At 42.6% G+C, this 71144-nt stretch overlaps 4 protein-coding genes, 1 long non-coding RNA gene and 1 other non-coding gene across 23 annotated transcripts in view; 4 read left to right on the forward strand and 2 right to left on the reverse strand.

Annotated features, from left to right (window-relative positions):
• LOC145448164 (uncharacterized) overlaps positions 1-1097 on the forward strand; it is a 5061-nt gene extending 3964 nt beyond the window's left edge. Inside the window, exon 5 of the mRNA XM_080326506.1 lies at positions 1-1097. This exon is cut by the window's left edge and continues 1073 nt beyond it. Coding sequence (XP_080182632.1) covers positions 1-786 — 786 coding nt within the window. The 3' untranslated portion in view covers positions 787-1097.
• LOC145448180 (uncharacterized) overlaps positions 1-15334 on the reverse strand; it is a 453937-nt gene extending 438603 nt beyond the window's left edge. The window contains exon 1 of the long non-coding RNA XR_013917822.1: positions 14941-15334. This is a non-coding gene — a long non-coding RNA (uncharacterized LOC145448180). The remainder of the gene's footprint in view (positions 1-14940) is intronic.
• The window catches only part of LOC145448158 (microtubule-actin cross-linking factor 1-like), a 157751-nt gene extending 135912 nt beyond the window's left edge, over positions 1-21839 (forward strand). For 14 of the 17 annotated variants that reach the window (XM_080326497.1, XM_080326498.1, XM_080326499.1 and 11 more), the window contains 35 exons: positions 1099-1221; positions 1279-1386; positions 1698-1910; positions 1981-2013; positions 2475-2556; positions 2666-2799; positions 2919-3038; positions 3100-3208; positions 3534-3763; positions 3915-4058; positions 4903-5106; positions 5172-5345; positions 5799-5957; positions 6152-6493; positions 7006-7128; positions 7194-7349; positions 8023-8156; positions 8223-8295; positions 8897-9016; positions 9300-9469; positions 9534-9693; positions 10361-10471; positions 10765-10950; positions 11115-11279; positions 11361-11530; positions 14509-14636; positions 14697-14815; positions 15639-15801; positions 16406-16560; positions 16671-16745; positions 17299-17316; positions 18908-19025; positions 19843-19945; positions 20011-20099; positions 21064-21839. In XM_080326497.1, the coding sequence (XP_080182623.1) occupies positions 1099-1221; positions 1279-1386; positions 1698-1910; positions 1981-2013; positions 2475-2556; positions 2666-2799; positions 2919-3038; positions 3100-3208; positions 3534-3763; positions 3915-4058; positions 4903-5106; positions 5172-5345; positions 5799-5957; positions 6152-6493; positions 7006-7128; positions 7194-7349; positions 8023-8156; positions 8223-8295; positions 8897-9016; positions 9300-9469; positions 9534-9693; positions 10361-10471; positions 10765-10950; positions 11115-11279; positions 11361-11530; positions 14509-14636; positions 14697-14815; positions 15639-15801; positions 16406-16560; positions 16671-16745; positions 17299-17316; positions 18908-19025; positions 19843-19945; positions 20011-20099; positions 21064-21305 (4953 nt within the window). In that variant the 3' untranslated portion in view covers positions 21306-21839. Of the gene's footprint in view, positions 1-1098; positions 1222-1278; positions 1387-1697; positions 1911-1980; positions 2014-2474; positions 2557-2665; positions 2800-2918; positions 3039-3099; positions 3209-3533; positions 3764-3914; positions 4059-4902; positions 5107-5171; positions 5346-5798; positions 5958-6151; positions 6494-7005; positions 7129-7193; positions 7350-8022; positions 8157-8222; positions 8296-8896; positions 9017-9299; positions 9470-9533; positions 9694-10360; positions 10472-10764; positions 10951-11114; positions 11280-11360; positions 11531-14508; positions 14637-14696; positions 14816-15638; positions 15802-16405; positions 16561-16670; positions 16746-16835; positions 17117-17298; positions 17317-18907; positions 19026-19842; positions 19946-20010; positions 20100-21063 lie in introns of those variants that run through there. The other 3 variants (XM_080326487.1, XM_080326489.1, XM_080326493.1) reach the window with 3 other exon arrangements.
• Positions 8777-8849, forward strand: Trnar-ccu (transfer RNA arginine (anticodon CCU)). The gene has a single exon. It is a non-coding gene; the product is annotated as a tRNA-Arg (tRNA).
• Positions 21840-33343: 11504 nt separating the features above from the next.
• LOC145448245 (uncharacterized) lies at positions 33344-60135 on the forward strand. 2 transcript variants are annotated; one of them, XM_080326604.1, is made up of 24 exons: positions 33344-34130; positions 36413-36487; positions 36556-36870; positions 37079-37274; positions 37339-37460; positions 37523-37661; positions 37714-37794; positions 38895-39100; positions 39186-39281; positions 45425-45510; positions 45569-45713; positions 47664-47786; positions 47852-47977; positions 51448-51485; positions 51912-52102; positions 55417-55519; positions 55912-55995; positions 56059-56184; positions 56309-56474; positions 57109-57332; positions 58799-58905; positions 58974-59100; positions 59676-59753; positions 59816-60135. In XM_080326604.1, the coding sequence occupies exons 1-24, from the start codon at positions 34025-34027 to the stop codon at positions 59918-59920; spliced, it is 3165 nt and encodes a 1054-aa protein (XP_080182730.1). In that variant the 5' UTR covers positions 33344-34024; the 3' UTR covers positions 59921-60135. The 2 variants fall into 2 exon arrangements, with proteins under 2 accessions (XP_080182730.1, XP_080182729.1); XM_080326603.1 differs by having other exon boundaries at positions 33346-34130; positions 47592-47786.
• A 2697-nt stretch (positions 60136-62832) lies between these two features.
• On the reverse strand, positions 62833-70057 carry LOC145448196 (uncharacterized protein C8orf74 homolog). Its single transcript, XM_080326546.1, has 7 exons — positions 69756-70057; positions 69112-69301; positions 68548-68690; positions 68210-68311; positions 66133-66297; positions 64663-64798; positions 62833-63055 (listed from the first exon to the last, which is right to left on the reverse strand). Exons 1-7 carry the CDS (start codon positions 69810-69812, stop codon positions 62958-62960), a joined length of 891 nt encoding a protein of 296 aa, XP_080182672.1. The 5' UTR covers positions 69813-70057; the 3' UTR covers positions 62833-62957.
• Between the last annotated feature and the right edge of the window lie 1087 nt (positions 70058-71144).

Raw genomic sequence — 71144 nt, forward strand, 5'->3', positions numbered from 1 at the left:
ACAGCCAACCCCGCGTGTCCTACAACTTCTCTCGTCACCGTAGTAAAACCGGACGACCTCCTGTCCGTCGCTGATATTTTCGAACCGAGAGACGGCGCCACACTCAAAACGGTCGTCCGCTTGCCGACCCTGCAACCGCGGGAAGGCGAAAACGAGGCCGCGCTACGCAGTAGGGTTGAAGATTTTCTAAACGGAAAAACGGAAGAGGGCGACTCGCATTTTCAGCAGGTACCCGGCAGACGTTGGGTCGCGGAGTGGGCCAGGCGTGAGGAAGTGATAGGCAAGGCTGCCGAACGCGCTGAAAGCAAAAAAATCAAACGCAAACGTAGTTCTATCACGCGAAAACGCAGTATAAAGCGCAGCCCTTCAACCAACAGCATCGGCACCTTTTTCAGTAAGCTGTTCGGTAAATTACGCATTGATGAAGATACCTCGGAACACAAAAACACGGAAGTCGTGGCCTGTGTTTACGCTGTCAATGAGAACGACATCACGCGACGTAATGACGTCACAATACCCGCTAGCACACAACCAGTAGTAACCCCGGCGGCAGATACATCGACGTATGTAAACGCGCGTGGCAACGCTAGCACACAGCAGCCTATGTTGAATCGCTCTGTTTCTAAAGTCACGTTTTTGGATGAGATAGCCCGCAGTAAAGATTCCGGGGTGTTATCTGACATGGGGCTTGAATCTGTGGATGAATACGGGCGGAGTCAAATCAAGTCCGGTGGCCCTACGCGACCTTGGGCGGCCGGAACTGGGCAGAGACACGGTATACGTTAAACAGTGAATTCCGTCGTTAATTAGTTCAATATGTACAATACATTATACAGCTCTCTCTTTATTTTCAAATACATTGATATTTCGAATGTGTGTGTTTATCTTAATAAATATATGAACCGATTTCAAGGCATTAGGGCTGTTTTTGTCGCGAACTGATATCTAGCCATTTAACAGGCACTGGCATCGCTATGGTAGCGGATATATTTAGAGCAATTTAGTTTCGGGGACAAGGTCGAACTGTTGTAAATGGGCAGGGCTATTGTCCAGCTCTACACACGTTTGGATTTTGAGATTTTTATTTGTTATTCACAGTTCATGGAGCACGCGGACGCGTGTATGGCGGGACTGAATGACATTTCGTCACGCTTGGACGACCTTCGCAATATGACGTCACTTGACCCGGAATACTTGAAATCCGCGACCGGGGATCACAAGGTACCGTTTCAGAATTGGATCATACGCGGGTTCTTTGTTACATTTTGAATTTCGCAGAAAATCGTGGACCGCATCGCCTCCGAACGCAATCGCGCGCATAGTATCAATGATGAAGGCGATTCTCTGGCCCCGCTTTGTGATGATGATGACAAAACCAAAATCGAGGTATGTGATGCTACATACCTAACGTATTTTCGCTACGTTACCTCTGCGTCGTATCCAGAGGTAGTCAGTAACGAAGTACTTCTACGTTTGGAGTACGCAAATAGGTTGTGCATGTTCATAATTTCACTGCTTACTCGAGGGATAATTATTTTTGAGTACTTCTATTTCACTTTTCACTGTTTTTAAGCAAGAATTCGATCTGTAATACTTATTTTTTACTTACTTGCAAATCTCGACTTGGACTCGTACTGGAGTGGAAACTTACGGAGTTACTTTTGCTCCTACTTGACTAACAAAGATTACTGCTTCAGAACCTGCTCGAGTCCATCGAAAACAAGCTGGCAGACGTGGAGCAACAATACAAAAACTCCCAACTGGACCGGACCCTACCCGCGGCGACCGCATACGTGGAGACCAAGGACGAATTGGAGCCCTGGCTGGCTACAACCAAAGTCGCCGTGGAATCGTTCAAACCGCCCGCCATACTGGGAGAGGAGTTGAAATCGCAGCAAGACGAGGCGAAGGTGATTCTGATTTTGAAAGTGAATTTATCCCCCTTTGTATCACAATAATGACGTGTCTTCTTACGTATAGAGTCTGTTTCCGACCGATGTTTTCGCGTGCGAGGTAAATATGTCGGTGAATGGGCAGTTACGGGTTATTAAGAGATATTGGTGCATATGTTTCAAATGTGACATTTTGAAACAGACTCCTGTAGCGAATAGTTGGGTCGGAAAAACGTTTTCGTTTTAACTTGGGTGACTGGTTGCGGGCTCCTTTTCAGATTATTTCCATCATTCTACACAGTAATGATGAACTAATCACTGCAGCAGATTTTCTATACTAACTGAACTTGAAATGAAATGATTCTAGTTATAATTATGTATCATCAATTTCGACAATTGCGATTATGGTAAAGGTGCGATTAGTGGCATGCACGCGGTGGCTTATTGCGCAATTTCCATTATCGTATAGTAGGCTTGTCAGGATTCTAAATACGGGAAATCGACCTGCTGGAAAATTACCATACATGTGGAAACACGATTTATTCCAATGAACTTCATTCATTCTCTGCTTTGGTGTTTCAGGCACTGAAGGAAGACATATCCGACCGCAGGCCGTACGTGGACAAGTTGAACAAGACAGGAGCTCAACTATCGCAGCTTCTTGGTAAATAGTCTCTACTGATCCAATTTTTCTCTCCTCTAGAGAGCACCTCAGTCGGGATAGCATACATGATTTACGGTGATCGAACTTTGTCTTATCTTATCCGCTGCAGTTGCTGACAACCCGGACCTGGCCGCTGAGGTTGTAAAGTCGACTGATGACGTCAACAAAGAGTACGCTAGTCTCAGAGAAGCCGTACGCAGCCGTTCGGCCGAATTGGATAACGCCCTTGGAGAATCTAGCCAGGTTCGACAAGTCTCCATAGGCGTAGTTTATACAATAATTAATTGACGTCGCTGGAACGAATGACGGCACAATCCCAGAGCCTAAAGGCGCGTATAGCTAAAAGTCGTGGTATCTTTTAGTTCTTCGAGCGGCTCAAATCTCTCATGGACCAGCTGAGTAACATACGGGCCGCCATTACTTCGTATCCTCCCGTGGTGATCGAGGCCGACAAAGTCAAAGAGCGCATCGAGAAAGTGAAGGTAACCGTGTCTTTTGCCTAATGTTTGTGGCGAAAAGACTTGAATATAACTTTGCGTTCAGTTGCACGAGGTTGAAATGGCCAAACTTTTGCCGACCTACAACAGCGTGAAAAACCAAGGGCAGAAACTGACGGAGCGTAGAGCGGGCGCCGGTGACCAGCACGCCAAATGTCAGTGTACAATGGACTCTATGTACTTTTCCCTCTATATGCTAATTAGCGCCATCCCTACTGTGCTCAACTACGTATTCTAGGGTTTCAAGTCACGCATTAGACTCGCAACTACCTGCACAGTTCACGTCATAAACGAGGTTTCATAAAAATCATTGATATGAATTACGATATTATGCTATAGTGAAAATAATTGTCAGCACTTGACATAAGATTGTAAGGTGACTTTCCTCACTGTGCTGGACTGGACCACTGCCCACATTCATATACTAACCCAGACATTGGTAAATTTACGATTATTTCTAAGAGTGTACTCGCATTCCAGTGGTGGAAGACAAACTCGACAAGCTGTTCGCGGCCTGGCAAGAGCTCGGTGACATGATGGCGAGCCTCCTGAAAGCGCTGCTAGACTTGCTGGCCGGCTGCCGCCAATTATGGACCGGCGCCGACACGCTGCAGTCACTCCTCAAAGAGCACAACGCACAGATCTCGCAAAAGGTTGGAGAGCCTTGCGCGGAATTGGTGGCGATCAAGGAACAAATGGAGGTGTTGGAGGTAATGGGACATCTAGTCTGTAAGCCAGGGGCATCGGTTCGCGTAATTGTCTTGGTGTCGTTTGGAGCCGTTTCAATTACGTAATCGATCTCGAGGCCAAGTGGGCGATCTCCAATTTATGCTTACGCCGTATGCCTGTCTTTTTACGCAGACGCTGTGTGAAGAGATGTCGTCTTTGGATAAAGATTTGGGTGCGATAGGGGTAGAAGCGGGTGAGCTTTGCTCGCGCGAAGGTACCCCCAGACAGCCCGGCGACTCGCCGGAATCGATGGAGGTGAAGAAAGTCATGGACGAGGTGCGTTGTAGAAAAGCAATCAATATCGATCACTATAAGATGTTATTTGACTGCGATGATGATTTGTTTGTAAAGTTATACATTCGGCGTCGTTGCGATAATAACCAACCAATTGGGGTGATAAACATGCTTAATACGTGAGCGTGATAACGTAAACGCAGTTTAATTATTTACGATTTTAAAAGCAAGTGTCTCCTATTTCCTAACACGCTATGTAAGTAATGTTCTCTCGTGTTATATATAACTTTTACGTCATAAGTATCTTCCCCCATTCAATCTGCGCCATTGGAATTTATTCCTGCTTGTGATCGATTCAAATCCGATTCGAACCATGGCCTGTTTGATTCGTACCAGCTCTTTCGAATCAAATATCGACGGGATAAGCGGAAAAGAACGAAGATTTTCATCGAAATACCACTAATACTAATAATAAATTATTAGATGGTCGACTCGTATTGGCTGTGATTCGAAATTACCCGAATATTCGAAATCCCGCAGAATTCCGATGAAATACTGCTTATAATAAGATAAATTAATGAATGACCGATTCGCATCGACTTGGATTCGAAATTGCCCGAATATTCGTACTGTGTAATGGGCTGGAATTCACGAAACATATTATTGAAATAGTACTTTTAATAATACTAAATGCCCGATTCTCATTGACTGTGTTTCTGAATTGCACGAATATTTGAAATATCGAATTGGCGTGAATTAACACAAAATACTGCTACAAATAATACATAAATAAATGCATTGACTGTGATGCGAAATCACCAGTTGTTGTTCCGGATTCATCCCACAACCGTGTGCGCCAATCTCAACCCGCATCTCATTCGTTCAGCTGCACGCGACCTGGAACTCGCTCCAAGGAAACGTGAGCAAGACAAAGTCCAAGCTAGACGAAGCCATGGCAGAAGCCGTCGAATTCCAAGACGCGGTCCAGCGCATGCTAGACCTGGTCGGCGAGGAAATCGAAAACGTAGACAAAATGGCGCCGGTTGCCGCGGAATTGGCCTCGGTAAAGGCGCAAGTCGAAGAACTGAAGGTAAGTTACTCCTTTGGTCGCCGATGTCGCGGGATTTAGCGCGGATTGTCGCTTTTCGCGTGCAGGACTTCCGCGCGCACACCCACGCGCATCAGATCGAGCTGGAGCGGCTTTGCAATCGCGGCGAGCTGATGGCTTCGCGAGCTAAGGGAGATGCGGAGAAATGCGCGCTGAAAGCTTCCGTGGCGGAGATGCGCGACTCTTGGCAGGCGCTGGATGATAAGATTCTGGCGCGGCAGGTACGTGGGCGCTTGACAGATGTACACAAGTATACTGTACAGTGTACAGTTTACACATCGTACATAGGGCTGTTCAAAGAAACGTTTTTTTGCAATTGGCTCAGTTCCAACTAGTAGAAGTGGTTGGAAAACCTAATCGAAATTTCGGCAATTAAGTGGAATAATAGTCTTTACGGTCTTTACATCTCTTCGTCACGATCAGACATCATGTTGTAGGCTGTTCACGGGTTTTGTCTTAAGAAGGGTATGTGATAGAGTTTTGCTAATGACAAAAATATGACGCTGATTAGCTGGATATTAGTAAACTTTCTCGAAGAAGCGTCAATAAAACGTTGGTGATATTGTCGAATATCGCCAAGTGTTTGTAGCATCTTTTTTCATTTCGAATTTGTCGCTAGCATGCACGCCCCCCCCCCCCCCCCCAATACATTGTAACGCGCGGCTATATTCCAGCACGAATTGGAAGAGGCTATGCTCACGTTGGGTCAGTTGCATCACGCGATCAGCGAGTTGGAGGGATGGCTGGAAACGACCGACCGCGAATTGGACTCGCTGGCGCCGCCTCCTATCGACAACCCGAGACAACTCGAGATCGAACTCGCCAAACACAAGGTAGGTCGTCGCAGACGCGTTCGGTTGTGGCGATTGTTTGGCGGTGGGCGGGAAATTTGCAACTATCACATTCGTTGATTTCTATCGAAAAGTAGCATGACGGGATAACGTAATAACATCGTAATTTCAAATATAGGTCATGATAGCTAGCACATTGGTTGATTTCTTGTGCTACGCCGCAATTTCGATTGCAGATCATGTGGAATGATATATCCGCTCACAAAGTCACCCTGGACGCGATTACCTCCGCCGCCCTGGAGATCAGCTCATCCACCACGGACGACCCCGCCAGTCCCACCAAAACGAACGGGGTGGACGCGAAAGTGTCCGGTCTGGTCGGACAGTGGGAGGAGGTGAACGCCAAGGCTCAGGCACGCCAGTGGGAGCTGGAGGAAGCCTTGGAGAGGGCCCAGGACAGGCAGAAAGAATTGGATCTGCTGTCAAGGTGGTTGCAGGATAAGGATTATGAGTTGGCACAGAGCGTGCCGTACGGGGGACTCCCAGAGACTGCTTTGGAGCAGCTCAACGCACATAACGTAAGTGTTATTTCAAGTTGAGTTAGTGTATGGCTAATCAGGGATTGGTGACACTTTCGGGTTGCTTTCGTAACCGCTACTTCATAGTATGGTTACGAACTCGCTACAGCTCTTGGGTGTCATGAGTTAAGTGCTAACCAACTGTAAAATTTGAGTGTCGAAATTTCAAAAAAGGTCATTGCAAACAATATATAACATGTGACAGCGGACATAAAATACTCGAATGATAGGTTTGCGCAATAATATAGGACTGTTGCCCGAACGTGACTTCTATGTGAAGGAATTATAGAACTGCGTAATACTGTGAATATACGGTTTTTACGCATTTTTGAGACACGTACACTGGAATACGAATATTTAAATCGACGCGAATCCGCAGCCGTGGATTATTCAATTTATAATCACATACGCGAAGCTCCTTCTCCGATTCGATCGACTTGTTAGCACTCCTGTCATGATTGCAACTGAACTTTAATGGGTGTCGACATGCGAACAATTGAAATTTTACGCAGGATCTCATGGCCGAACTTGCGAAGAGAAAGGCGCTCTCCGACAAGTTGGAATCGTCCGACTCCGCGGCCGTAGCCCTAAAAGACAAATTGCTGGCGCTGGAAAAGAAAATGGAACAGAGAAAAGTAATGTGACACCTCACTTGTTAACAGAACACGGTTCTACCAAGTTTGGGCTGTTTTGGTCGCAGGACAAGCTGGAGGAAGTGCTGGAGCAAGCGCAGAAGTTCCACGACGACCTGCAGGCGTTCATGCAGTGGCTCGCCGATTCCGAGAAGGCTTTGGACTCCCAGCCACCTCCCAGCATTGTGATGGAGACTTTGGATAAGCAAATGGAAAAACAAAAGGTTCTCATAGGAAAATAAATAATGGCACTATCGCAAATACATGCAAAATTTAATCAGTTTCTGCGACACGGGCTATTTCCCGCTGTTCTTAGGACGATTTCATACGTTAAACTCTCGTCGAAAGGGTGTGTATCAGCACCCGTGTACCACCCCTGTTATGCGGGTGTAAATATACACCCCGATGATACACGAATCCAGGACCTACCTCAGAATTACACCACGGTATAAATCAAACACAACATTTTAATCCACATAATGCTTGTACGTATGGAATTAGGATTCATGACCGCGATGTAATTCTGAGTTAGGGTATGTTTTCCTGTAGCACCTTTGGGTGTGAATGCACACCCTTGTCGATGAGAGTGTGCTTCCATTTGTTATTGAGTAGAAATTTTCAGCATTACTTCGACTTGAGTATTATTTAGCGATAAATTTGACCACTGACTGCCTCTGTATGTATGCTGGACTCTAAAACGCCGATATTGTAGTGTCCGGTACTGTAGAGCTGGCCAGCAAACCATTTTTTTTCGTGGGTGTATGCCCTCGTTGCCTTGCTATTTCTCGATATTCGGAATGTGTCATATTGACACCGAATAATACAAATTATCGGTGTTTCGCTATTACATTTATTCCTTATTCTCTATGACTAAGTAATCATCGAAATTTCGTCAAGGCTATGGAAACGGACGTACGACAGCATAGAGACGTGTTGCTGGATCTGGACAAGGCCGGCAATCATTTGAAATACTTCTCGCAAAAGCAAGACGGAATACTGATAAAGAACTTGCTTCTGTCGGTGCACGCGAGGTAGGCGTTTGAAAAAGGGAAGCTCGGCGTTGATTTTTGTGCATTTCCGTGTGCGATCACTTTCAGGTGGGATAAGATCACGTCGCGCGTGTCGGAAAGATCGTTCTTGCTGAACGACTTCCACAAGAAAGCAAGCCAAGTAAGTGCGGCATTATTGCATGTCGGTATTCGCACTAACCAACGCGCCTAACTCAATCAGCCTCTGTTACTTGATGACACACCATGAATTGACATTCGACGGTTCTCCTGTTGCATTTCAGGAAAACCAGTATATTCAAATTTAAATTTCAGCATTTCGCTCTAATTCGTCTAATCAGACATTATCTAGTTGTCTAAATATGTCTCACAGTTGCCAATTGGTAGTGTGTTAGAATGTAATATAATATACAGGCTACGGGCATAACATAAGATATTCGATACAGGCGAGTTATGTATTTGCGACACGCTTCGCCGCTCTCTCGCTTTTAGTATGCGCGGTCGCTCTGCTGGCAAAGCCATTGTTGTCACTCTTGAGCCGGCGCATTCTCTTCTATTCTCCCGCTCTCACGCGCAACAACCGTGAAGGTACCAATTAAAGACACCACCCTTTAAATTCGAATTTACGCGAAGGTCGCGTAGTCGCCCCGGTGGCCTAATGGATAAGGCATTGGCCTCCTAAGCCAAGGATTGTGGGTTCGAGTCCCATCCGGGGTGAGTCCGTATTTTGCTTTGAATTGATTGCTATTTTCATATCGCCACAGTTCTACGAATCATGGGATAAACTCACGGATTGGATTAATTCCGCCGACGCAAGCTTAGACAGAAGCCAACCGCCTACTGGTGATCCCGACAAAATCAAGATACTGCTTGCCGATCACAAGGTATAGTTTTCTCTTGAATCGTGCAAATTGGGAATTGTATAAAGCCGAATATTTTCGGATAACGCTCGTCAGTGTAATCGTCAGCAACTAGTACATAATTAAAAAGAACATTGTGTATCAATAATCGTATCCCCAAATATGAATATTTCAATAAACGAATATAGTATTCAATTGTGTACTGAAGTTCTGTAACTCCAACAGTGTATTTATGTACGTTGAGCAATATGATATTGTAGCCTACATCGAATCCAACTTTTCGCTAGTAACGCGACTTTATGCTAAGGAATTTCAACTCGCCGTCGCTTCCAAGCGGCCTGTTTACGACGCTACAACAAGAAGCGGCAAGGCGCTACGAGATAAGGGACACACCTACGCCGATAAAAGCCACGTAGATGACAAACTACGACGATTGAAGGAGAATTGGGACGCCCTGTGCAGAAACGCATCAGAAAGGTAATGCACGTTTTTGTCTTCAATCGGCAGCAGTTTTGCAATGTTTTGCGCGACTCTACTTCAGGGAAAACCGCTTGGAAGAAGCGCTTATGGTGTCCGGCAGGCTGATTGACGCGATCGAATCTCTGTTCGATTGGCTGTATAAGGTTGAACCGCTGGTAGCCGGAGACAGCCCGGTCCACGGCGACGTACACACAGTCGCAAATTTGACGGATCAACACAACGTGAGTGTATAAGGTTTGCCGACTATTGAAACGCTATGGGTACACAATCTTTCGTGAAATAGGGTCAAGTTGACTGAAAGAGTGACGAATTACTATTAATATCCAAATATTCGTACATATGTAGAAAAATGACTACTAACGATTGAATTACGCCTACAATAAGCTACCGGGAAAAGTTCGCGGGCATCTGGGAGAGTTTTATCTCTGCATAGGTCGGTTAAGCTACCGCATCCCGTGGCCGTGGCCGTGAATGAACTCAGAGAGACACCAACTGTAATTTTTCTGAATAATCTAAAACACGGTCGCCTACCTTCCCGAAAGCATTTACCACTAGAGGTGGGCAAAGGTCAAATTAGTCACCGCAATTACTCAAGTAGAATCGGAGTTCGCAAATTTCAACTCGAGTGCAAGTAAAAATTCGATTTTTAAAGGATTCTAGGCCTAGTTTTACCTGAAAACAACTCGAAAACTTTCAAGGGTCTAAAATCATAACCACTCGAGTATATGCTGAAATCTGCTGAAAACGAGCTCTCACCGCAATAGTTACACGAAACTGACAGTCCGTAACAGCTTAAAAATGGGCCGAAGTTCCGACATTCGGCACCCAACTGCGATTTTCATTCGTCGACGTTGATCACGATGCCATAATCCCGCTATGATGTCACAGGCGTTGCTGAATGATATCGACGCGCGGGAAGCCGTCGTGCAGTCGCTGCGCAAGTCGGCCGGGGAAATGTCGGAAGACGCCGACTCTTCGTGGGTCAAGGCTCAAATGCAGGTGCGTGGAAAATATAGCTCCCGAGTAGGGCACAATGATTCGAGACAAGGAAAGTCAGATAAGATTGTGGAGTATGGATGACGTGAAAATTTTGAATCTGTACACTTTTTATGCGACTACAAAGAAAACAATGCGGGTTCTACAGTGCGTTAAAGCTAATTTGGTGTCTTTCCGACCATAACTCTTTGAAGAGACGTGCTCTAATCATCGTGCCCAGGCCTACTCGTTAATTATTTAATTGTGCGATTTTGATAAATGCCGCTTGATGTGTAAACTCCGTTTCGCGTTTTCAGGAACTTGACATGAGATGGGACGCGCTTTGTAAGTTCGCCAAAGTGAAGGAGGCTAGGCTTGGTTCGGCCAAGGCTCAGGCGGAAGAATTCCAAGTGTCGGCGCGCGACATCCTAGATTGGCTCACCAACGCCGAGACCAGCCTGAGGCTGAATCAGCAGCTACCCGACGACGAATTTCAGTTACAGGTAAAATATGCGTGCTGCCTTTTCCCGGATCTAAATTACCATGAAATATAGATCGGATGTTGCGAAGTTATAAGCCGCAAAAGTCTGTTTGACTACAGTTGTACTAGTTCTTCGTCGACACTTTCAATTTCATCTAAAATTCTAAACAAACGCTATCTTGACAGGAACTGAAGGCAGCTAATCTCGAATTCGAAGCCGAATCGCGGAAAAAGAAGGTCGAACTCGAACGCTCTCTCGCGCTGGGCCACGCTATTTTGAACCAGGCCCATCCGGACGCGATCACGCCACTGAAGCATTGGCTCACCGTACTACAATCGAGATGGGACGAGGTACAGCGTCTTTGTGATAAGATACTGATAATAATAATAACTGATAATAAATACAAAATTCTGTGATCCACTGTGACGTAGGTCGTGACGTGGGCACAGCAGCACGGCGACCGTGTCGATGAGTCCATCAGGGAGAAGGAAGAGAGAGATGCTCTGTTTAATGAGCTGATGAATTGGCTAAAAAACGCGGAGAGCACGCTCGACATCAACAACGACCAACCCATGCCGAAAGCCGTGGATGACATTGAAAAGTCAGTACGCAATTCCGTGCTTCCAAATCTATTTGTTCTTTTACGGTAGTTTTCGGGACATATAATAACAATATATATGGAGCTTCGTTTATAGCAATATGCCATACTTAGACTAGACCAAATTCCATAATGTCGCGTGACAACTGTATCTGCGATACGCAACGAAAGGAATACGATGTTAATACCAGCAATTCTGATCAGACATGGGGTGATTACTTCATGAATGTAATCGATTGCGATTACGATTACTTCTGAATGACGCGATTACGATTACGATTACAGCAAAATCAGGGAGTAGTCGATTGCGATTACGATTACATTGGAAAAGTAATCACGATTACTCACGATTACATTTATTTTGTATCTTAGTAGTTATATCGGAAGACAATATGTGGATTGCGCTGAAAAGGCCTAATGAGATAACAAACTTCCTTTAAAAAAAGATGCGTCATTGGCTTGTTACGTCATGGTGTACTGATTGCCCATTTTTATAGAGGTCGATTTATCGCACCCAACGATTTGCATTCTTGCCAGGTCCATAACCGCCGGCCCCCAAATTTCCCAACAGGGTAGGGAGGGAGATCGAAGGGGACTCAAAAGTATTTCGTGAACCAACGTAAATTATACAGTCTTTCGAGACATTTAAATAACTTGAAAATTCTCTCTGGATAGCTTGATTTTGAAAAGCATACGTCTCCCCTTAAAAAAGTCATACATAATTTATACTAGGGTTGTATTTAAAACAAATAATTGTTTAAAACACTTTGTTTAAAACATGTTTTAAACGGTGTTTTAAAAACAAAGGCTTAAAAAAACTAAATAGGGTTTTTAAAGTTATTACATTATGCCATAATTGTGTAAACACTTTCCAAAAAACATTTTGTATGAGCCTACGGACAATTACCACCCGATTTGGCCGACGTACATCGATATGGGATGGTTGGAACCCTCAAAATAGTCTGTTCAACAGTTATAGTCCAGATATTTCGTCATATGAGCTATATTTACCCTATATTTTCAATTGTCAATATCAATCCCCTAGGACGTCACAATTTTATATTCGTGACGTCGTGGTTAAAAAAAACATTTTTAAACAAGGGCCTTGTTTTAAACATGTCTGTTTTAAATTGATTTTTGTTTTAAATGCAACCCTAATTTATAGTAATAGGCATTTAGGTGCCAGTCAATACCGTGCCACGACACACCAAAAGATATACGCAGTTTCGACCCACATGCGACTTCACGAAGTGTGCTACTAAAGAAAGACCTTGGTCGAAACTTAGGGTATGTGTCCATTGTCAATAGCCACGCTGGGTGGACGTGACTAATAGTACGGTCCTTCCAATCTAATCTCATAATGCAAATGCCCCCCGGGAACCCACGGGGTTTTAAAGACGTGACAATTTGTGTGTGCGTATCACCAAACTTCTTGCGCCACTTTAATATCCTTTGATTATATAACAGACCAGAGGTCACGAATTAACAACATAAATTAAAGTAATTATAACAAGATATCGGACGTTATAATTATGAATTACGTGCTCCCAGCTCTACAGGTAAATCTGGCCATCGGGGCTGAGAGAGGATTAAAAATTAATATTAATATAATGCAATAATTATTAATATTGACGAAATTCAGTCTTCAACTTGAAAATACCACCCTATGGGGCCAAAGACCAAAGTTTGGAATCTGGAACGAATTGCTGATTAGGTCGCACGTTTCAAGTAGAGTCAAATGAGAATAAGATGCCGCCGGGACCCGATTAAGCGAACATAAAATTATGCCTTCAACTTCATACAGATAATGTACTGCAAGCTGCCGTTACGGGAAACGGCAAAGACGGCTCGGTTATGATATATATCATTAGCTGTTGATTTTCACTGCTTCCTTGCGGAAACCGTAATGTTTTATTTGGCGAGTACAAAATTGCAAATCTTTGTCCGGTGTACGTACGTAGTGCATAGGCCTACTGCTCGCCAAGAAGCAACGGTCAAACTGCGTTTAACTAAGCAATAAACATAGCCAAACATCAATACATAAGTTACTATTTTGAACTAGGCAGAGTGGAAATTAATTATCCTGCTGCGAGGGAGTGGCGTGTGGAACGTGTTGATAACCTGATATACAGCACGGCGGGTGTTCTTACAATCACACTAATGTAGGCTACGTACATCGGATATCTATTTACTGTGGATACTTACGCAATGACGAGCAAAGCTAATATGCTACTTCTGACGTAACAATGAGCAATAGCATTTGGAAATCAAACGTGTGTGCTATCGCGAACCTGGTATAATATCTCTTGGTATGTTCACGAATGTTCAGTTATGTCATCGTCCTTGTAAAAATAAAAAAAAGTAATCGTTCTTTCACTGAAATCGATTAGATATGCCAATTAGTCGATTACGATTACGATTACGATTACTTTGGAATTTTTTCGAATGTAATCGATTGCGATTACGATTACTTGAAAATGCTGTAATCGTCGTAATCGATTACGATTACTAATCGCGATTACCCCATGTCTGATTCTGATTATCATATAGTATCCGTGAATATATTCTCAAGGCGGTAGTATCGTAGTATAATGTGACGCGTCACTTGTCATTAAAACTTTTTGGGGTTAATAGATCAGAAAAGGGCATCGGTTCGCTGGCGCAGCTGTGGCGTTTCTACGCAATCAATTTGGAAACACATGAGTTAATCTTACCTCTAAGTCCATTGAATGGGATCCATCTTTGTTGAACCATCGCAAGATCTTATTTAAACACGGATAATAGATAATTTGGGGATGCTCTATTCTGTTCGAATCGAAAGGGAGCGTGAATTTTCGGACCGTCTGCGTTTCGGATTTGTACATCCCTTCATTTCAATACGAATATACTATTCAATTGTATATTGAAGTTCTGTACCTCCAATAACCTCTTCCAACTCTGAGTAAACAAACAGACGTATAAAGGTTGTGTGTTATTCGCAGGCTGATCACGGAGCACCAAACATTCCAAGACGACATGCTGCAACACCAACCCAACTACGAGAAGTTATCGAAAACGGTCCGGCGTAAACCTCAAAGGGCGGACGCTATGAAGAAACGAAAAAGCGGAGGTAATCGCTCAGCGGTTGGTTATTCTTTTATCAAAGTACTAACTATATGTGCTTTGACAGATCTCTTACAAGAGGAAGACACGCCGGGATCGCAGCTGCAAAATAAGTGGCAGCGCGTCTGGCTCAAAGTGCTGGATAGACAACAGAGACTGCAGAACGCCCGAGACGTGGCCAAACAAGTAAATAGGCATAAACCTACTTGAGCACTCCTCTTCATTCTGTGTACAGTTCTCCGTACATTCCAAGTCTTTAACTTTGGTTGTGTAAAGGGCGTGTTGGAGTTCAAGATATCGCTGACTATGACTAGGGCTGGGCAAAATCGAGTACCTGAGTGATTCGATTCTGAATCACGTTATATGCTTCGAGTCGAGTCGAGTATTCGAGTATCACTCATTATGACGTCATAACAGAATGCACTATGTCAAAGTTCAAATATGTACCTTTTATACCACCACAAAGAATATAACGCCTGTTTTCCATCACATCGAAGAAGATATTTTTTCGACCCTACCGATTTTATTGCACGTTGTGACTATGTTCTGGGATGATCATGACATCGGAAATGTGTTATTTCCAGTAACGTTCGTAGCTTTGTACTATATCTTTCGTCCGCTGCGATACGGCCAATCAAGGTTTCAAGGCTTCCACATTGGAAGTAGTATCGAAATGATAATTCTCGTTGATAAAATAACTTTCAGAGGCTAGGAGCGTAAAATTTCAGTACTCGAAAAAATCGTCTTTTGCTACTCGACTCGAATCATTAAAATAATTACTCGATTCAGATTCGAGTACTCGAATCATTGTGCCCAGCCCTAACTATGACGCACCGACCATTCTTGTTCTTCAGTTATGCATGTATCACCAGATTGAGTCCTGGATCATTACGGCAACTTTGCCTTAAAGCCGTCGTAAATCGTTTATTCTCAGTCGAGATTATAAACCTCTGCTCACTGCGACATATATTTGCCCTGTTTTAACTTCGCTTCTTCGTTTGAATCGCAGCAAGCCAGCATGGGCGACTTCTCTTTCGAGAAATGGCGGTCGCGTTACATGAGATGGATGCACAACAAGAAGTCCCGCGTGATGGACTTCTTCAGAAAAATCGACACGGACGGCGACGGGCAGATCACCAGGCAGGAATTTATAGACGGGATTATCAAGTCCAGTAAGTCTGCGTGCGAGATTAGGCTGAGCTTACAAGATATTATGCACGGATTTCGGGATCTGCCTTCTTACCTACCATCGTGGTATAGCATGAAATATACAGGCGAAAATAAGGTGGATAAATGGGTCCACCCAGTCGTAGGGTAAATATCACAATTACTCCAAGAAGTTGGATCGTTGCGGATGGAATAATCCGCTCTAACTAATATTGATTTAGTGTCAGATCTTTGCAATATGTACGCAAAACTGCTAAACACTCGGATGTAAGGACAGTCCTTCTCGTCTACGATCGTAGTAGAACGTGATTTCCGCGTCGCGAAATGCGAGGGTGAATATAAGGTTGGAAAATAGTCCATCAAATCTCGGGCTGCTAATTGTATTCCCACGATAGGAGAGGATGGATTTCGCAATTACGGCAATAAAATGGCGCGAGATAAGCCACTTGAAATTATCTCGTGTCAGATCTGCAGAGGCGGTGAAGTAGAAGTATTCATTTACTAGTAAAGGTACGTCATTGCTGACCTCCTGTCCAGATCCACGCGCATCCCTTTCGTTGTAGAACGCCCTCGCTTAGCAGTGAGATTCATACGTTGCGTTATTTGCAGAATTTCCAACGTCCGTGGTCGAGATGGAGAAGGTCGCCGATATTTTCGATCAGGACAAAGACGGCTACATCGACTACTACGAGTTTGTGGCCGCGCTCCATCCGAACAAAGAGGCCTACAAACCGCAGACTGATGCCGATAAAATCGAGGACGAGGTCGTGTGTTGCGAGACGGTGTTGTGTTATTTGGGACTGGCCCCCTATCTCGCATACTATTAGGACTTGGCGCAATCCGGTATACTTGATAGCTTTACTTTTGACCGCAGGTCGTGCGCCAAGTCGCGAAGTGCACGTGCTCGAAAAGATTTCAAGTTCAACAGATCGCGGAAAATAAATATCGGGTACGTGTCGCTGTCTTTGGTTGAGTCCCGTTTCGTGATTACGATTTACTGCCTCCCCGCCACCGACGTGGACGACTTTGTCGATTTTAGGACAGTTATTTGCGGTCCGAATTTTTCGATTTTTCCGCTTGGTTAGAAGAGGTCACTATGGAACAGGCCAGCCCTCCGACTAACCGGAAGGTGACAGCTTAGAAGGGTGTCGTGACCTTAGGTATCAGCCGGCTTTAGCCACGCTTCTGCGTAGCTGCTTTGTGCATCGACGAAATGATCAATTCTATTTGTTCTAGGCATTGGTTTTCTAACGGAAGCGTTATTCACCTGGTTTTGGTTGTTTTGTCAATGCAATGGTGATATCAATTATGCGAAAATTGTATTCGTTGTGGACAGAATGTGAAAAAACTTGCATCCTATTTGTTGATTGACCTAATCCTGGTTTGATAAGATGTTTTCATGTAAAATTTGTCTGTGTATGACCAATCGTCCAAATGTATGTATAAACCTGGTGAATTTCCTTGTGATCAATCTAATCTTATTCTATGATTGGCATCTACAGTTTTTCATGGGAGCCCAGGTACCTGTTCTCGGTTGCTTTGTATTTGTGACGTCATCGATACGATGCGATCATTTTGTTGTCGTTACGCGACATCGCATGTCACCCGCTTTCAAGCCGTTCTATCGCGCTTTCTCATTCACTGTGTTAAGCGTGTGCTTCCATATCCTCATTTCGCAGCGGTGTACATTTAAGGGCTAGTCTTTCTTCGTTATTTCTTTGCTGGTGCATTTCCGTTTTCCGCGTCAATAGAATTGTAGCGGATTTGTCTTCCTTGCTTTGCTCATTATGTTCTGTCTGGCGTGTTTCTTCAGCCTTCATATAGACTTTGATCTTGGGTATTGTAACTACGCAGCGCACCCTTTGTAGACGTGGTGTCACTGCCCGAATGCATGGTTTAACACGGTGGCTTCTTCTGCATATCGTGGTGTGTTGATTTGAGACAATGACGTGCTATCAAGCCGAGAGTCGCTGTGATAGTGTTAATTGCTTTCGGAATTAATGAAAATAATTGCGTTCAATTTGGAAGGCCTCTGATATTTGCTAATAGCGTTAAATCCGTTGAGTGTCCGGTGTTCTGCCTTTAATATCATTTGGGGAGATTTGAACAATTTGAAATTTATCTGCATTTCGCACTGTACCAGTGTCGGGATCAAGTCACAACCTTCGAGTCACGAGTCATTTCGAGTCATTGCGCATTTTGACTCGAGTCAAGTCAAGTCAATCGATTTTCAAAAGTGACTCGAGTCAAGTCAAGTCACTCGATTTTTGGAGGTGACTCGAGTCAAGTCGAGTCAAGTCAAGTCACGAGTCAAGTCAAGTTGCCTTTTCGAAGTATGAGGCATGATTACGTCATTGCATTTTGCTAGCTGTCTGAAATACAGATTGAATGGTCATTGATTCTGAACCGATGAACGAATATAGAGTTAAATATAGCCTACACGCAAGAATTATACAATTCGAGTCTGCGCCAATAGTTGAGGAGTATAATATAAACTATATTCGATTTTAATTTCAATAAAATTAGAGGTTTGGTTAAGGTAAGAACAGAGAACAGAAATAGATATTTTGCTATTAAATTACTTTACTACTAGTTTACGACAACGTAAGATGTAAGCTTCGACCACCTCGTTTGCGGTCGATTTATTTGTGAGAGAACAATGGAGTCTCAGTAAAACGCACGATCATTGACTGATTGGTCGCTCTTCTGGGTTACACCAGCAGTTCACGAACAATTCGAACATATGCAAGATGCAGTGATTTTCATTGACACCGATTACTTGATGATTTGAAATTGACTCGTGAATTTTGCTCCGAGTCACGAGTCAATCCACATTTCTGATACGCCGAGTCAAGTCAGGTCATTTTAGCTAAGTGACTCGAGTCAAGTCATGACTCGAGTCATCCCAACACTGCACTGTACAGCTCTGCTAAATCATTTTAGGAAAACAATCGATCAGATTATAATTATAATTAGAGCATAGAAACATTCAACAAATTACATTAGAATTAGATTGCCCGTCATCTCGCTCGAATTACTGTATTGGAGAACTAGATAATTCTGTTTGAGATTTACCCAGAAAATCGAATCCTAACCGTTGTTTGTCAACAGTTCGGCGATAACCAACAACTGCGCCTGGTGAGAATCCTGCGCAGCACCGTGATGATACGCGTCGGCGGTGGGTGGATGGCTCTGGATGAGTTTCTGCTGAAAAACGACCCGTGCAGAGGTGAGTGACGGTCGCGCGCACGCATTCCTTCGTTTTTGTCATCTCATCCTGCCGACTTTCTCTTTCATGTCCATTCTCTCCTTTCATCTTTTCCTCTGATCATCCTTCTTCCAAAGACATCAAAGCGAGATCAAAGGAAGATCAAAGCGACGCGCCGCCGAAAAGGGCGGTTTCGCGCGCTTTTTCATCAGCGTCTTCCCGTGCTGTGGTGCGTATCCCGCGGAAGCTACCTAGACCGTCGGAATCCGGTGATTATCGGAAAATACCGGTTACCGGCGGCGGCACCATAGGCAGGCTGCACGCTGTGCGCGACAGACTCTACGATTTGGTGCAAAACGATGACGATCACAAGTCTAACTTGAGCCAGGCGTGTTCAGATGTAGATAGCGAATGCTACACCCCGGACCTGTTCCCGAAATCTCTAAACTACAGTAGCGACAGCGAAGACTCTCTGGCCGATCAATCAGAATTGTCGGAACAATACTTTTTAGACGCGCCCGTGAGAATAGCTCGCGACGCGATCACAAGAAGCGGTAGCGACGGTGCCTACGCGTGGAACGAATAGTATTTCTCGTCCGAACTCGAATTTAAAGAGAATATAGCAGCGGTGGGCTCGCACACTGAAAGCGATGATTCCCTGGCTCGCTTCGAACACTACGAGGTCGAAATAGGTCGCGATTGTGACGTCACGGACGAATGAATCTGATCTTTTCTTTCTGCATCTTCACTTCTCCATTTATCATTCCATCTAGTCGGGCAACTGCACTGTTCGCGTTATAAGTGGTATAAATAACCCCGTTTTATTGCAATGGTATAGCCAAAGGACGGACTAACACGGAATTGCGAGAGAAATTCATACTGCCCGCCGGTTCTTCACAGCAGATGGCGGCGTTTAGGACCAAGCGCGGCGGTACGCCGAGGTAGGGTTTGCGATCCCGTGAAACGGGCGACGGGAGTACTGACGCGGCATGGCATTCTGTTGCAGGTCGCTTCACAGTTCACGCACATCGTCTCGGAACACGTCGCCTTCGCGAGGCACGCCCGACTCCTTTACAAAAGGCGGCCGCGACTCAGGTTGGTTCGGTTGTGTTCAGAGTATTCCGTGTTGGTACTCTAGTGGAATGACAAGTAGAATATCTATTCAATCATATGTGGAAGGAGCGATGTCTAAGATGTGTTAAAATTGCTTCGTGCGGAAGTAAAAAATTAAGGTTTGAAACGTGCTCAGGTAATCAGTTGGTGTTTAGCATGTAGATTTGGCCGAATGGTCGCTTGCAAGTAGTTGCAGTTAGGTAGACTCTCCGAGAAGCAGCAGTAATTCGTTATTGGCCGTCTCTGGGACGGTTTCAAGAGGAAGTTCGATGGTTATGATCTGAAGTTTTTTCATTATGCGTTATTTGTAGTGGACATTAGCCACTCACACCGACTTACTAGAGGTCTATATTGTAAATAACGTCAATAAGACTTCGAAAATATCGGTAGAACTATCAGCACCCGTAAAGCAACGGCGTAATGATGAACCGTCAGACGTCTTGAACTGTAGTGGATCCACTCCCCTGTTGGGTAGGACGAATGACCTGATCAGTAACACTGGTATATTCGCGGATTCCCCGCATGGCGCTCAGCATTACTGGGATAGCATGGAGGGGCGGCGCAAGACTTGGAAAGCCGTACAATGCTATTTCTGCACCTTCCTTGTCTAGTGGCATATGTACAGTACATCATGCACACGACATCGTGTATCGTGAGATCGTGAGTCGGTGTATATACCGCAGAACATCAAGGACTAAAACACACAACATCCTACATCCTTGTGCTTTCGGACGAATAATGGCGCTAATGCAAGTATAGGGAATACCTACTTGATTGTTTTGAACAATACAGACCAGCAAAGTCACCTTGAGAAACAACAATGGCAAGGCGATTCTAGTTGAGGTTCATTATAGGATACTGAGGTCCAAGTATAGCATCGTAGGATAATTCCAGTAATCCACAGTATCGCCGTTCTTAAATTAAAATATCTTCACCTCCTTTACAGTATCCCATCGGAGCCGTCATTCCAGCGGGTCCTCCGAGCAGTCTCTGTCAAGCACCGGAGCCACCGCCGGCGAGACGTCCGCTTCGGCCACGTCGACGCTTTCCCGTCACTCCACCCCAGTTTCGTCATCCGCGGCAAAAGGCGCGTGCGCAGTTCACCGTTCTACAGTCGCCGACAACCCGAGACGGTCTAAGATTCCGACCAAGGGCACGCCGAAAAAGAATCCCAACCGGTGGCACTGACCGCGCGAGGCGAGGAAATCTCGAGCGATTTTGCACTGTGCCTGCGATTGTCCAACTTACCAATTCTGTATCGAAATCTTGTCGGGTTCAATTCAATACCCACTTTCTCGTTGCTATACACTGAATACTTTCCTAGATAGTACAACAACGCTGTAACGTCAATTGATTTTTCACTATTAATATTATTATTGTCGGTGTAATTATTTTTGATGATTACGATTCTTCGATGTTTTGCGCATTTCGTGGTGTGCCGTACTAGCAACATGCAGATCACGTGCAAAGTGGTGGTGCTATAGTATGTGTGGCTTCTTTTGGTATTGCCTTCGTTATTCGTTGTGTTATTTCGTACTATACCTGCCGTGCATGTCGGTTTCAATGCCCCGGTCGTCATGCTTTTGGTAATGATAGATTTCCGTTCGTTTTGCAGTGCCCCAACGCGTTTTGCGTACGCATGTAGGTCTTCTGGTCGCTTGAGACAACACTGTCCCTTATAATTATCAAGACTCGACGAAATACTACTTTTGCGACTGTAAAGGTTTTTGTTGGGCGCGCGATTAGATATGCAGTGTGCGGCGATGTAACTTGGATGAACATGGTATACATTTGCGAAAGGCAGTTCGCCAGAATGTATTGTGGCAGGAGAGTTTTGCGTGTTGCTATAGGATATATGTAGAATAAGTCGGTATGACTGTATCATACTTGAGGATGTGGCGAAGAAAACAGTGGACAATCTGGACATGCATCACGCGTAATAAGGATATGGAATGGAGATAAGCTATATGTGATGCAATTGCAGTTCGTGGTCATTGAAGATTCCGGTATTCGTTTTGGAAGAGTCCTATGTTGTCTGGCGACTCTTTTCAGCAAAAAGTGGCGTGGTTACAGTGAGTGCACTTCAGTCGAAACGGAGTCTATTTGTAATGATGGAGGTGTAATCGCACTAATCTGAGGCGCAGTGAAGCTAGATTCGGCGATTACGCACGCTGCTGATAATCGTGAATGTAGACGTTTTCCAATGCTACTTGAGTATGAGTTTGTTAAGAATTTCATCAATTCAGAACACCACAAGACTGCGATATAATGAAAAGATAGAGAGAAAGATTTATTTCGTCAACCGATGACGTCAAAATGAAAGTATCAATATGCAACAAACAAACAATGCTTCGGTATAGACTGGTACCGGTGATATGATCATAGTGATCTTCGAGTCAACCGGTACCAGAGTAAATGGTTATTCAAAGAAAATAAAGTCACAAATTAACAATTAAAGAAAATATTGTCATAAACTGATAACTAGGTTTAGTTCGGATATCAATAATTGTCACTATCCGGGATAACGTAGGGTTACCATACGCCCTCTTTTAAGAGGATTTGTCCTCTTTTTTGACTTCTTTGAAAGTGTCCTAGGAGGACGCCCTTTTGTCCTCTTGTTTGAGAATTTTAGTCATATATATAGCAAAATCCGACTGAGATGCCGTAAATCAGGACCGAAGTGACGCTCTGGCGCGTATTTCAGGAGCTGAGCGGAAAGTTGACTTTTTTTTAGTCAAGCACCCGACAATGTGAGGGGAAAACCTGTATTTTGGGCACCGAGCGAGAAAGATGACCTTTTTTTAGTCAACCGACCGCAGTGGGAAAAATTTACCGCTTTTTGAGAATTCATCTCCGGTTTTGCAAGTCTGAAAATTCTGAAAAAGTGTACTCTTTTCAGATTTCCAAAATATGGTAACCCTAGGATAACGGATATCCGTATATTGGGAATTTAGCTAACCGGTTAACTGGATAATAACTGCTAAGAGAGACAATCGATTTCACGAGGTCTGTCTGAAAAATGGATCGCAAAATCACTACACAGTGTTATTATATAGATCTATACGTACGAGCGAATACGAGAAAAATCACGTAAATTTAATGTTCACTGCAACACCCTCCTTATAAAGCACACTGCATCAATTGTGATAGCCTGTAGCCGGGACCGGAGTTTTGTAACAAAGAGTCCACGAGTATTGAATGCTTTTTCTGCTACCACAAAACGGGCTGAATTTAAGAAGCGCTTCCTTTTTGCCCATTCTTCTGTTTAGGTGTCCAGTAGGCCTACTGGAAGGACGAGTAGCTCATATTGGAATTGATGCCGATATGATAGCTCGCTCTAATTCCTCCTCGAGAAATTCACGTGATGAGGCACGTAGCCAGCTGAAAAATAATGGGGTCTTTTAAATAAAATGAGGGGTTCGTACAAAATGCAATATTCAATGAGCAGCAATATTAAGAGAAGATATGGAAGATATCACAGAATCAATGTCGACGTGCACAAGGAGCAAATAAATGAGTTGCAGATTTGTATAATCAGAGTGGACAGTGTTCAGGTGCGGCTAGTATTTACTCAAAATATAATCCAACATCCCTGCCTTGAATGAACGATAATTTGAGCCTTTTAAATGTGCTGGAATCTCTTTGTTCCATACATCAATCTCTGCTCGTGGAAGATGCCGAACCGACTTTAACTAGTCTTTGACATCAGAAACCCACCTGAGTCTAGGCGATGTGAAAAGGCGGCATGCGCAGTGTTGCACACTGAATGAAAGTAAAAGAAGATAATTCAGTAGAACATGGCGACAAATGAGAGGCGGACGATACGTCAGGTCGTGGTCCTGTAAGCTTGAGAGCTAACTATCATTTATTCAGTAGGAATTGTTTGTATTTCGACTTCAATGTGTAAATGCTCGACCGGTCGGATAGTTGAACATAGAGCAGACGTGTTCTTCTCAACCGGTGGGGTCACGAAGACGTTTTAATTGTTACACCTGGGTATAAAATTTTGCAAACACTTTATATTCACAAGATTAGAAGGGTAAACGCATATTCTCCTCCAAATTAAATTGTTTTGCGTCCATTAGCGGTAAGCGCTACAAGCCACGTTGCCGTGCTCACGATAGTTCGTGAGCCAGATTCTAGTCACGGTAGTTGATTGGAGCCTGAAATCCGACAGTGCGTTATTGTGTAATGTGTAAGCGTGAGATTGAAATTAATTCTTTTCTCCAAAGTTATTGCAAACTTTGATAGCGAAATGCAGCAATCCAGTCCGATTTGTCGTTAAAATCAGCAAACGATTGCCGCATCGCAATAAGCTACTCATAAACCCTTTGTGTTCGACGTAATAGACCAGGGACGGGCAACATGAGGCCCGCGACGGGATTTTGTGCGGACCGCACATAGTTTCTCGTCGTACATGATAATGTGGCCTGCGGCCGCAGTCTGCCGCGATTCTCCACTACTTGCTTACTACGTCAAATTTTAGTGACTGCATGTTATTATTAGGGCGATTTGTTTTGACATGTCAAAAAAAGTCAAATTTTTGTCAAAATTGTAGCGTTAGGTCAAAAAATGTCAAAATTGTTTACAAAGTCAAAAGTTTTTTGCAGCCTGCATTTCGTTTGTATCGTAGATTTTGCACTGTCTGGGAACTTCTTGTTTGACATTTTACAGTTTTTAGCGTACTTTATAAGTCTACCGTTGTAGACGGCCCATTGTCTGTTCATTGTGAATCATAAACATTCAAATGAAACAAATAGGTTGATATGGTGTTATGCTCAACGTACCGCAATATCCTAACTGAAGCATGACTGCGTGGGCTGGGCATTGCATGGTTCTTATATCAAGACGCGCATGATAAAAATATGTGATGTTGAGTTGTAGACACCATTGCCAGAATGAAGCAACACAGTGTGTCACCAGCAGTGTACGCCAACTTCAGTGTTGTCAGCCAACAACTGCTGCTGTTGAACGTATTTTCTCCATTCTTGGCAAGCTACTTAGTAAGGACAAACACTTTCTACCCGATAATGTATAGGAAAGTATCGCTCGTTGTACTAAAACAAATTTTAATTATTTCTACCATAATACGTGATGTAACTACTGGAATTCTTCATAGAGCCAGATTTCGTTAAAATAAAGTTTTTTCGAGTAAAAATTTGTCAGTTTTGAGTCAAAAAAGTTTTTTCAGGCCAAACTACTTCGTAAAGACAGACAGTTCCAACCAGAAATGAAGATAGTGCAATTCTAACATTATTATGAAAACACCTAATTTGCATACGTTAGCTCAAAATTTGGTCAAAATCAAATTTTTAAGGTAAAAAAATGTCAAAATTTTGATTTTTTAGGTCACTATCTTCCGTTTTTTAAGTAAAAAATTCGCCCCAAGTTATTATATAGGCTACGCGTGTGCGTAGCGTGCAAGAGTGGAGCTTGCACTGCGGAGCTCTGGCTCCCTCTCTCTCCTATCTGTTATGGTACAATGCTACATCACGTGACTTATCGCTAGTAACCTATTTATATTAGGGCTGTTCAAAAGTAACTTTTTTCCCGGATTCCAGCCATTCACTGATTAAATTGTCTGGTTACCCTAAAAAACGCTGTACACCAAATTTGGTTCAATTCTAACAAGTATAGTACTCGGCAGATCCAATTAAAATTTTTAATTTATTAGGGAAAATTAAAGAAAAAATATTTCGAATTTTTCTGCCAACCCCATGAAATTATTGCGCTGTCTTCAAAGACGATGCAAAACAAATTCTAGTCAATTCCGACCAGTATAAGCGGAGTTATGTGAGTTTTTCGATGATAATCCTCGGATTATTCTTGATCGGTAGATAATCCGAGATTTATCAACGAAAAACTCATATAACTCCGCTTCTACTAGTCGGAATTGAGTCAAATTTGTTTTGTATCGTCTTTGAAGACAGCTCAACAATTTCATGGGGTTGGCAGAAAAATTTGAAATTTTTTTTTTAAATTTTCCCTAATAAATTAAAAATTTTAATTGGATCTGCGGAGTCCTATACTTGTTAGAATTGAACCAAATTTGGTGTACAGCGTTTTTTAGGGAAACCTGACAATTTAATAAGTGAATGGCTGGAATCCGAAAGAAAGAGTTATTTTTGAACAGCCCTAATATATATATAGCATAGTGCAGTGCTTTTCAACCTGTGTGACGGTTCGCACTGGTGCGAATGAAAAAAATTGCAGTGCGAATGACGAAGGTGGTGCGAATAGTGCGAATGAAAATCCGGGTCCAGTGCGAATGACGAAGGTGGTGCGAATGCTGCGAATGAAAATCCGGATCAAGTGTGAATGAAACTCGTGATTAATTGTTAACTTTTCTGACGAGGATTAATTCAAATAAACTTAATAGGAAATTTAGAATCAGTGTAACTTTTGTAGTTGCGACGCAATTGTAAAAACTTAATACGACGCACCACTAATCGTAGCTCTTATAAGCCGTAGTGAATTAATATTCCCACACTATAATTATTACGTCACCAAATGTCTGGTTTGGAAGCTGGTGTAGTGGCAGTATAGAGATCTCTACAATCTCCATTGTGGCAGACATACAGTATATCAGCCCGCTTGATCCTGCGACAGGCTCGAAAAATGATGTCAAATTGCCTTTCTGCTTTCTTTCGCTAAACAATCATCATATTTTCGTAATAACTGTTCGATTAGCGCGAGGTACGAGGATAGTAGTATATACCATCATTACAGCGACTGACATTCGCAAGTTTACTGTAACGTAAATTTTTACCCCATTCATGGTTATTAAAGTAGCGACCGCAAAGGGTATAATTTTTGGTCGACACGGTGCCAGAGCTATCTGTTAATATGTATGTAATATTTATTGAATTTATTGCAAAAAATCCTGCGATCGTTTTCACATATCCAAGGTCACTGTGTTGGGTACTGTAGCCAATAAGCGAGACGCGCATCAAATATTGCATATGGCATGGAATTCATGATCAGATTTGTCCGACTGTTTTTTTTTCTGGAAATCATGGTCGAAGACCGTTGGGATGAACTAGTGTAGGGGTGTGCAACGAGCGAGTTCAAGCCTATGAGACTAATTCATTTCGAGGCCAACCCCTTCTGCGTCGGGGCACATGAAGACGTAAAGCAAGGGTCGGCAACCTACGGCCCGCGGGCCTGATCCGGCCCGCCAAGCGAAATCGTCCGGCCCGCGATATAATAATTAGTTATCACAAGAATACGGCCCGCCGTTTCATAATGAGCTTCAATCTGCAGTGTGCAACACTGCATGAAAATAATGCGGCATTGCTACGATATAATAGTAGCCTACATCGTATTAGTCTATTGTTACGCCATAAAACGAAGGTGGTTGAAGTAGGAGATGGAGATAGACTAGACTGGATCAGTGCTTATCAATCGTGTGTTCTCGCAACCGAAGGTGTTCCATACTTTTTTAAAGGGTTTACCACTCTAATGGGGTGTGACAATAAAGGTGTCCTTCCTTTGCTTCAAAAACGCTTGGAACATCTCAGACGCAATGACAGAATCTCAAACTGTTCAATTATAGATAACTAGCCTCCGTATGTTAGTTAGCCTATCTATAGTTTAATTCTTCAGAAGGCATTGTGTGCCAAGACAACAAACCTGAATAGTGTTTTGGCCACAATGGTGAAAACTGTTAATATGATTTTTGTCTCATTAACTGAATCAGTTACGCCAGATATTACTAGAAGCAGAGAATCAATATGGCGATGTCTTGTAGGCCTATATCTGTCATGTTCGCGCATTAAGTCAAGCAGCTATGCTTACACGAGTGTGTGAATTGAGAAATGAAGTAGCAACTTTCCTCGAATATCGCCGACTCTTAATCTTGTAATCGAAAATGGGTATCTCATCTTGCTTTCCTGGTACATTTAACGTCACATCTGAACAAATTGAATTTGCAACTTCAGAGGGAAAACAACTAAATACAGGAGATGTTGAGGCGCATTAAAAACGAATCTGTGACTCTGTCAACAGTAGCCTACAAAGAAAATTATTCTCACTTTCCAATACTGGAGGAGAGAAAACCTAGTACCAACACTACATTTGTAACTGTGATACGAAATTTAACTACTGAATATTCACCCGCTTTTCCGACATTCTTTCTCTACAAAATGAATTCTGACTATTCAGTACTCCGTTTAATGTGGACGCCAATACCATTGCCTGAAAATTTCAATTGTGCCTTTCTGAAATGCGATGCAGTTGAATTGAATGACAAATTTCATACAAAGAGAATATCGCTGCATGACTTTGACAAAGAGTAGCCTACGTTCTTGAAATTGGTCTTTATCCCAGCTTGACCAATAATGCAAAAGAAATTGCATCGATTTTTGGAAGCACGTACGCATGTGAACAATAGTTTTGAACAATGAAATTCACGAAGAGCAAGCTAAGATCACGTATTTCGGACGTTCATTTTGAATAGGGTCTGATTCTTGTTTCATCTGACTTGTTACCAGAAGTTGAAACCCTTTCACAAAGCAAGCTGCGTCAATTGTCACATTTATTCTGTGTTGTTGAAGTGTAAATACATGTGTCTTCTGATTGGTATGATTGAGATTTCAGCAATGTAGGATAATATACCGAAGTGAGCGTAAAATATAGTACTAAGAAAAATTCCGGCCCGCCAAAAAGTTGTACACCCGAAATTTGACCCGCGTCTAGCAAAAGGTTGCCGACCCCTGACGTAAAGTTTTGGCGAATAAACCGCTGATAAAATGCGGTGCAAAAAACATGAGCGGCAACAAAACCTCGGTCTAAAAATGACCGATGCTGGATGGCCAAACCTTTCGAGATGGATTGGATATGCTCCGTTGTCGGCACGGAATAGTCGCGTTCTTGCAATCTGGGTAGACAGTATAGTACAACTGTGATACGCAGAAGAATTTAATTCGCCCTAATTTGAAATCGCGTACGTCAGACATGTGTTGTAGAGCTGTGTTGGTTAGAATTGCGATGTGCGCGTTATGTATGTCATACATGCCCGTAACATCGTAGCATACAACTGTAATATTAAATATAAATTCCTCTTCATGGGTGAGGCTCGGGTCGCGAAATGCCACAAAAACTCAAATTTTGGTGGTAGTCTAAAAGCTGGTTTACCTTTATTAACCTGTTATGAATTCTCAAGTTAGATCGAGATGAAGAGTAGAACACGCAGTATCATGAGTTATTTGCTCTTCTCATGAACTTGCGAGACAGAAGTTGGAGCAACGTATTATCAGGCATCGAGCTCTAATGTGCCAACTCTCCTTGATCGTTTTGCACCTTATGTTCCAAAGACATAAGGCAAAAGCCTCCACACCAGTGGTTCCCAAACGGTGGGGAATTCAATGGTTTTTGGTGGGGAATATACGCATTTGTTCAAAATTATATAGAGGACAGTCTACATATTCACGGAGACACATGCGCAATTACCGTTACCAGTTAAATGCTCTGGAATGTTGTATCGGAAATTATTTTGCGTGTTGTTCACAAAACCTCATTTGTAACTCTGGATGACCAATCATGGCGTCACAAACGCATCCAGCACGACTCGTTTGACGTGAGATAACGCTTTCGCGAAATTCTGAGCGTTACTGGTATCGGTTCACAACGTTTCATGATGCGGTTATAGGCGATTGTCTTGCGTACTGGTGTGGTTGTATGTCTTGTATAGTCAAACCAGCAATTAGCTGCTCTGTGATGACAAAGTGCTGGGTGGTGGGGAACAGGACCGTAACTGCCGCACACCAACCCCCCGCGATTTAATATTGCCGAATATCTGATTATTGGGAACCCTTCCCCCACGAAAATACGTAGAATTTATAGAAATGGAGACTTCGGCGTCGGCCATTTCTGCGCCACGACGCACCAAGACATACGAAGTTATAGGCCATGTAACATGCAACTCCGAGAAGTGTGCTAGAATGATCAGATCAGCAGCGAGAAGACCTTGGCCGAGAAAGAATGCCCTTCTGGTGATCCAAAACTTCGATGTATATACAATATACTTATTTGTTTAATTGGCTAAATGGCTGGCGTCGAATGTTCCTGTTCGGGCGATCTGAACTCCACAGGACAAATGCCATCCCGCAGGGAAAAAATCGTGTGTGCCTTTTAGTTTTGGCGATTTCCATATATTTTGATATAGCACATAGGTCACCAAATAGCATAATGTAACGAAGTCAGTATACCAACGGGACCGCCCGAAGATGTTCAATTCATATTTAGGGATCCTACCTTTCCCAACACACCTCACTCAGCTCTACCGGCAAATCTGATTACATGAGCAGAGAGGGGATAAAAAATTGATAGCAAAATATATGCAATTCCCCATCATATTGGCCGATGCAAACACGAATTAGATAATTTTTTCGCGCCTCGTGCGTTTAGTCGAAATAAGGCGACGCACTAAACAGTAGACCCAATGTATCTAATAAGTTGCAGGGAAAAAGCGTACAGGCTCAGCGGGGCTGAGGGGTTCTGGGGGCCCAAGACCAACGTTTTTTTGGCGGGGCTTACAAAGTGGTGTTACAGTCCTGGTGGGGAATGAAGGCTCGGAATAAATCTGAAGTGGGGAATGAAGACAAAAAGGTTGGGAACCACTGCTCCACACAAACATGTGGATTTTTCATCCTTTCGACAAACTGGAGCTTCGCGGGACCTTTGTGTCAGCTCTCAAAAACGATTTCTGCCAGCAAGCATTTTTCACTCGAGAAAAATACGCTATATTTTGGATAGGAGTGCAGAACAGATTTCAAGACCTGGCCATCCAAGCACTAGTAGAAGTTCTTGTACAAATTCCGAACAACATTGTTTGGTCGAGAAGGGTTGTATTGAAATAATTGGAAGTAAAACGAGCGAAAAAAGTTGCCTTTTTAATTAGACATTTGATAGCTTAAGCTACATAGTTATCCAATTGGTTGCACATCTGATCAAAATGTTGAGTAGGCCTATTTTCATCTTTTTGTATAACAATTTTCGATTAGTTTGTGCGAATGAAATTTATTTCACAAAAAAAGTGCGAATGGAGCTCAAAAAGGTTGAAAAGCACTGGCATATTGCATATAGTATATTGACGCAGAAGATGAGACACATGCACGCTATAACTTGCTGCTTAAAGTACCCGAATTACTAACCATCCGTATAATATATCTGGAAAAGGCAATTATTGTCGTCTATTGAACTACCAGTCAAGAACTATACAGGACGTTCGTGTCAGCTACTGTCAGTTAAGCCTATATTGTAAGCTGCTATCCGTAGACCACGGACTTGCCGTATATTATCGCAGACTAACGGACAGCTCCTCCCATCGCAACACGTAAGTTCGTCGACACGGGAAGGCTTGCATTATCGGCATTTAGGCATGTACTCAACCCTAATGAATTGATATATTGGTAAATGTGGGGTACCTGGCTTACCAAACGCCCTGAAATCTTAATTAATGATTGCACCGTGTGTTGATTGATCAGAGAGAACCAGACATGGCGGCGCCTGTATGCAATGCTGTCCTCGAATCCACTTTCTCTTCGTGATTTTTTAATAAACTTTTGATTTGATATCTTGACATCTCCCTCTACAACTGACTTTGAAAAGATGTCGGGTGCCCTACAGCCGGAGTTAAATGATCTGCAACGTGACTCTACCCTGAAACAGAAATTCCAATCTGAAAGCATCGACAAATTTTATGGGTCACTGGATGAATCCAAGTTTACCAACCTGAGAAAGATGGTCATGAAATTACTTGATCTATTCGGTTTTCATGCATTTGCCAGCTATCATTTTCGACCACGAGCATAACCAGACAATGCTGCGTTCCAATTTGACTGCCGTTCACGTGCAGTCTGGTTTCTACGGCCCACATGAAACCAGAGTTCGAAGAACTTGTTGAAAGCTTTGATCGAACACAGATGTCTCATTAAATCCAACAGATACGGAAGCACATTTCGCTTCAAAAACTCATTGAATAATGTGCTTGGTCTTTATGCTCATTCATCAAATACGATTTATTCCTTGTAGGCCTGTATGTCGATAAATAGGTGAATAATGTATCGATTCAGGAATCCGGCCCACCAAGTACTTCATTTTCCCATTTCCGGCCCGCCGACTGGCAAAGTTGCCCGCACCTGTAGTAGACGAATTTCTGATTGGATGCGCGTTTTCCCGTCTGTTGTTGTTTGTGGTATTTATGGTGATTTCTACTACAATGGTCATTTACACGAGGCTGAAGTTACTTATTATGATTCCGCATCTGCAGCAGACTTGGAGCACGGTCCAGTTTCAGACTTTTTTAAGACACCGATTAAGCAGATCGGGTGACGAGGAGCCTAGATAAGCCTTTCACGTCTGTAATCATCTGTTACATGCAGATTGCAGGTCCTTAAAGGGGCACTGCGCTCTAAAAATGATGTGGTCTCAAATTGAAGGTAAAAACGAACAAAAATTTTTGGACGCAGCCATTTCCCTCAGAACGCCACCGTAATGGAGCTGCAATTTATTGAAATTTCTACAAGACCAGCTGCCGCGCCTGCTTAACCCGTTACATGGCACGATGTCTTCATCGTCGCACTTGCTCGACGCGATAAGGCAGTCACGCAGAGAACGAAACTTGGACACATTTCTTTCATAACATCGGCTGACAACTATCTAAAATTTGTTCTCTGCGTGACTGCCTAATCGCGTCGGGCAAGTGCGACGGTGAAGATATCGTGCGATGTAACGGGTTAAGCAGCCGCGGCAGCTGGTCTTGTAGAAATTTCAATAAATTGCAGCTCCATTACGGTGGCGTTCTGAAGGAAATGACCGCGGCCAAAAATTTTTGTTCGTATTTACCTTCAATTTGAGACCACATCATTTTTAGAGCGCAGTGCCCCTTTAATAGTGCGGAGCATGAGCCGGAGCCGGGTTGGATATCCGGCCGGATTTTTTCAATTTTGGCCGGACCGGATCGGAGCCGGATCAGTACTTTCTTGATACGGCCAGAATCATCATAGATAAGCATGACTTTTGTAACTAAATAACTACCAACCAATCACACGCTAGTAACTGCCAAGCCAGTACGAAAATAAACTAACCGTATTTATAAATTCACGGAACCACCGTGCCGTATAGGGCCGGATTTCCGGCCGTACTTTTTCATTTTGGGTCGGAGCCGAAACTTTCGGGACAGCGACAGCAACGGAACTGATTTTGAGTGCTTGGCAAGTGTTTAACAGTTTATGCTCAGCAATGAAATTGCTTGAAATACGCCTATATGTAGCCTTGTGTGGTGATATGATTTTGGTTGAGGACTTGAATGGAAATCCTGCGAGTGGTGATTGCGTCAGGCCTTGAGGAGTTTCGGCGGGGTCACGACCGACGGGAACAGGAAAATAGATGCTGGCTTTGTGAAGTTCTATAGATAGGCCAACATGGACAAACCTAACGCAGAATCCCCGTTGTGTGTGATTTCCCTATTAGATTGTAAGTCGGTAGTCATGAGAATATTATAAATAGGAGCAATTTCCGATTGTCGTCATGTCTGGCACATAGATGGTTGTTTTTCTGACGCGGCGTTTAAATGCACCATTTCCAATCGTCATATTCAACTTCCTATAGTTGGCGTGGCGACTGACGTTGAGCTCGCGTCAGTCGCATTCACGAGGACCGTGTCTGTGATATACCGCTGTAGTTCTAAGTACCGTTGAATGCAAATTTGCATTCTCGCGCTTGGTGCCAGATATCATAGCCTGCTCTAGTCTTCAGTAAACAGGAGTTCGATGAATTATTCCATTGCTACACATTGTGTCGACCCACCAGGCCGTTTCCTGCTGCTTTTATGTCTAGTTGTTTTGAAGTTAGCTCGTACCGGTGTTTGCTGTTATATTTGAGGTGGATCATCTTTACATGACAGAATGGTACTAAATTTACTGGCATTGTATCTGTTCCTAACAAAGTGCGCGGGTATGCAATATGATGCAAATAATCCGCAGGGATCGTCCGAGAGATGTACAAAATTCGGTATGGCATGTTTCAGTGATTTATCAACCGTTGTTATGCGGAAATTTCTAAATTGAATAATTTGTCTGAGACAACTGCACAAAACATCATTGCTCGAATAGTAATAGATTTTATTCTACTAACTGTTCACTACCAGCAACTTGGATGAGGTTCCAGGGAGAGTTGCTCCTACAATTGTTATCTATTAACAAGAATGCCGTTGCTTGGGCCCACTGATGCTCATTAGTTGAGTCTGGAGTGACAGCTCGTCCTGGTCCTACTATCACGCAGTAATGAATAAGTTTGTTTGCAGCATGTGTTCCAAATAATATTTCCACAGTGGTTATTATAGTAACTTACAAAACAGTGGGAATTTTGAAAGTTCCAGACAGTATTCTTCATTCATATTTGCTTCTCGTCATTATTTCTAAAATATAAATCATGATATACATATCCTATACATTTATAGTGTTTACCACCATTCCAAATGCAATATCCAAATCGAACCTCTCCTCATTTATGGTGATAATGAAGGGGTGTCCCTTACACATCAATATGTGCAGTAGTGACGATTTCAAGTAGGCATATACACTAGGCTTACCATACGTCCTCTTTTAAGAGGATTTGTCCTCTTTTTTGACTTTTTTGAAAGTGTCCTCGGAGGACGCCCTTTTGTCCTCTTTTTTGAGATTTTGTCCTCTTTTTTGAAAATTGAGGTCAGATATAGAGGAAATTGCGAGTGATATGCCGCAAATTAGCGCAGAAGTGAAGCTCCGACGGGTATTTCGGAGGAAAAGCGGTGATTTCAGCTCTGAGCGAAATGAAGACCTTTTTTTTTTTTTTTTTTTTTTAGTCATCCACCAAGCAATGTGGAGTAAAAAACGTTATTTTGAGATCTGAGCGGAAGTGAAGACCTTTTTTTTTTTTTTTAGTCAACCGACCGCAAAGTGGGAAAAATTCACCGGTTTTTGAGAATTCTACTCCGGTTTTGTATCTTGCAAATTTCTGAAAAAGTGTCCTCTTTTTGCATTTTCAAAATATGGTAAGCCTAATATACACTTCACCCTTATCCTAACAGTAACAGGCCCAGATTTTGCATCGAGAAAAGTTGAATGCAGTATATGTAGGCAGTAGGCTATCCAGTGGTTCCCAACATTTTTGTATGTCGGAGCCGCATTTCAAACTTCAGAGTGCGTATGGAGCCGCATGAAAACACTCGAGAAGGCTACTTATAACGAAAAATTAGAGGTATCTAGTCTACCTCTTGATCTCACCGTCCAGCTAATCAAAAGCCTGCATATTGCGCATGGACTTCTATAGATTCTATATCGGTTATTTTCGCATTGATAGACGCGGATTGGGGAGTGCTACACATTGAAATAAACTGGAAATGCATATCATAACTACAACATACTATAATGTCGTTATGTGATAGCTCTTCATACATTCCAGTACTTAATGCACTAGTTTGCGGGGGATTATACGCTGAGTAATAATCGACTTATTGCAATTTATACATGACTATGAGCTGTTATTTTGATGTTAGTAAAATTGTGTCGAAATTTACTCTTCACAGACACGATATAGAAAGGTCTATGGCCAGAAGAACTCAATATATAGGCATATCCTTGTTTGACATCCATGCATCCATGCGTTTGACGCTAGCCTGTAAGAAGTCGCTTTCTCGCTTTTCAGAAGCGGCTTTTGGTGGCTTTCGACATAGCAAGTCCAGTATCCCTCATATAAAGAAATAGACTTATAAATATTCATAGAAACAAACAACAAATGTCGTCTGTTATATATTTGTGGCATATCTAGAAGTCAATCACTGCCGCAAGAAGGCTACCTTGGAGCCGCATGCGGCTCTGCAAGAGCCACGTTTAGGAATCACTGATATATACTGTACGTTATAGAATTTATTTTGGCATGTCATCAAGATAACACAAAGACCATATATTAGGGTTCGCAACCTTTTAGCCTTTTTTTCCCCTGCGGACCGGTTTCAAAATGAATCTTGACCACTATAGGCTACTTAAGTGTACGAACTTCTCGCGGGCCGGTAACTAACGCCTCGTGTACCAGCAGTGCTCCATGGGCCACCGGTTACTGACCATTGTCATAGTAGATTATCAATCGAATCGATTATCCTAATCCAATAGCCTACTATGTCCTATTTATAAATCGCTTTTTGCGTGTTGCCCAGCACGAATCCGGGTTGAATCACATTTTCAAAACAATGCTGTGTTTCGCACACATCTGCTGCCGCTTTTGACCAACGTACGTCATCTTCGAAATATTTTCAGACAGCTACCACTACATGACCAATTCTACGGTGGAGGAGGAAGCAAAGAGTTGCGGAAACGGGTTGATTGAAGACGGTAGGATACCATGTATTTGTTTACGAATTGCGACGCTCTATCAATTATCGCGATATACCTCTCTTTAGCACACTCGGACGTAATGTATCAATTTCGTGGAAATGTATATTACGCCAAACGCGTCTCGAAAGAATACCTTATATACAACTTCACTGACTCGACTTTGTTGCTTTTCGGAGAACCGCCGGTTCAATCGTCCGCGAAGTTATGGAACTTTTGCCCCAATTCTGCCGATGTTGCCACTTTCGCCACCTCCTACAATAATACGGATTTATTCATTTACTTCAAGAAACCCGCAAATACTATGATCAAGGTCGTGCTGGGATATCATGCCCAATGGGATAAAGTTAACGAGAGCGTTCACCGTAATTGCACGGATAAGGGTGCGTAAAAATACGTTGAACATTTCGACAATATTATTGCGCAAAATGGAAAGAAAAGAATAGTTTTCTTGTCGGGAAGCTTATCAGTACCGGGAGGAATTAAAAAAGTAAAATCCAGGAATTGTGGTTCCGGAACAGTTTCAACTATAATACCATTTCTTTTTTATGCATTAAATTCTGTCTCGAATTTTACCTTTCCTGTTTTCAGCAAATGATGTGGCGGGTCCGCGTCACGCATCACTCAGGCAGCTGTATTCAGCACTCGAGCCACGCACCGCTGTGCTACTTCTACGCGGCAATACGCTGATAAGATGCGAATGGAAGGAAGGTACTTTGCGTTTTGTAAGCATGACAAAATCCATATTCGGTATGTGTCCGGTAGGGAGCAGCTATTTCATTGACCGGTAAGAGCGCTGATTTAATCTGAAATTGTAACGAATCAAAGGCAAGAGGCATTTGAATTGTTAGATTTGGTCATTACTATCATTTAACCCGAGACCCTGATCGCACCCGCTATCAAACAAGCGGGATCATAACGTCGCTGCGTACAGCAATCGATAATAAGGCACCGCTGGCTGCAATATTTACCAGTAAGACAAACGAAATGGACATATGAACGCGAAAGCGTGGATTTAATTGTGCTCATTTGAAGATTACACAAACCTGAATCGCAAAAGTTTGATCAAGTTTATAATGAGTGGGTCCGCTGATTGTGCTCAAGATAGCGTTCGCGGTCGGCTTTACCGAGTGTATGACTGGAAAAGCTTCGAAGCCTTCACAATATTGATGAGGTAAGGTAGCTCGTGTTGGTATTATGGAACGACGATGTATTTTATCTCTCAGAGGAAATGGCTTGAATCAAACTTGGCTGCGGGTACAAATTGACAAAGTGCGATCAATAGAGTTCTGCGAAGCTAACGCCACGTAAGTGTGCCAAATATGCAGCGTATACACTGTAGAGCGGGACTGGTGACATGGATGGGAACCAGATTGGATATACGGCCGGCCAGGAGTCGGACCATAGAATTTGTCGATCCGCCCCGCACCAATACACAGCACTAACAATGACAGTCAGCCGCATGAGCAATTGAGCAAATGAGCAATGAGCATCTATTCATTTTGAACTATAACGCGACTTTGTTGAGATGGAAACATGACGCTGACGCTGTTGCGTTGAATTTTCTGTGCACTAATCACGCTTTGCAAGTCTTCGACTAGGTATGTTTGATTGCAAATCGAAGTAGAATTGTCGACAACATGAAATCCCCGAAATAGATCGCGGTCCGCGGAATCCCCACAGGTGGCTGAAGTAGTCAGCGTTGCTACTCAAGTAGAAGTCAAAGTAACGCCGTAAATGTCTGCTCAATTGCAAATAGAAGTTAAAAATGAAGTGGTGAAAAGTCAAGTAAGTAGTTTCAAAACAGATTTCATCGATAGGTCACATTCTTTTAGTTTATCGGAGGCGACCACTTCGTGAATTGCACGGTGCATCTTAACCACTTGAGTAATCAGGATTAGTAGGCAAAACCTACATTAATATTCCAAACGAGTAGATGCACTTCGTTACTGACGACCAGTGGGAATTACAATGCTCGATTTTTGTCGCCCTATATTCTGTATTTCGCACGATTCTATCCGGTGGCTACGTGGGCTTATACGTTTGTTTGTTTGCGGTTTTCATGTCGTTTGTCGACTACTATGGTCATTTACACCAGGCCAATTTTATTCCGTAGCTGCCGACTTGTAGCACGGCCCACTTTTAGGCTTTTATAAGACACCGCTTACGCGAATAAGATGGCGAGGAGCCTAGATAAACCTCAAACACTCAGGTAGGAATTCTGGAGTCGACCTCCATCGGACTCGAAACCACAATCCATTGGTGTTGCACCTGCGGATTATACCACTACTCTATCTAGCCACCGGGGCTTACGTGATGCAAGCTGTATTAATGACCTCAGTAGGAACGTATTTCCGATAATGCGATTTATCTCAAAGTTAATTTCGCATCTGCCTATTCCCATCAGAGGAAAATGCTGCTCGAAATTCGTGAAAGATATATTAACTAGCCGCCGCTACACCCTGTACCCGTCGGCAACGCACGCCAAGTGTCGCGTTTATCTGCTACTAGCGAACGAGACCTTATTATGTCCTGAGCTGCGCTGTATTTTCGGGGAAGACCGATCGCCACCGTCAGGTAAAAAAGAGAATGTGGCTTGCGAAATACCATTAGGTGAGTAGGATAGTTGGCTTATCTGTTAAACGTTAAACCGCCAGCTTTTCCAATCGAATCGTTGTATTTGATACGGTATTATCAGTGCGTGACCCGTCTACTTTGTCTGCGTTTGAAGAGTGGTTGTCGACTTCAGACGATGTCGCTTACGTCGATGCTTCGGAAGCTGTACTTAGGTTTGGTGAGTATTATTGGATTATGCCTTTGGTAGAGTTGCTCACAATGTGTTTGCTACTCACTTATGACGTCAGTCACAAATGATGTTATGCGCGAATAATCTTAAATCGTGAGCGATGATAATGCGCCCTGGCTTGTTGGTATTGTCATGAAATGGAATGTGGTCGCCAGGGTTGTTACCAAGTCACAGGTCGATCTTACTTTTATAGCTTTTACTCCAATCAAGTTGAGTCATATTCAATTCATCACCGAATCAAGTCCGAGTGCAAACCGGGGTTTGGAGGGTCGAGCCAAGTCATTGTGTCTCGACTCTCGAGTTCAAGTAATCATCCACCCACTTTTGTACAACTCTGCTTAGGCTTAGGTGATATCGAATGCCTCACATTTATATCTTCATTCTTAACAGTTTCTGGCCCTAATTTTCATCTTCGAGCACTGATAGACGAATTACCAATAATGTGATAAGTAGGGCGATTTTTCTTGACCTGTCAAAAAAGTCAAAATTAGGTTACAATTGTAGCGTTAGGTCAAAAAATGTAAAAAAAAATTACAAAGTCAAAATTTTTTTGCAACCTGCATTTCGTTTGTATCGTAGATTTTGCACTGTCGGTGAACTTGTCGTTTGACATTTTTAAGCTTGTAGCCCACTTTAGTACTTTATAGTCCTACCGTTGTAGATGGCCCATTGTCTGCTCATTGTTGTAGACGGCCCATTGTCGCAATGTACCGCAGTATCTTAACTGAAGCAAGATTGCGTGGGCATTGCATGGCAAGAAGCGCATAATGAAAAATCGTGATGTAGACACCATTGTCAGAATGAAGCAACACGGTGTGTCACCAGCATGTGTAAGCATAAACACGCAGAAATTCAGTGTTTTCAGCCAACAACTGCTACTGTTGAACGTTCTTTCTCTATTCTTGGAAAGCTACTTAGTAAAGACAGACACTTTCTACCCGACGATGTAGGAAAGTATCTTTCGTTGTTGCACTACAACAAATTTTAATTATTTCCACCAGGGTTGTAATGACTCGAGTCCGACTCGAGTCACGTTTTTCAGATGACGCTACTTGACTCGAGTCATTTTCTCAAAATACAGAAATGACTCGACTCGACTCGAGTCAATTTGTGTATTGACTCGACTTGGACTCGAGTCATTGCGCATGACTCGAACCAAGTCATATGACTCGAGACTCAGACGGCCAAGACCCACGTTTCATTGTAATTTCGAGGAATAGTAAAGTAATCACACTATTGGGATTTCGTCTATTGGTACTGGTACTTGAAAATGCGTCCAGAAACTGCTAAAAATGACGAAAATCAGTATATTATAAATGCGAACCATTCGATATCACCTAACAGAGTTATAAAAAGTGGATTTAACAAGCCTTTAACTTGAAACTTGGCAGTCAACACAATGACTTGGACTCGACTCGAGTCACAATACCATGACTCGGACTCGGCCCTCTGCTCGGTGACTTGGACTCGGACTTGACTCGGTGGTGAATTGAAAGCGACTCGACTTGACTCGAGTCAAAACTATAAAACTGTGATTGACTTGTGACTCGGAGCCTTGTGACTTGGTTACAACCCTGATTTCCACCATAATACGTGATGTAACTACTGGAATTCTTCACAAGGACAAATTTCATTTAAATAAAGTTTTTTTCATGTAAAAATTTGGGTTGCCCGACATATGAGCATGCGACACAATGAAAAACGACAGTTAAGCATGCGCTATAGCATGAGGACACATTAGCATTGTAACACATGAGCATAGGGACACATGAGCATGGGGGCACATGCGCATGGGGACATATCAGCATGGTGAAACATGAGCAAGGGGACACATGGGCATGGAAACATATTAGCATGCGACATTTGAACATAGTTACACATTAGCATGGGGACTAATCAACATGGTTACACATGGGCATGGTACCAAGTGAGCATGGGTCACATAACCATTGGGACACTTCAGCATGTTGACACTTGTGCATGGTGATATATGAGCATGGTGACATATTAGCATGGTGACAAATGAGCATGCGGACACTTGCGCATGCGACACTTGAGCATGCGACATTTGCGCGTGCGACACTTGAGCATATGACACTTGAGCATGCGACATTTGCGCATGCGACACTTGAGCATGTGACACTTGAGCATGCGACATTTGAGCATATGACACTTGAGCATGCGACATTTGCGCATGCGACAGTTGAGCATGTGACACTTGAGAATGTGACATTTGCTCATGCGACATTTGCGCATGCGACACTTGAGCACGTGACACTTGAGCATGCGACATTTCAGCATTTTTCATTTATTAGTGTGTAGTTAACTAGCGTCAAAATCATGGATTTATACCAGTCCGAAAACGATATATCTCCCCTCCTCCAACCCTAATACACCCCTCCCAACTTTGATACCCATCACCCTAACCCTAATCTTGGGATACCGTAACCCCAACGCAAAGCCTAACCCTAACCCTAACCCTAATATTGGGGTACCTTAACCTTAACCCTAACCCTAACCAACCATAATATCCCCCTCCCAACCCTAATACTCATCACCCCCAACCCTAATCTTGGGATACCTTAACCCAAACGCTAACCCTAACCAACCATATTATCCATCCCCCAACCCTAATCTTGGGAAACCTTAACCCCAACATGAACCTTAACCGACCTCCAACCCTAATGTCCCCCCTACCCACCCACGGCACGCAAAAATAAAATAAAATAAGAAGTCCCGTGTCGAAATGCGAATTTGCAATCGCTTTCGTCTCACAAAAGGATATATTCTTTTAGTTCGTCTGATACGTGTAAACGATTCCAATGTATGTGGAGCAATAACAACCTTTATCGCTTTACCGTGATATTTGGAGCTTTTCAGACAAATCTATATGGTCACATGCTCAAGTGTCGCATTCTCAAAAGTTGCACACTTAAGTGTCGCATGCGCAAGTGTCGCATGCGCAAGTGCACATGCTCAAATGTCGCATGCTCAAATGCCGCATGCGCAAGTGGCGCAAGTGTCGCATGCTCAAATGTCGTATGCTCAAATGTCGCATGCTCAAGTGTCGTGTGCTCAAGTGTAACATGCTCAAATGTCGCATGCACAAGTGTCTGCACATCCACGTGTCACATTCTCAAGTGTCTGCATGTAGACGCGTCGCATGATCAAATGTCGCATGCGTGTGTGAACCCATGCTCATGTGCACCTTTGCTCTTGTGTCCATATGCGCATATGGGCTCATGCTCTTGTGTACCCATGCTCATGTATCGTCAAGGCTCATGTATCGCATGCTCATGTGTCACCATGTTCAAGTGGCACTTACTAAATTGTCACCATGTTGATGTGTCCCTATGCTCACGTGTATCCATGCTCGTGTGTCCCTATACTCATGTGTCCCCATGCTAATATGTCCTCATGTTAGTATGTCCCTGTGCTGATGTGTCTACATGCCCACGAGTCGCCATGACCAGAAGTCGCTATGCTCAAGTGTCGCATGCCTAAGTGTCGCTTGCTATTGTGTCGCGTGCTAATATGTCCATGTCCATTGTCCACGGACCAAAAATTTGTCAGTTTTTGAGTCAAAAACGTTTTTTCAGGCGAAACTACTTCGTAAGGACAAACCCTTCCAACCAGGAATTAAGATAAGTATAGCACAATTCTCACATTATGTGGGAAAACATCTAATTTGTATACGTTAGGTCAAAATTTGGTCAAAATTGGTCAAAATTTGGTCAAAATTTTGATTTTTTAGGTCAAAAAAATCGCCCTAGGGATAAGTATACTATTCTTCGAAGTTACAATGAAATGTCTGTCTTGCCCGTCCGATTGTCGAGTCATATGACTTGATCGAGTCATGCGCAATGACTCGAATACAAGTCGAGTCGATTCAGTTTCAGTATTAAAGGAAATCACTCGAGTCAAGTCAGGTTACCGAAAAAACGCGATTCGAGTCCGACTCGAGTCATTACGACCCTGGTGGTCGCACATCAGGCCTAGATTGCTGGATGGATGCCTTCGTAAGTGGTTTGTTGAATCCCAAACCCTGCATCGTATATGACCTACAAACCCAAGCTGACAATCCATTGGTGGACTCATATTCGCGCGAACATCGCATGATAATTAGAAATAGTCATAAATACGACTCCAAGTCCGGTTATCTATTGGAATCTGACTAAGCTTTTCATGTCCATAATTATGTTCAATTGCTCCGCTCATCTGCGAAACCTATAGGGTCGTCAGCCCATAACTGGCTTAATGAGGGTGGTTAGCCCAAGGTATACGTATACTTTGTATGTGTGTGGACAACGCTATGCACTTAGGCTCTACTGACTTGCCTTGCGAACTGCACCACATTGTGCCACTTCAAATTCTCAAATATGGTAACACTGTCCTATTGGGGATACTGAAGGAAGACAAATAGAATATTGGTCGTGTCTTGATACCATCCACTCCGTCACCTTCTAACTATAGTCTATCGCAGTGGTTCTCCACCGCAGGGCCCGCGAAGCATTTTCAAGAGATCCGCGAAAACGCCACATTTGTAAAAGGGCGTCTGTGTGTACTATGGCCTCGCGGCCCCTCGTCGTCATCCTGGTTCGTACCGGATTTTCACTGGTGTGACCAATAAATGAATCTACCCAATTTATGTTTTATTTTTATTTTTGAATTAAATCACGAGGCAGTTTCGCTTCACAACTGCTAAAACAGTGGTTCTCATCCGGGGGTCCGCGAAGCATTTTCAGGGGGTCCGCGAAGCCTCAAAATAGTTGATAAGCTAATTTGTATGTTTTTAAATTCGGAAAATCACGAGGCAGTTTCGCTTCATTACGAGTAAAACTCCCGACCAGACATCAACAGAATGGCTGTCTAAGATGAAATATCCCACTGTGCAGACTCATTTTATTTGCTAAATTGTCAATAGTCAATACGGATATAAACATTTTCCTGTTTAGAGATGTTTTGTTGTGGATTGTGGGGAAAAAAAGTTGGATGACTAAGGTCAATCACGGCGACTTCGAAATGCTTACAAAAATCCATTTTCTTCTATGATATATATAACCATATTACCACAAACTTCGAGATAACCTGCTAGAAATGACCAGGCTTGGCGTTATATGTTCATTAAACAATTTTGTTCGTAACTTTTGGTGCCATATTTGTTGCGACTTGCGACCATACCTAAATGTGTCGTGGAAAGCGTTACGCGTTATTATTACATTCACCACCAACTAATTATAGGTGAAATGGATATTCGGCACTTGTTACTATCTTATCGAAGGCCCGGATTTTCAAGGCACGACTTCGCATTTCAGGAAATGCAATTGTGGAATTCGCTTTGAAGTAATAAAAGGCAACTCAATTTCTACATGGATAGTATGATCTTATTTTCGACAAAAGTCATTTTGATGCTGTTTATCACTAAGCATACAGTTATCATTTGCACAAGACAGATGACGAATGCACGATAACTGAGCTAAATTTGAAGTAAAACTTTGTGGGGGTCCGCGGGGATCCGTGACGGTCCGAAAGGGGTCCGCGAAGACAAAAAGGTTGAGAACCACTGTGCTAAAACTTCGTAACTCAAATAAACGGAATAGCCGTCTGAGATGAAATATTCTACAGTGCAAACTCACTTTAATTACCAAATCGCCAATAGCCTACTGATACAAACTTAGAGATGTTTTGTTGGCGTTTTCAAAAAAAAAATGCTTGCGAAAACATTTTCTCCTGTTCTATACATAACAGCGATTCCAGAATATCTTAAAGATCAGCCGCTTGATAGAAATTTCATGACTGGATGTTATATGTGCATAAAAATATGTTTATCAATTTTAGTGCCATTTATATTAGGATCATGCCAGGTGTCGTGGGATAACCCTACCGTATCAAATTGACGGCGCGGACTTTTAAGACAAAGCCACTTATTATTTCAAGAAATGCTGCTACACAATTCTCTTTGAAATAATAAAGGGCTTCTCAATTTCTAGATAGATAGTAGGTTAGATGTTAATACAAAGAAATGTCATATTGGTGCTGTTTATCACCATAGCCTACAGTTGATAACGGTCGTCGGTGGTGGCCGTATTCATATTATGATTGGCCTTCAATAAATAAGAAATTTTCATTAGAGGATCTCGCTAGGCTGACCACCATACGAACCAGCAACAGCAGTCGCACCTTGCATAAGCTGCTAGACGCGGTGGAAGCCCTCGAAGTAAGTCATACTGGCTCCATCTATGCAGGTGATTGGATTCGGTAATTTTTCCATATAGGTCGTCAACTATACGAATGTTTCCGGGCGACGGCTAAAGGACTTCATGGGTGACATGACGGTCGTGGTGGATCGATTGATTGACGAAAGGCACAGCACCGTTTGGGCTGATCAAGGTGGCAGCCGGCAGAAGGACCTTCGTAATGGTAAATTGTATAGCATGATATCCGTGATAATCTACCGGTATTTCGAACTTGTTAATTAGCCTAAGTTCTTTTTATTTAAGGGTTATCGCCTGATGCGTATTTGACGCATTATTCATTTGATATGCGAGGGAAACTCCAGACCTGTTGCAGCCTAATATAAATGAGCTTGAATAGCGAAACATTTGTCATAATTATTCTATATTATACAAAATGATATATTTAGCACTAAACTGCTCGCCGATTCATTGCTTAAATATACGCCTCCATCCCCTCCGTATTCTCCCAATGCACATCTCTACAATAGCACAAGATATCTGGATCAGTGGCTCTTAACCTTTACAAACCTACGGAACACTTACGGTAATCTGCCGGTAATCGCGGAACCACAAATTTCCGCTGAGTCGCTACAACTACAAAAATATATCACTATATGCAATTATGCATCTAATACATTACTATATATTATACTGATGCAGAAAAGGAACTTTGCATCAACAAGAACAAAACCACTAAAATACAATTTTCACACAAAAAGAAACATTATAATGTATGGGAAATCAGTATGACTTCATCTGTTCCAATGTCATCGTATTGCTCCGCCGAAACACAACAGCGTGATACCTATGGTTGCATTTAAAACCATAACTTCACGAATATTCAATAGTGATGTCATAATGGATTGACATTGACAATTGAAAATATAGGGTAAATATAGTTCCTTTGACGAAATATCTGTACTGTAACTGTTTAACCGACTATGTTGAGGGTTCCAACCATCCCATATCGATATACGTCGGCTAAAACTGGTGGTAATTGTCCGTATAGGCTCATACAACATGTTTTATGGAAAGCATTTACACAATTATGGCATAATTTTACAACTTAAAAACACTATTTTTTCAAAAGCCTTTGTTTAAAACACTGTTTAAAACATGTTTAAAACAAAGTGTTTTAAAACACCGTTTGTTTTAAATGCAACCATAGTGATACCAGTTTCTTAATTACAAATGAGCTAATGCAGATGGAATTGGCATTTCAGAACACCATACCTTCCCTGTGTGCGCCACGCCACACGAGGTATACCAACCGCAACAGTCACAATTCGAATACTTACATGTCATAATTACCTGCAACCAATGATAGACGAGACGGACGCGTATCATCACAAATCACGTGTTAGAGACAAGAGTTGAGCGTGTGTCTTGTCCTCCACGGAGGCCCTGAGACTGGCTCAGAGAACCCCTAGTGTTCCATGGCACACCGGTTAAAAACCACTGATCTGGATCATTCGGTCTCCGCTTGTAAGAATGCGTCATCCGTAGTTCGCCACCACAGTATGGATTTCCTGCTTGTTGGAGCAAGTTTTTGTTTCATTTAAATCGTGAGAAAGATGCACTTAATTTGAACAGAAGTTCCATTTATTATTTTTTAGAAATATTAGGGGCAGGGCATGATATACTCAAAGATTCCGTTGTATAATCCAACGGTTGAAGATTTACTAGAGTTACCATATTCTGGAAATGTGAAAAGAGCACACTTTTTCAAAATTTTCTCACTTACAATGCTGGAGTAAAACCTGAAAAAAAGCGTAAATTTTCCCGACTTCGTGGTTGGTTGACTAAAAAAAATAGATCAACTTTTCGGCTCAACTCCCGAAATAACCGCCGGAACGTTACTTGAGTACTAATTTCCTATATCCTTCGAATACTAGAATTTTACGCTCCTCGCCACCAAGAGTTAAATTATCAACGACAATTATAGTTTAGCTATAGCATTAGCACACTACGAAGAGTTCCTTATTGAGCCGCTGTTATTGTATTTCTCCCCCAGTGCTCCAACTGTTCATATCCTACGCCGTTCTTATATCGTATAACACAGCGGGTGAACTTCCAAAAAATAATAAAGCACCGAAAAACGCTTCATTTCTCTCGCCTCTGGACGCGTTGCTAGCGCTCGACAGAGTTATCGAATCAATCCTCGTGTCAAGGAATGGAGCCGAGGATTCAAATTTTTTCTACGAGGTACGAACTGGAAACATAAAGAGCAAAATCGGAAACATCGCGAAGTACGAAGGTATTCACTATTCACTATTCACCAGCTCATCTGTAGTCGGAAGTGACTTATTTTGCAACAAACAGGATACATGAACGTTATCTTCGAAACGAATGAATCAGACTACGACGGCAAAGCGCTCTATGCTATATCTCTCTACCCGAATATACTGCGATCGAAACCGCCGTTCGGCAACGAGTTTTGTGATAACAGTAAGTGCTGCGTCGGTAGGTAAGGAGCGGTCTGGCCCCTAGTCTAGATTAGATCATTCTTAGATTATGGCGAGTACTGAAACATCCCCTATCGGGAATGAAACGATTTCAGCATCTATAAGACTTGTCGGTTCGAGATATGATACTCTGCCTGTGAGAAGATTTGGTGACACGGAATTTCGGTGTGGGTATAAACTAATGCTGAGCATGGACAGGAGCCGGATTGGATATCCGGTCGGACTTTTTCATTTTTAATCGGAGCCGGATCAGTACTTTTCCTGATACGGCCCGAGCCAGATCAGTACTTTTTGATCCGGCTAGAATCTTTATTGATATGCAGGACTTTTGGAACTAATTAACTATACCAACCAACCACACGCAAGTATAACCGCCAAGTTAGTGCGAAAATAAACGAGCCAAATTGATAAATTCACGTAACCACCGTACTGTGTATATAGGGCGGAGCACGGACCGGAGCCGAATTGGATATCCGACTGGACTTTTTCATTTTTAGCTGGAGTAGGATGAGTACTTTTCCTGATACGGCCAGAGCCGGATCGGAGCCGGAACAGACCATTTAAAATCAGGATCGGGGTCGGACCAGAGAATTTGTCAATCCGCTCCGCAATAGCATAAACCAGTGGCTCCCAACGTGGGCGATATTGTCCCAAGTGGGAGATTTTGAGAAACAAGGGGAGGAAATACCAAAAGGGACGATGGGGGCAAAAATGGTAGAACGTTCAATGAGATATATTTCATTAACACGGTCAAAAAATGCACGTGAGGACGGCTTATTATGCATGTGACGCGAAAAAAAGGACAACTCAACGGAAACCAGACGCGGCAACCGGTTTTTCAATCACCTACCACCTTGGAAAACGGCTCTTTTTGTAAATTCACCAGCGATCAGAGTTATAGCTAAATTCGTTTCCCGATTACATGTCCTCTTTCGGATCCGTAAATATGCGGGGTGAATATTTGTGTCGAGATTGATAAACGGGCGATGAGTTGAAAAAGCTTCGGAACCACTGGTATATCGTATATATAGACCAGTGGTCAGGGACTTATGGCTCGCGAGCCATATCTGGCTCTTTTGAGTATAAGATATGGCTCTTTGCCAAATATTTATTTTTGTACTGAATAGATCAATATTGCAGCAATGTGTTGGTAAATTTTCATCACGGATAAAGCAATTATTCTCGAGGCAGTATCAACATGTCTTTGAGAGGTAAAGAGTAAAGACGATGCCGTCTTCGGGTTTAGGGGCCCGGACCCCCTCTTTTTTCAAAATCATCGAATTTTAGTTACTGTCACGCCGGCGGTTAATATCACTCGCAAATTCTATGTACCTGACTCGAAATCTTGAATTGTGCGATACGTTGATTAATTAAAGAGCACAGCAGACATGGCGACACCCATTTCAAACGCAGTTTTCAAATACGTATTGTCCTGCTGATCTACGGCGCGAAACAAACTGTCGTGGATGTGACATTCACAATTACAAACTCGAATTACAAGCAACTTCATAGCTATACATGTTCTTGATTGGTAAGTATAGCGCTGTGTATAGTACCGGCGATAAAATGTAGGCGTGTAGCGCCACGTTATGGTACCGGTGAATACTTTGAAGATTGAGAAGTCGATAAGTATTCAGATTTTTGGAATCAGTGTAACAGTCACATTCGATTAATATCAGTTAATATGGATTCTAAGCTATACTTACAATGAATTGCGTTATCATTGGTGAGGCTTGGCCCGTCTGTGCCTCACCTCTCGTTTCGAGCTTCATTTTCGAACAATAAATACCATCAGTTTTATAGAGAAAATATGGCGCAGGAATCACATGTAGCGAGTTCGAATTGGTGCTATCATTAAGTCATAAATTTTCAATTGTGACGTAACAGTTGGTTGGCATGTATGGCTCATTTAGGAGTTGAGATGGAAAAAATAGGGCTAATATGGCTCTTCGGACAAAAAAGGTTACCAGCCACTGATATAGACTCAATGCAAAAATCTCCTCGGAAAACGCATTTCTGATCATTGGGGAAGGATGTAGCTGTATCATGTCTCCTATTCTTCTTCTGAGAACGCGTGCATAGTGACTAGTGGATGTCGAAATTTTTTCCTGTCGGCTGGTCGTATGAAGGTTACAGAACTGAATTGCTTACACTATACGGATTTGCCAGAGTGGAAAGTTAGGGAAAAGCACTGAAATAGTTTATACTTTATCAATTTATATTTTGGGGGGTTAATAACGACACAGACGTCACGGATCCGTGGGTACGTGGACAAAGAGAGAGAGAGAGAAAGAGAGAGATCAGATATATTTTCGCCTGCACCATCGAGATGCTTTGTCGACGGAGATGTGATACGACCTTTCAGTAAGGTCATCTATAGTCTGAACCACCATTTTTCTCCTCCTGCTATCCCTAGATGCTGAGCGCCGAGCAGAATAGACGCAGAAACCAGTTTTCGTGTCTTTATGGTCTGACCCGGCCAGGGATTGTATCCACAACCTACCGGTCAAGAAGCCGGACGCATCACCATTACGCTATACCTCGTTCGGTAAAGCCATAGTGTCCTATATGGTGTCGACACAACCAAATCTCACGCCTCAGTGAAATTGTATCACGTCACAATTTCCATTTGGCTACGGGCAATTTGACGGTCATTTTTGACCGTCTTGACGAGCATTAAATTTGGTAAAACGGGTATCAATCGAAAGCTGACTCTGCACTGATTACGAAAATATAAATTTTATTCCGCTCGTGTCCCTTGAACTCCCACAATCAGCCTCGAATTTTTCATTGTTATGGAGATTGGCATTGGAACGCAACAATGGTGTCTGGCTCTTTTTCTCTCGAGCTACTCTCTCGATTCGCCAGACAGCATTGTTACGTCCTGAGCTACTCTCTCGTTTCGCCAGACAGCATTGTTGCGTCCGAATGCCAATCTCCATAACAATGAAAAATTCGAGGCTGATTGTGGGAGTTCCAGGGCCACGAACGGAATAAAATTTATATTTTCGTAATCAGTGGAGAGTCAGCTTTCTATTGATACCCGTTTTACCAAATTTAATGCTCGGCAAGCCGGTCAAACATGACCGTCAAATTGCCTGTAGCCAAATGGAAATTGTGACGTGATACAATTTCACTGAGGCGTGGGATTTGGCTGTGTCGACACCATATAGGACACTATGGTAAAGCGAATGAAGTCAGGATATCCTATAGTTTAAATAACGGACCCATGTCCTACTACCCCGTAGGAGTCTTTTTCCCGTAGTATCGAATACTCGATACTCGATCAGGTATTTTATATTGCCCAGCTCTAGAGGCTCAGCGAGATCATATCTTGAGAAATCATTTGCCTAGCCCGAATCCATTAACACTCAAGTTCCTTCCGGCATTTGTCAGTATAAAGCGTATTGTGTGTGTCGATAAGTTCATATTCAAATGATGCATTTCCTTCAGACGCGGACACAAAGAGATCGAGTCAATGCAATTGTAAGGTATGTGTTGACATTTCTCCTTGATATGAAGGTCAGGGTCATGCATATGTTGAATAAATTATCGCGTAGTAATTAATATGCATTAATAGTATACTTTGTTGGCAGCGTTTTACCCCTTTACCCCTGTTTACCAACGTGGCAAAGATGAAACGGTGTAGTTGTAGGGGAGATTTTATTTCAAGATCTATATTCAAAACTAACCACCTTCATAGCTCTTGGCGGTCGTAAGTTTTGTGGCGGGTCCGTTATCACGTTTCCCAATATTCAAATGCGTAAAGCTGTGACAGCAGCAATGATTCTGAACAAAAGCAGGACCCAGCAGTGTCGATGATTGAAATCGATAGCTCTTATGAAGTCCTTTACCAGGCGATTAGGGTCACTGATTACAATATTCGATATAGCTACTCACCGTTACCTTTATTTCAGTATCTGGAAACTTCACCGATTTTGTCCGCTTCGATTGTAAGCCGCAACGGAAAAAGTCTTGTAGCAGTCCGTTTTTCCATTCACTTCAATTCATCGGACATACCTGCTCCGAATCAATCGACGCCGAAGTTTTATTTCAGTTGTAATTACCTCGTTCACGGAAAGCCTGGTCGGCCGGCGTGGGATAGCAAGTAAGAGATGAGTGTGTACGTACGTACAATGAAGTTTTACAATGTACTTGCAGTCCGAATATGAGTAATGTGGATGTAACAGTGGACGGGTAGGGCACTTATCTAGAGTAGGCCTATTGGTTATGTATAGGCCCAATTCTAAACACACCTGGCAACGTATAGGCCAGTGGTTCTCAACCGGTGTGCCGCGGCACACCAGTGTGCCAATTGGACTGCTCAGGTGAGCAAATGTGGTAAACTATGTCGAAGTATACCAAAAATCCAAATTTTGAGTGTGTCATTGTTGGTTTTTCTGTTGAATTTACCCGATCAAGAGACGTGATGTACAATCCCATGCAGTGAACAGATATAAGGATGTCGACACGACCATAGTTACGGTAGTTACGGTATCTCAATCCCCATTAGGTCATGGATTTGGTCTTTCTCTGGGCATTTTATTGTAAAGACGCTTTGAGCACAGCAACGTATAGGGACGGAGAATCCCATAAATCCAGAGGTGGTCAGTAACGAAGTACTTCTACTTTTTAAAAGTACCCAAGTAGTTTTCCTCTACTTCTGGTACTTACTCGAGTAGATCTGATTTTCCCTACTTCTACTTCGTAATATTTTGTGATCTACTTACTTACTTTTCGCTATTTTCAGTTTGTCAAGTAGAAGTAGTTTAATCCCTAATACGAAAGATAACCCGAGGAATTTCGGGGCTGTTTTCACCGAGTACCAACATTCAATATTCATAAAAGTCAATTAAAGCCCACAAATTTTGTTACGCTTCGCGCACTGTAGTTATAGAGTGACATATAGGTTTTCACGAAAGTGTCATTGAATATAACTTTGGTACCGGATTGCTTATGGTTCCGCTCACAGCGCATTGTCGCCCATATCAAATATTTTATCACAGTAAATATGACCCACTAAACGTTTAAAGCTACCGTTTCGCAATCTAGCAATTACCTATCCTATCGTTATCTAGCAGCCCATGATGTGTCCTGCTAATCTGGAAAGTCCGTCTTTTTGGAATGTTACACCTGTTTTGGCAGATCATCTTTGAAGCTTTATGGACAAAAGACATGAAATATATTTTCAGCTTTTTAGAAGTGGTATTTGTAATTTCCTTTCAATTCCGAGTATGATAATCAGAGTGTCATATTTTGAGTTCTAATTGCCTTTCAATTGTCTGCAGAACATATATGTATTGCCGAGGCATAAAGCAACACTAAATATAAATTTTACGATCCACCATATTTGTTATTAACGTATACCAATCGCGCAAAGTGTTGAAATCGTATCCGATACAACTTCTCGGTATTGCTCTTTGCCTCAACTTGGGGCCTTATAATATGGGGTAGGGCGCCATGCCATGATATTCTCTAAAACGGGGACTTATAGTAAACAAAGGGTTGGTATCGCATTTTCATATCAATACTATAATTTGCATCCCATGACACGAAAGAATGCGTATTCTGTCGAAAATTGATACCTCCTTAGATGCATCAACACGAATCAAGCTCTCTGCACCTTCTGCATAGCTCAATTTGCAGCTTTAGACAGTCCCTGGGAATGAATTAACACTGTTTTCAAAACTACTTACTTACTTGAGTAGATTTAAAGTCAGTCAATTCTACTTCTACTTCAAGTAGTTTTAGGTTGCTTACGGAAGAAGCATTTCTACTCGTACTTGAGTAGATTTTCTCGTCGCTACTTCTACTTCTACTTCTACTTGAGTAGCTTTCTTGACTACTTTGACCACCTCTGCATAAATCTGCGACGCTTCGTAATTTGCTACTGCACTGCCATGAATCAAACTAGGGCCTACGCCGTCAATGGGCGAAATACTAGCTTTCCCACATACGTTTAGGACGGTGATAACTAAACTCGGGCAATTGGATCGTGATATTGAGGTGTGGCCGATGGTGTTCACATTTTACTTGTCACCGCCCCCATCAGAACCGGAGGCAGAACAGGGACATGACGCAGGTTGATTACATTTTTCTGTTTCTTTTTGTAGTCGTTTTCTTGATATGTTTTCGTCGTCGATGATCCCAACTCACTTTTTGTAAGACATTGCTTTTGCAGATCGGAGGACGAGTAGGAGCCCATATATAGGCTACCTCCAACACCTAAGAAGGCATTCCCACCAGCGAGAAATGAACTCATCTGGAAGTGATGTCCATGTTTAAAAATTAGAATTGCCAACAGATATTTACATTGCGATTGTTAGGTGGCGTGCCATCACTGCAGGTAAAATGTAGGCTTGGGGCGCAACATTATGTTGCAGGCGACAAATTCGAGAATTGAGAAGTAAAGTTGATCAATTTATATCAGTTAAACAAATTTCCCCGTCGCTGAGGTTTATTATCCCGGTTTGTTGGAACTACAATTGAACTGCGGGTGGCTGCCAGTAACACTATTGAGGTATTGCTATTCTCACAGGTGCTATTACACGATCTGCGTGGAAATGCGTTTGGCATCCATGTATATTACACCTCTACGCCTTTGTATTGGTCTCTTCGATGCGACGGTCAATTACATCGACAATGCGGTAGTGGGCAGACTTTATTGTCAAGCCAATCTTATGAAATTAAGTTTAGCCTGAAGTTTGAACGATATCTCAGCAGGCCAGTTATGTGGTAACAGCGGTAATAGCTGATAATTCAAAACCTCAGACGGAAGCGGAGAAAGTTCCTCTTCCGGCCTGCAATAAAATTGTGAAAAAAAATTTTGGGAAGAATTGAAAACGATTCCCATGTCAAATGATACCATTCGTAGACGTATTTGTGACATGTCCGTAGAGATGAAAGAAAACCCCGAAAAGGTAGAAGTACTTCGTCAGTGACCACCTCTGTAAGACTGTGGTTGCTGCTATACGCATTCTAGTAGTTTGCCTGTGCCGTAAAACAAAAGATTTCATAACCACTGTGCTAGTGTGCCGCGAACTATTCTTCATTTTCAAAGTGTGCCGCGAGGCCAATAAGGCTGAGAACCACTGGTATAGGCCTATACATGTTTTGTGAGCTATGAGTATAGGCGAAGCCAAGCTAAAAGTTGGGGGAGGGGCGATTTTTACAATACTTACGTGGCGTCACGCATATCGTCAAGAAAACGAACGACGTCATAATGCCCAAGTCCAGAAATTTGGCGGGGATATGCGACATTCGAGCTTTTAGTCCCTGGCACGTAAATCGACGCGTATAACTTTTATCTTTGTCATCAATGCGAAATACTAACAGTTACATCCTCAACCGGACTTTTTCTGCTACAGCCCTATCCCTTGACCATTATGCTGCGTCACTTTGAAACAAGTTACTCTCTTTAAGGGGATGCGAAGTGTCTATGGTGGACCGAGTCCGAAATTACGTGCATTGTTCGTGCAAGCATACCACAAACTTCGCCATTTTACTCCAGCCAGTTCCTCCAAAAGTAAGTTGCCAGCAGAGGTGGTCACATAGTTGTCATTGCTGCTCTAGTAGGTCTGCTACACAATTATAGAAGTATCGATTAGGTATTATAAACTTGCCAAAAAAACTGACGACTGTTTAGTAGAAGTGAAAGCAGTCTAAAACCATTACCTCTTGAGCATAGGAAGTACCGCGTTACCGATATCATACAAAAACCTATAACAAAAGGGGCCGTGTCATATAAGTGGGCAGTTCAGAAACCATAAAAAGAATACCGGTATGGTGTGAAACGACTTGATGTCGAAACAGCACCAACACCAAACCTAAAAACACAAAGTCGTCCCGGTAATATATTGCGACGGCTCGGAGAACATAATATTGCGATATAATAACTCCATAAATTCTCACGCACAGATCCGGAAAGAAGACGTAAGGTACCTAAACCTCATCTCGTACATCGGTGAAGGCGTTTCGCTAGTCTGCCTCGTTTTGTCTTTGGTATTGGAATTTGCGATGATGCCTTGCGTGATCTAGATGCATTACTATTTCCTCTTATAACAGATTGCATTTGTAGCGCTAAGATCGAGGCTGAAGTCATCACGTATCGACGCGCATACTCATCTTGTCATCAGTCTAATTGTGTTCCATGTGACGCAGATATTTACGGTGTTTGCTGAGAAAAATAAGGTGATATACAATACGGGCATATCACATATGCCACACGAACAGAAAAGATATATCGTGTCATAATCCAAAAATTGGAAGTTACGGACGGGGTTTGCCTAATGAAGCTTTGTCTTTTCAAATCCAGAATTCAGACGCTGTCCCGTGCATCGCCGTGGCGTTCTTGACACATTTTTCGCTTTTATCCGCTTTCTGCTGGATGCTGGTTGAGGGGATGACGCTTTATATGTCCATCGTCCATGTGTTTCAGAATGACTCTCGCGCCAAGTATTTCCGATACCTAGTCGGGTGGGGTGAGTATTCGTTCACTGGTCCATGCCGAATGAAGTTCTGCCATAATTGGCAGGCGCGCAGGACCTGACGCATTTATGCACATTGCACATATGCGATTTATACATACGTTACTGGCGAACCGTATGAATCAAAAGAGGTCTGGTGTTAGCTAATTACTCAAGTGTGAGTGGGGGGGAACCACATGCATGCGCTGCGAATATAACTTAAATTATTGCAGATTACTTCGGTCACTGGCTTTATTAATGCACTGATTGAAGGTGCTAATGCTGTCAAAGGTTTCTCTTGCTGTGTAAAATGGAATATTCATGGAGTACTGTAAATTGGGGAGTCGTATTCACCAAATAGCCTATTAACAATAAGTTATTGTCCAAGTCATGAACATTAATCCACGGGCAAAGTTTTATTGATTTCTCCCCATTGTTAAGCATCAGAAATGTCATGTTTATCCTATTCAGGATAAATGTCAGTATGATTGTAACCACTTACGTGAAAATTGCAAATATTAGCCATCTCTCCGAAAAACTCGTAATATTGTCTTTTACAGTACAGATAAGCGTATATTTTGAATACAGTTGCCTAAAACAATGCTCAAATGCCTATTCTTCCGTTACTAAAACGCTCGATTTATCACAGTTGTTCCGGGAATAATATCAGGCATTTCCTTGGCGTACGGTATCACGAAACAACCCTATCCGACGTGTTACTTGGAAGGTGTTGGCGAAATGAGCTGCCGTAGCAAAGATGATCCACAAAACATTGACTCTTTGCCGGAAATCCAAGTCATCGAATGGTGCTGGCTGAGCTCCTCCAGCGGATTAATCTGGGCGATGATAATTCCGGCTGCGTGTGTACTCTTAGTAAGCTGGTTACGATTTTTTTTGTTTGTCGATCTTCGGACCTTGCTAGATTGAAAATTTGCAAATTCGGACAATTAGGTAGCATGGTGAATGGTTATGTTGCTGGCGCCGAAGTCCTGTTCCCGAATCCAAATGCTTGGAAAACTCATTTTCACATCCAATCCTAATCCAAAATTACACATCTGCACACTGCAGATGTGGGTGAACTATAGTCAGCGTTGCTATTCAAGTAGACGCATAAGGAATGTTGGAAACATCTACTCGATTGCAGGTAAACGTAGCAATTTACAACCTCTGTCAAAACAGAAAAGGAGTGAAAACCACTCAAAGAAGTAGATTCGAACAATAGATTCGGTCTAGGGGTCGCCAACTTCAAGCAATTTATCGATGGATGGCTATTTTCGAAATTGCGGGGTTCATCTTTGCGACTAACGAATAGGGCTGGGCAAAATCGAGTACCTGAGTGATTCGATTCTGAACCACGTATTTCGCTTCGAGTCGAGTCGAGTATTCGAGTATCACTCATTATGACGTCACAACAGAATGCACTGTGTCAACGTTCAAATATGTACCTTTTATGCCACCACAAGGAACATAATGCCTGTTTTCGGTCACATTAAAGATAATTTTGTATTTTTTTCGACCATACAGACTTCATTCCATTTCTTGGCAATGTTGTAGGATGATGGTGACTTCGGAAATGTGTTATTTCCAGTAACGTTCGTAGCTTTGTACTATGTCTCGTATGTTGCGACACAGCCAATCAAGGTTTCAAGCCTTCCTGAGTGGAAAATAGTATCAAAACTATAATTATCGTTAGTAAATTAACTTTGAGTTGCGAGGAGCGTATAATTTCAATACTCGAAAAAATCATCTTTTACTACTCGACTCGAATCATTAAAATTACTACTCGAATCATTGTGCCCAGCCCTACTAACGAACACGAAATGACTAATTACATGTAAAAAGGCGTGATCTACGAAAATCTATTCACTTACTGCGATACACGGGCTATTTTACCTGATTCTTACATTGATTCTATTCATAAATGTGATGAATACTTGTAGTTATCACAGAACTACTTTCAAAATCCAAAGTGTACAATGAAAGTAATTTTGTCAAAAAGACAAATTCAAGAATATGTAGAAATCGTCTATAAACATAACCACTTGAAAGTATAGGCGAAACATACTTGAGTACTCCGAAGAAGCAGAAGTACTTCGTCACTGACCGGTGACCACCTCTGTACGGCTGGTATAAAGGTTCGTTGATTTCGTTTGTAAGGAGCATTTCAATTTTATGGCCACGCTCGTGGAACCGACCCACTTCTCTGAAATGGCACAAACTTCTTCTGACAGTGATATAGTGTATCTAAGTAAGTGTTCAACTGTAGTTCCGTACTCTTTTGAGTAGGCCACATGTTTATGGAATATATACGCCGCCGCAATCATCATATTTCTCGTAAGGTTAACTCCGCGATACTGGTGAAAGTGACGGTCATTATTGCAAAGACGACGAAGGATGATAACATGTTTCGACCCACGACTCAACAACTCAAAGAGAAGCACATCAGGTTTGTGTTCTGAAGGTGAATATATTGTTGTGTATATGTACGCTGAGTTTGCGTGTCTTTTCGTGTAGAAAATGTTTAAAAGGCGTAACGATACTGATGCCGATTCTCGGACTGCCGTGGTTGCTAGGCTTGATCCCGCAATCTGCAACCCATACTACTTTGCTGTATATTTTTACAATTTTAAACTCTACCCAGGTAAGAAGAATTATCCATAAACGGTTCAGCTACATAGTTTTGGGCATTCATTACTTAGCAATGTGCGATTGAACCTGTCGAAATCAAGCATTTTTTGCTGATGCTACCATTTTAGTATGTGGAACGTAATGGAAATGGTTGTCGATTGGCGGATTCCTGTGTTTGGATAACGTGTTATCTTTTCCGACATGTTAACGGCGTCCATGGGGAGACCTTATGAGCGCAGACTAGATGACCTCACGGCCGTATTGCAACTTCGTCGTCAAAGCATCTCGATGGTGCAGGCGAAAAAGAATATCATCTCTCTCTCTCTCTCTCTCTCTCTCTCTCTCTCTCTCTCTCTCTCTCTCTCTCTCTCTCTCTCTCTCTCTCTCTCTCTCTCTCTCTCTCTCTCTTTCTCACAGGCCAAATAGACTAGCCCACAAATAATCAGGTAATCGGATTCCATCTGATATTATATAAAGGCAGGGGTGGTCAAGAGTACCTGAGTAGGCCTATACTCCGATCAAGGAGAGGCACCTCCAGAGCCTCCGGTATATAACAATCTATTCAACCTTATATTACGTCACTCACAGGGCTTCTTTATTTTCCTATTCTGTTGCGTTCTGAGCGGCGAGGTCAGATCAGCTGCTGCTGGATATTTCCGACAACAGGTGAGAACAAAATCTCGCGTTTCATCACAGCACAATTTCAATCCGAGCTTGACCTTCCGCAGCATTGGTTTTCCGGTGGAGCCAGCACGTATTCGAGTAGCAATTCGTTCCTGCCGACAAGTAGCAGATCAAGGGTCGCGTCGGGTAGTTTCAAAGGGTCCAAATAGTTGGTACAGCTTGTGCGTGACCACAATTTGATTTACCGACTGAAGACTGAGCACAGCACAGAGGCCACCCCTGGTTCGTGGGACCATTATTATGGCGGCATAAAATTATATTCATAACAAATGCTATGGTTACGTTGCTATGCTATGATATCGGAACATATATTCACGATACCCATTTCTGGAATGTAACATGAATAAAGTCACTATCACAAGAATTTCTTCTAATATTTGCTATGCTTCTCTTGCGTATTGCTTCCAAATATATTTCCATGTGTAGGCTATGTTGCAGTGGATACGATGATGTAAGCAGCAATGAGTGGCCGGTGTAGATCCACTTCGATTTGGTGCGACAAAACCGCAATAGCATTATTGACTGGAATTCGTTCGGAGAGGTCGTAACTCGCTTAGAAATCGTACGGGAAGGCCAGAGCTCGCCTAAATATCGTACAGAGGCCACAGCTCGTCTGGAACAGTCACAGTTCGGCTGGAAATCGTATAGAGCAGTGCTCTTCAACCTTTTTCGACGTGGTACACCCTTTTAACGTTTGCTCAAAACTCGTACACCCCTGTTCATTAGGGGTCTTCAAAAATGACTTTTTATCTCAACTCGTACTGGCTACTTGATAAAATTGTTAGGCTACCTAACTTAAGCCTACACACCAAATGTGGTTCAATTCCAACCGGTAGCCGCATTGCTACGGGAGAAGAAAGTTTCTATTTATTATATAAAATAAATACCGAAAAATTTGAAATTTTTCTGTTCACCCATGAAAGTATTAGGTTGTCTATAAAAAAGATGTTCTTCAAATTTGGTTCAATTCCAACCAGTAAAAGCGGAGTTATTGCCGTCAAAAAATTTGGATTTGAATAAAATGGTATTTGGTCACAGAGTCTATTCGCAGCCAGTTAAGCCGCCCGCCACGCAAATTGGAATTTATTTCGTGTCAGCCAAAAAACAGCATGACATTACGAACGTTAATCAACCTAAATGTGACAGTATTGGGGAGAGAGTAGGTAAAGTTACTGCTGCAGAAGTGGTAATTCAGATCAGCGATGATAGCAGGCGCACCAGCCTACTACGTATCAGGCCTGCCCCACACCACACACAGTCGATAGTAGCACTTGGGCTGCAAGAGATGTCAGTAACCTCAGATCGTATACCGCTATACAGAGTCTATTTTTCGCTAATTTGCATAACTAATAACAAAATACTAAATTGCAAATGTATGGCGAAGTATTGGACATAAAATCGGCATTTTAAAACTTAAGGGTTTCGATTTCAACATGGAAGCTGTTTCGACCCTGGCTGGCTACGTCACTTCATTTATGTGCATTGCGGTATTTATTAACGTCGGGTAGGAAGTACCGATTCAAGAAGTCTGAGCTATCGCGGCGGTTCCCTCACTATCACTAAAAGACAAATGACTAGCACTAGCTGAACACATGTTTGTTAACTGTATACTTTCCAACACCGAACGGAACCATTGGTCTATTGCCGACGGCTAAATGAATAGGAGAAATATTTGCTTATGACATCACAATCAGGCGGTGTGCAGTATTACACTGAGATAACATCGTACCATATTGCTCATTAACCTGTGCGTCAACCTGTACTGGCCCATAAACCTGCCTTTGTGATAGCTAGCCATCGGCTCATAGTAATTCGGATCTGGTACACCCCTGTACACCCCATCCGAGTGGTACACCCTAGGGTGTACGACAACCCCGGTTGAAGAGCACTGGTATAGAGAGACCACAGCTCAGCCTGACATCATACACGGAGGCCACAGCTCGCCTAGAATGGGTGCAGACAGGGAGACCACATCTCAGCAGGAAATCTGACCTAGAAATCGTTCAGGAGGCCACAGCTCACCCCAAAATCATATGCGGAGATCACAGCACGCCACGAAATCACACACATAGGTCACAGCTCGCCTAGAAATCGTACAGAGGAGTCATATCTCACCAAGAAATTGTTCACGAGGCCACAGCTCGCCTCCACATCGTTCAGGAAGCCACAGTTCGCTCCGAAATCATACACGGAGCCCACAGCTCACATAGAAATCGTTCAGGAGGCCACAGTGCACTCCGAAATCGTACGCGCCGCCGCCGAAATTGTACGCCGCCAATAAATCGTACGGATAGGCTACAGCTCGGCTACAAATCGTTGATGAGGCGATAGTTCGCCCCGAAATCATACACGGAGGCTATAGGTCGCCCCGAAATCGTACACGGAGGCCACATCTTGCCTTGAAATCGTTCAGGAGGCCACAGTTCGCTTCGAAATCATACGCCAACGCCACAGATCGCGTAGTAATCGTTCGGCAGGCCACATTTCGCCTACAAATCTACTGAAGGCCACACCTTGCCAGTAAATCGTACGGAGAGGCCACAGCTCGGCTAGAAATCGTTCAGGAGGCCACAGTCCGCCCCGAAATCATACACGGAGGCCACAGCTCACATAGAAATCGTTTAGGCCACAGTTCACTCCGAAATCGTACGTGTATGCCACAGCTCGCCTAGAAATCGTTCAGGAGGCGACAGTTCGTCCCGAAATCATACACGGAGGCCACAGCTCACATAGAAATCGTTTAGGAGGCCACAGTTCACTCCGAAATCGTACGCGTAGGCTACAGATCGCCTAGAAATCGTTCAGGAGGCCACAGTTCACCCCGAAATCACACACGGAGGCCACAGCCCGCCAAGAAATCGCACGGAGAGGTCACAGCCCGTCTAGAAATCGTGCAGGATGTCACAGCTCGCAAAGAAATCGTACAGTGCTCGCCTAGAAGACGTACTCGTGAATACCGCCGCAGTTCGTTTAGAAATCGTACAGGGAGGCCACAGCTAACCTGGACGCCACACAAACAGCTCATACCCCACCTATAAATCGCAGAAACAAATCCATAAACTCGACAAGCTAAGCGAAATCTATTGTACGTTTCGCTTCGAATCAATCCTTATATTATACATATATTCGAGTTTGATGCCACACAAAGAAAACAAAACGGTAGCAGACATTCCAAACGCGGCGCGATCAATGCTTCTTCGAAGAGTTAGACGACGACTTTCTCGATATCGACGACTTGGGCTTGACCACGCTTTTCGGCGCGCCGGCGTGCTGGTCCACGATGCCTGACAGAAAAGGACACGTTAGTCGGCCGAAAAAAGGTAGCACATCGCAAAACTATCATGGTCAGACCAGTGGCGTAGCAGCCACTGGCGGCAGCGTATGCTCCTACGCCACTTCAGACACGATTTTGAATAATCCAGTCACGAAGGCACCGTGAGCGGGTGCGGGCCTGCGACGGAAGTGACAACCAGCCACTGTCCCCAATAAGGGTCCCATTTCATTATGATCGTGACGTGTACTTTCAGCGTTGTAGTTCTTCGCTGTAGTTATATACGGGCTAGGGCTGTTCAAAAATACCTTTTCCCGGATTCCAACCATTCACTTATAAAATTGTCAGGTTACCCTAAAAAACGCTGCTAACAAGTATAGGACTCCGCAGATCCAATTAAAATTTTTAATTTATTAGGGAAAATTGAAAAAAAAAAATTCGAATTTTTCTGCCAACCCCATAAAATTGTTGAGCTGTCTTCAAAGACGATGCAAAACAAATTTGACTCAATTCCGACCAGTAGAAGCGGAGTTATCAGAGTTTTTCGATGATAATCCTCGAATTATCATTGATCGGTGGATAATCCGTGAATTATCAACGAAAAACTCACATAACTCCGCTCTACTGGTCAGAATTGAGTCAAATTTGTTTTGCATCGTCTTTGAAGACAGCTCAACAATTTTATGGGGTTGGCAGAAAAAATTCATCTTTTTTTTTTCAATTTTCCCTAATGATTTAAAAATTTTGATTGGATCTGCGGAGTCCTATACTTGTTAGAATTGAACCAATTCTGGTGTGCAGCGTTTTTTAGGGTAACCTGACAATTTAATAAATTAATGGCTGGAATGCAGAAAAAAAAGTTATATTTGAACATCCCTAATACGGGCGTATTGAATAAAAAAATCGCTCAAACCAATCAGTCTAATCCCTAGCACAGGCGGCCAATGTAGTCAGAATTGCTACTCAAGTATAGAAGAAACCAGACTTGCACAACGAAATAATTCTAGTCCAATTAGACTCATTTGTGGAATGCCTCTTTGCTCTAATTCTAATCTAATTTGTGAAATGTCGCTACGGTTTAATTTTAATTCTAATCTAATTTCTGGTTCCCCTGAGAATGCCACAGCAGAACTGTATAGTGCGAAACGAGCCAAGCTTGCCGTGCGGGTGTTTGCCTTTCCCATCCTCACGAGGATGATCTCTGATTTGAAATGAGCTGAACGTGATTGAATTTCCAAGATTTCGCGAATTCAGTAATTCTAATTCTAATCTAATTTGGAAAAAACTGTGTAGCTATAATTCAAATTCTAGTATAATTTGGGATGAACTGTGCTGATAAAATTCTAATCTAATTTGGAAAACCGTAAAATTTTCTAGCCCGACTCTGGTAAAAGCAACGCTTTTAATTACTACTCAATTAATACTAATCACTTCAACTAGATCCACGCTTTTACTCCTACTTGAAGTAGTTTTGAGATGTATTTGAAATCGCGGCCTTCACTTGTAATCGAGCAGAAATATACGGCGTTAATTATATTCCTATTGCGTAGCAGCGCCCGCTACTTTTTCCACCACTGCAAACGTATCAATACATTGCTGTCAAGCAACCAATCCGCCAACCTGACGGGACTTTGACGGCTCGCCTGGCGATCGCAACAGACGCCGTGTCTTTCAGCTCCGTGATGCTGTGCCCGACATCTTGCTTCACCAGCGACAGTTTCTCGGACGCCAGCTCGGAAATCAGCTTTTCAGCGTCCTGTAAGAGAACGATCGCTGATCAGTAGGGCAAGATTTTACAACTTTTTTTACAGCTTCCGGCAGCTTCCTAAATACTCGGAAGTTATGTAGTATGGTGTTTTAATCTGTTTGGAGGAATCTCATATTGCAACTTTTTGCAATTTTCATGCAAACGAACATTTTACTGGAAATATTTGGCACTATAAGTAAATAGATAGCTTGATTGTGTCACTGTCGTTTAAATTTGAGGTCCTCCTCATTTGACGTAGCCTATATTTAGGCTAGACCACGGAAAATTATATTTTTACTGGGTCAATTTCTTCAGGCTATTGATTTTCTTGAAGTCGCCAACACTGCGTTTTGCTGCAGTGTCTTGGATACGGATCGATTCGAGTATCTCATACCCTAATAATTTCAAGGAACTTGTGCATAAATGCAAGCTTGTAGTGCAACTTTTGTGAAAAATTTAGGGAGGAATGATTCTTTCAAGTACAGAAAATACACGATCCTTTCCACGAAGAGGTAGATTTACCAACGAGAATTATAGTTTCGATACTTTTTCATAACTTGAAAATCCTGGAACTTCCACTGGTCATATGACTGCATTCAAAACATGCAGTACAAAGCCACGCACGTTAGCGGAAATGTCATTCCTGTGGAATCGCGATCAAGCCACAACATTGTCGCGAAGTGCAACAAAACAAGTATGGTTGAAAAATACAAAATCATCTTCACGCGGTGTAGAAGTGTGTCGCGAGATGGCGCAGTGGTACGTTCCACAGATGCGACACCAATAAACTATACGTCCTTTCTTTTCCAGTTACGAGTTTTGAGAAGTGCGTAGTTCTAGTTTTAGTTAGGCATTTTGAAAATCCCTTAGTTTGTAAAAGTCCGTCTGCTAGAACAGCGCTCGTCAACCTTTTTTGGAGGTGCACGTGATACATCCCTTTCAGGTCAAGCTACTTAAACTGTGCGTGTCAACTAGAAAAAAAAGTTAACAGTTGCATTTGTCTGTCAACTTGTTTATATTACCACCCGACTAAAATAAGGGTCGTCACTTTCATCTGACTGCCAAATATTGGTCTATTATAGAGGCTGGCTGCTGAAATTGGGTCGACAAAATCACGAGTTCCACCCCCACAGGACACAAACCGCTGACTTCAAGTGCGCTGTTTCTCATGCACCCCTGTGCACCTGATGTAGATTTTCATTGCACCCTGGTTGAATAGCACTGCGCTAGAGTATAGGGTCAATGACTACTTCAACCATACTGTGCATTTCTGCTCTCAGCATTCCAATCTTTCCGGTCCGCTAACTCCAAAGACTCCTATTATTCCCACCAAACATACTCACGTTCAAGGCGACGGCTTGCAGCTCACCCTCGAGAAATTTCACTTTTAATTCGTAGTCGGCCTTATCGTCTTTGTTGGCGGTCTCCGTGCGCACTCTCTTCAAACTGTCCTTGCGTCGCGCTTCGTCTTGATCGATCAATCTCATTTTATTCTCGTACTCCCACGCCTGTACGGTAGAGACCGGTGTTGGGATCAAGTCACTACCTTCAAGTCACGAGTCATCTCGAGTCATTTCACATTTTGACTCGAGTCAAGTCAGGTCAATTGATTTTTAAAGGTGACTCGAGTCAAGTCAAGTCACTCGTGTTTTTGAAGCACGAGATGTGATTAAGTGATTGCATTCGCCATCGAGGACCGCATTTAGAATTAGAGAGACATGCAAAAACGTGTTCTATAGCCCACGCATAAGTGGAATTGCTGAACTACGTAACTAACTGCACACCCTTCGTCTATAAATTATCCACCAAAATGGGGAATAGAATATGAAACTTCAGATAGTTGAAACGAATTGATATGATGCACTACCCAATTTCCCCACAGCACAATTTAAGCCTGCGCCAATAGTTGACGTACGTAGTACTATAAAGAATTTTCAAATTCAATTTAAATCGTTTGGTCAAGGTGAGCACTGGGCAGTGGACACCAATGACCAGTCTATGGAACTTCGCTGTTATGTTACTTTCCAACTACTACTACTGCTACTGCGACAACATACGCTGTGAGCTCCAATCACTTCGTTTGTGGTTAATTTATTTGTGACAGAACAATGGAGGGTTAGTGTAACGCAAAATCATTGAATGTATGAAATTGGTCGTTCTCAGAGGTCATACCAGGGTATCGAGAACAATCCGAACATATGACAGACATGGCACATTTCATCGACACCGATTACTTGATGACTTGAAATTGACTCGTGAATTTTGCTCCTAGTCACGAGTCAATCCACATTTTTGAAACGCCGAGTCAAGTCATACGAAAAAGGTGACTCGAGTCTGACTTGAGTCAAGTCATGACTCGAGTTATCCCAACATTGGTAGAGGCGAACAGATATAATAATTTCAATCAAAAGCCGGAAATAATTTTGTAACACGTCCGAATCTCAGTACAAATCCGGTAACGGCTATAATTTATTCAAATTAGGGTTACCATATTTTGGCGTCGGGACAGGAGGGCACTTTTACCAAATCAGAATAGTTGAAGTTGATCAAGACTGAAAACAGCCTCTGGATCTCGTTGGCACAGCTTTGTCCTCGTTATGGCCTTGATGCACCTGGGTTGTAAAGACTCGAGCCGCGATTTTTTGGTGACTCGACATGACTCAAGTCAATTTTTCTATTGACTCAACTTGTACTCGAGTCATTGTGCATAACTCGGACCAAGTCATTTGACTCGAGACTATAGGGCGGCCAAGGCAGACATTTCATTGTAACTTCGAAGAATAGTAGAGTTACCACATTATTGGCATTCCGTCTATCAGTCCTGATACTTCGAAAATAGAGCCAGAAACCGTTAAGACTGCGGAAAATTACGATATTATGAATGAGAGTTATTCTATATCACTCGAGCAGAGTTGAAAAAAGAGGGTTGAAACGGATTGAACTGAAAACTGTAGAGTGAACATACTAGCTGACTTGGACCCGGACTTGACTCGATGGTGAATTGAAAACGACTCGGCAGCTGGTGACGTCATATTTTCTGATACGATTGTTGATATACAATGTTCTTTCTAATTCTCTACTAGTTGCTGACGATTACTCCTGGCCAGTGTCAGTCGAAAATATTCGGGTTAATTTCAATATGAATATACTATCCAATTGTATATTGAAGGTCTGTACCTCCAAGAAGCTCTTTACGCATCACAATATTTCAGTATTCTACTGAGGAAAACGTTATAGAAACGAAAAAAATTCACAACATCCGAGATCTGGAAATAGTGCTAAGATATGACTCGAATCTAAGATTCAACCCGTAAATACTTGGCATGGAATGGCGTCGATTTCACCGCATATTTGTTTGAGTGCTGCAATGATGCACCCGAAATACTCAACGGCATTGGCTGCCTTTAGTCTAGTCAGTACCTGCATAGTCTGCGCGGTGGTGAGGTCCATGATTTCCGGAGGGCACTCAACCGTTACAGTGATGTTGGCTTGCCTCTGCTCTTGCGGCCAGGAGAGAACATACTTGGAAATAAATGAGACATCAGTTGTGTCAAAATATTTCACGATTAAAAGATTAAAATGAACAAAATCGATAATTTGCTTTAAAAATTTTTGCGGGGGAGGAGTTTTTTAACAAAAGGTACAGGTTCACAATCTTATAACACAAGGCCTCGTTCTTGTTGTCATCGGCCTATAAATAATATTCACATTCATGTATGTAACGTAGGATCCGAAAATGCACGGAGCTCAGAACTGACCTGATATAATCTGAAGTGCGCCAGGAAATTGGTTGTGAAATACTGACAAAGAAGTTTAGCATTTTGCAAGCTAAGTCCACGACTGCGAATGTACCGCGCCGCAGTGTCTTGTAACAATCGAACAGCATCAGGAAATTGTAATCCTTGAAAGAAATATACCAAACATAAAATCATAGGTTATATACCAGACCCCATCCACACACACACACACACAACACAACCACCCCCAATTCACCGTCATCAAATCCACAGGAAAATTGTGATGGCCATTTTGCTATTAACATCATTTTCATAAGTGAGAAAATTCTCAGTTTGATGATTTATTGCATTGAGTTTGGGATTATTAATTTGATGCAAATCAATTTCACCGCAATACTTTTGGGATCAAAATTTTGGTTGACTGATTTTTTTACAAATTCACCGTATTGATGATACTAGACTTAGAGATGACTGATTGTTTCATTACATTTAAATCTTGCAGCCATTGTGACTCAACTCTAAAAATTACACTACCCTGATACTGTGATTAGCCTACATTATGCCACCAATATAACTGCTACTTACCCTGGCTACGGTGAAGAAATTCCAAAGCAAAACCAACAGATTGGGAAACTTCCCTCCATGGAAAGCCTCTATTAGTTGCATATTGTAGTACATCATAAACATAGTCAACAATGAGCCCGGACTTTAGGTCTTCTTCATCCAAAGGTCCCAAACGCAATTTTCTGGCCAAGAATTCCTGCCCTCGGTATTTCTGTAGCAAGATTTCACATTGAATTCATCAAACTTTTCTTTTTACTGATCATCTTCATTGCATAGGATAGGACTTCCATTTACAGATGGGTTCATCATTAATAACATAACATGTCAAACAAAATTGTGCAATGGTAATAATGAGGGTATTCCATATCAAAGTTTAGAGCAGCACATTTTTCTTGTGTGCTACATGTAATCCAGAAGCGTCGTTACAATCATAAAGTTTTGCATCCTAAAGATAAGTACACATCAACACCTGAAATATATTCGCGGACTCCGGGGACTGATATGTATTGTTTGGTTGTATATTAGTATATATCACAATTATCGGTAATGAGCTTGACAAAGATTTTACAATATCTCCTGCTTATATTGGCAGTACTTCGGACCTATCGACATGCATGAATCATATAAGATCCCGAGGATATTGTAGGATATTAACGAAAACTTACCGGAAGGCGAGCAATATGTTTGGCCTCATCAAGTGAAATACAAATCTGCTGAGCCATTACAGTCCTAAAATCGTTGCTGCGACAACTTCTAATCCTCGTTACGCGCTCGTATACAGTAGTAATCACCAGCTCTCAATCATTCTCGCCATATGACAGTGCTGTGATATCTCAACAAGCCCCTACTTCCGTCCCAAAATCCAGAATCTTCGGATTAAAGTGCACAGAATCGCAGATATAGGTTGTGTAGTTGAAGCTTGGAGCGTTGTTGGTTACAGTGATCATTGACCCTTGTTAGTCATGGGTCATTACCACTGGACTGGCCACCAGGGAACAGAGATGGCCACAGTCCGGTTCAGGAGCCGGAGCCGGAGCAGGATTTCATTGAATTTTTACCTGGCCGGACTGGATCCGGATTTTGAATTTGCGGTGATGGTCGGATTTTAGCCGGATTTTTTTGCTGCAATATGATTAATTAGCATTGTTATGGCAGGATTTTTTCGGATTCCAAGCTGGACCTTCAACAGCCGGACTCCGAATCTCACATTGCCAGCCGGATCCGGATAGATTCGGACCCCGAAATTTGGGAATCCGCCCATCTCTGCCAGGGAACAGGGTCGGGAGCACTGAGCCAATTAAACAGGTCGGGAGGGGTGTGGTGCACTGAGGGGTACACGCTCGAGTTGGTGACTACTGACTAGCGTTACCATATGTCCTCTTTTTTGACGTTTTTGGAAGTGTCCTCGGAGGACGCTCAAATGTCCTCTTTTTTGATAAATTTGTTTAGATATAGGGCCAAATTCGACTGAGACACAAGTCAGCACTGTAGCAACGCTCCGGCGGCTATTTCGGGAGCTGGGCATGAAAGTGGACCTTTTTTTGTCAGTCAACTGACCAAGAAGTGTGAAAAATTTATTATATTTTCAAGATTTTCCTCCGACTTTGCAAGTTTTAAAATTTTGAAAAGTGTCCTCTTTTCAGATTTCCAAAATATGGTAACCCTACTACCATAGCAATTTACAGCGTAGCTACGCTGTAAATTGCTATGCTACTACTGACTAGATATCTAGCTTCACAAATATTCTACGTACGACATGCATGGCATTAGAATCAATGGTGCTACTGCCAAATTTACCTATATTTTACGTCCATCACCCATCGTCAGCGATAAAGTACTCCTAGTATATTTTCCAAGTTCTTCATGGATTTGCTTACTTGCATTTTTCAATACATCTATTTTCAAAAAATTCTGCTGCACTAGCGTCAGAGCTGGCTACTTGAATCATCTCTACTTTCTCTTTCGAATGGTCATGTTAAATATAACATTCGCTATGACAATGGTATTTTTATGTAATGTCTATCAGAGTTGGATCAAGTGTAATTTGAAATTGA

Source organism: Botryllus schlosseri, chromosome 10, assembly GCF_051294905.1.
Source record: "Botryllus schlosseri isolate E-star chromosome 10, Bs_hap1, whole genome shotgun sequence".
In the NCBI taxonomy this organism is placed as follows: Eukaryota; Metazoa; Chordata; class Ascidiacea; order Stolidobranchia; family Styelidae; genus Botryllus; species Botryllus schlosseri.

Excerpts from the sequence above, each read along its gene's own strand:
- LOC145448245 (XM_080326603.1), top strand. The coding sequence starts at position 34,025 with ATGGTACTAAATTTACTGGCATTGTATCTGTTCCTAACAAAGTGCGCG. Across the intron at positions 47,787-47,851 it reads AAACATCGCGAAGTACGAAG|GATACATGAACGTTATCTTC; the intron begins GTATTCACTATT and ends TGCAACAAACAG. Across the intron at positions 59,101-59,675 it reads CAATTTTAAACTCTACCCAG|GGCTTCTTTATTTTCCTATT; the intron begins GTAAGAAGAATT and ends CGTCACTCACAG.
- LOC145448196 (XM_080326546.1), bottom strand. The coding sequence starts at position 69,812 with ATGGCTCAGCAGATTTGTATTTCACTTGATGAGGCCAAACATATTGCT. Across the intron at positions 68,312-68,547 it reads CGCACTTCAGATTATATCAG|TATGTTCTCTCCTGGCCGCA; the intron begins GTCAGTTCTGAG and ends TTTATTTCCAAG. Across the intron at positions 63,056-64,662 it reads AGCCGTCAAAGTCCCGTCAG|GCATCGTGGACCAGCACGCC; the intron begins GTTGGCGGATTG and ends CTTTTCTGTCAG.